Raw genomic sequence first — 72,089 nt, forward strand, 5'->3', positions numbered from 1 at the left:
AGGAATCTAGAAGACTAAAACCATTCCTAATTGCATTAGGAATGATAAATCTATATTAGGCCCTCCCCTAGATAATTGGGCTGCATATAAGGCTCAAAACGGGCCCAGTTTAGTAAATTGACCATAACTTCCTCAATATTCATCGGAATTGGGCTTATAATATATCGTTGGAAAGCTCTTGTCAAGCCCCATCCAACTACACTAATATTGGACCCATATTATGGACCAACCAAACTAGATTGGCTGTTTTCTTAAAATAAGTTTTCAAAAACAGAGAGAAGAGAAAAGAAATTAAAACTATCTGCAACACTAAACTTTCCACACTTTCACTTCATTCAATTATGATTCGACGTGAAAGGTACTCATCACTGGGTTTGGTTTTGGGGAGACACAAATGGGTGTCTACAGAAGCCCCCACTTTGACTGAGTTTGGAGAAACGCAAGTTTCGAAAACAAAAGTCAAAGTATCGATAGGGACAGAGAATGATTCAGAACGTTCTGCGATTCTAAAACACTCTTGTAACGCCGATACCTGCAAACTAGAGTTAGTCAAACAGATAAAAGAGTTAAGAAACGCGTATCTTGCACCGTCGAGCATACGTCTCTGAAATGTAACCAATTTGCTGCTGCTTTACTATATCGATGACCCCCTGCAAGCTAGAGAATGTCATCCCGCTTGAAAACTGCTACGCTTGTAACTGCTTCCAATTTGGAAGATTACTTCGCTTGAAACGATCCTCCCCCGCTTTGATAATATTCCACGTCCAAGGGAACACTATTGAAGATTGTTTCGCTTGAAACAATCCTCATCCGCATTGATAATATTCCACGTCCAAGGGAATACCATCGAAGATTGTTTAGCTTGAAACAATCCTCTTCCGCATTGATAATATCCCACGTCCAAGGGAATACTATCGAAGATTGCTTTGCTTGAAACAATCCCCATCCGCATTGATAATATCCCACGTCCAAGGGAATACTATCGAAGATAACTTCACTTGAAATCATCCCCTTCCGCTTTATGACCATCTTCCACGTCTAAGGGAACACGATCGAAGACAACTTCGCCTTAAATCATCTTCAGTTGCTTTTTGACAACTTTCCACAATCTATGGAACGCCATCTTGCTGCTTGTTTTGACGATCTTCCGTAATCTAGGGAACGCCGTCGATCAATGTTGCTACATCTCGAGCCTTTTCTTGAACCATAGTGACAACCTTTCCAATTATAGCAAAAGTCGTCGAAGACCGCCTCATCATGAACCGCTCTTCTCATATCTTGGTGACAACCTCCACAATCTTAGCGAACGCCGTCGAAGACCGCGCATCTCGTGCTATCTTCTCAAATCTTGGGTGACAACCTCCAGAATCTTAGCGAATGCCGTCGAAGATCGCCCATCTTTTGCTATCTTCTCAAATATTTTCTTAAATCTTAGTGACAACCTCCACAATCTTAGCGAATGTCGTCGAAGACCGCCCATCTCGTGCTATCTTCTCAAGTCTTTGGTGACAACTTCCACAATCTTAGCGAACGCTGTCGAAAATAACTTTACTTGAAGTCATCCTCAGTTGTTGTGATAATATTCCGAAGAAAAATTTCCGAAGACCAACGCTTGTCGATCTTTAAAGCTCGCTTAAACTTGCTTTAGCCAGTGCGTTGGCGCTTCTGCTGCTTGTAAACCGGCCAGTATATCGGTGGCTCCGTTATGAGCCAATGTTTAGGCGCTTTAAGCTAAGTGAGACGATCTTTCGTCAGGTCGATTACTTATTTGCGGTTGTAATCAAATCGACTACTCAATCATGTCAAATTGCTTATAGGGGCTAACTGGCGTACCAAGGAACCCAAAATTGCTGTATGAGGTCGAAATCACCCTTCTGAGAGGGTTCGAACTCTATCGCTGCTGAAATATCTCTAGCGCCAATAATTGACTCTGTCGCCAGACGCTAGGATCTAGCGTCAAGTGCTGAAATCTATTTCCAGACGCTAGATATTTTCGTCCGGCGCTGGAGTAGGGTCTTCCCTATTCTGCTGCACTTTTATTTATTTTTGACTACAGAACTTTGCCAATCTCTTTAATTATCTTAGGGTTGACCTAAGGTTTAGCGTCGCTTGACTCATCGACTCGACATGACTCAAGGCATAAACTTGACTCGCTGTGATTGACTCGGGGTTGACTCGACTGAAAGTGTTTGACACATGTGACTCATGACCCGTGTGTGCATTGTATTGTGATCGTGCGACTCGAAAATGCAAAAAAACAAAAATTTTCCGTTACTTTTGTGGAGGGTACTGTAGACACCCATTTGTGTCTCCCCAAAACCAAACCCAGTGATGATTACCTTTCGTGTCGAATCATAATCGAATGAAACGAAAGTGTGGAAAGGTCTAGTGTTGCGGAAAGTTTTTATTTCTTTTCTCTTCTCTCTGTTTTTGAAAACTTATTTTTGAGAAAACAGCCAATCCAGTTTGGTTGGTCCATGATATGGGTCCAATAGTAGTGTAGTTGGATGGGGCTTGTAAAGACCTTTCCAACGATATATTATAGGCCTAATTCCGATGAATATTGAGGAAGTTATGGCCAATTTACCAAACTGGGTCCGGTTTGAGCTTTATATGCGGCCCAATGATCTAGGGGAGGGCCTAATATGATTTATCATTCCTAATGCAATTAGGAATGGTTTTAGTCTTCTAGATTCTTCTAGAAGGTTCTTTTCATTCCTAATTCAATTAGCATTGATAAATTGACTTTTGTTGACTTTTCAGAGTTTTAATCAAAATCAAATAGCATTTTCGAAGAAATTATATGATTTTATCCTCTAGTACGGTAAACTTATCGGATTTTCGAAAACGCGTTAAATTTGAGCTTGGCGTCTGACCCAGGCCTGGCGCCTGGCGCTAGTGCTGGTGCCTGGTGCCAGCTAGCCAAGGTTGGCACCAGCTCTGTTTTCTGAGCGTCAGACTCTGTTTTGTTTAATTTATCTTTTTGGCTGATTTTCTCTATAAATATCGTATTAAAAACTCTGTTTTCATTCACGAATTCTGACCAATTCTCCTCATTCGCAAGTTTTCATCAACAATCATTAATTCTTTAGCATTCTCTAAATCATTCATCTCTCTTAAACATTCAATTCTTTCTTACTTTTCTTTTTACATACAAAATTCCGCATTCGCAAGATCTAGATACACCTAGCCATATTCGAAGTTGCCTTCGCCCTAGACGTGAAAGGTTTAATTTATGAGGGTTTGGTCCCAAATCTCTATTTCAATTATTTAATTTAATTGTTTTCCTTGAAGTTACTATCGTGTGTATTTTGTTATTAGAAAGAGGTACGAGGCATCAAAGTAAGTACTTTAATTGATAATATGATGTAGAAATCATGTTTATATTGTTATTATGATATTCCTAGTATCATGTTTAAGGAAAAGGTTATAATATCAAATATGCTTAATATGATTGTTATGATGCTTCCTAGTTCTTCCTAATATTTATTCATGTTAGTATCATGTTAGGGTAAAGATTTGATTTTTATTGCTTAGTGACATGCTAGGGTTTGTTATTAATCTTGTTAGTATCATGCCTAGGATCTTCCTATTATTATTATCTTTTAATGTTAACATGAACATGATTATGATTATAATTGTTATAATGATTATTAATATTATTATTATTATTTTGATGATGATTTTATTTATGATGATTATTATTATGATTATTATTTTTATGATTATTATTATCTTGATGATGATTATAATTTTATTGTTGTGATGTTGATTATTATTATGTTGCTTGATATATATTTATTATTTATTGCTTGATCACACCTTTTATGGATGTTTAAAGAGAATTTGGTACTTGTAATCACGCTTAATAAGATAATTAATAATCTTGTTAGGTTTAATTTGATTATAATTTCAAGTGATCGCCAATAATAGATTTATTTGTGCATTAATATTCAACCAACATAGATAAACAGGTTTAGGGTTAAACCTATTGATTGCATGTTAATCAGAAAGCGCACATGAATACGATCAGAATAAAGTAGAGGCCTATTATTAGGGCAGGTTCAATCTCTTTTAGGTTGGAGTTGTACCTTCATCCCCGAACCCTTATTTGGTTCAAGACCTTATGGAGTTGACGATCTCTTGGATCGTTAAGGGGTGTAACCTTCACCTCGTGAACGGTTTACAAGTTCCTAAAAATCTTGTTGGCGACTCTTTTGCTCTATCTTCTTCCCTTTTGGACGCCACCGTACTTTAGTGTATGATCACAGTGGGGTTCAAGCTAGTGGGATTTTAAAGGCTTGAAACTATTCCCTACATGTACCAACTTTCTCCGATCCCGAAAAAGAAAGACGCGAAAAAAGAATCGAAGTTTTTGAATGCATGTTGAATGAGCTTAGTCAAATTTTGTTTGATAATATCTCTCAAGGTGCAAGGATTAATCCATCCTAGGCTATCTCAATGGTTGACTCAATGATGAAAGTATTTGGGTAACTTAGGCACGGAGGCTAAGCACTTCATACTCTGATGTGCAATGATGATTGATAAGCGATTTTGACACGACAATACATGCTTCAACGTTGTGTTAAGATTCCATGACAAAGGGTTCCTAAGGGAAGTATATTTGGTCATGTATCGGTGATGTGTGTGAAAGTGACACTAAAGTTAGGCCGCAAGAGCTAAGTGTGTGGAAAATATATTATTTGTTAAAAGAGTCAAATGGTGGTGACTCTTAGGCTAGGTAAGCTAATGATGTAGGAATTAAGCCCCCAAGTCTAGCTCTACATGAATAGGGATGAGCATTGGAGATCCCTTAATATGACCATGATGTGTGAATGTGAATGTGAATGCATGTTTATTACGGCCGCACCTCAATGTGAGGTTGCCTACGTATCCGTTAGGAATCAGGCCGAACGTAGTTCTAGCTGAACCTCGCACAAGTATGTGTATACCTCAAAAGGGTCTTTTTAAGGGTTGTAACGTGGTTAGGCTAAAGGTTATAGAAGAAGGGGATAAAGGCTCAAGACCCTCGATAAGCCCCCAAGGTGTGCAACCTTGCTTTTGAATCTTTATATTTTTATGCTTGAGGCTTTTAAATCTTTTTTTAGCTTTTTCTTTTTCTTTAGCATTTATTTTATTTTTATAAGTGTGGGCAATCCCGATCATGCGGTCTATCACTCACTTGGCATTCACGGTACCGAGCACTCGATAAGAGACGCAATCTGAGACGTGTTCTTATCAAAGATATTTTCATATCAAAGACATTGGAACAATTGCCCTTTTGAACACTTTTATTATATTTTTTTTGCTTATTTTAATCTTTTGAATTTACTCAAGCCTTTTTTAGAATTGCATAAGTTCACACCATCCCATCCCAAGGTTAGGTAGATGTAGGTTGAAAAAGAGAGGTCTATCGTTAGACGAGGCTCAAAGTGGTTTATGAAGAAAGGATTGTAAATTTGAAAGGTGAAAGGAGATATGATGCGGCTACAAGGGGTGCCTCAAATCATTGGTATACCTTGTGCTTAGTTCAACATGGATTTTTTTTTTTTTTTTTGTTTTTTAATGAAATATAATGAAATGATCATATATAAGGAAATAAATGCTCATTTTATTAAAAGAAAATATATAGTGATCCTACAAAATAAATCTAAGGAGAATAAAAAGGTGCCTATGCTAGACTTATTGGGAAAAGGGTAAATAAAAAAAAAAGAAATAGAAAAAAGAGGTCATGAAATCTTGTCGTTGAAGCTCGCCTCTTGTCTTGTGTTGTTTCCTTTATCATCACTTGCTCTTCTTGTTAACTGGAGGCATGGGAATCTTGTTATTATCAATCAAATGTTGGATAACCTCCTTTAGCTTCCAACAGCTCTCAGTAGCATGACCCCTACCTTGATGGTACTTGCAATGTTCGTTTGGATTCCAACTAGGCAATTTGACCATTATTGTATACTCTTTCATATGTATGGCGCAACCCAATCGTAACCGTTGTTTTTCAAGTTTCGAATTTCGTATCCCCATTTGAATTGAAAGAACTAAAAAATTCGAAATTGACTCTTGACAGCGGTATATGTTGTATATGTATATCCTAGATGTGAAAATAGGCAGAATTCCATCATGAAAGGGTAAAAGAATAGGCTAGATATAAATCTATCTACTAAATCCAAACTAAGTCCCAGTGCGATAGAAATAAGGAATCATAAAAAAAATATAGTTTTAGAACCTAAAGGAGCATGAGTCATATATTCTGCGGAACGGCGTTCTTGCCAAGGTTGTATGTCTTTTTTCAGCCGACTCAAGTCCAAACCATTTGGACCTCTTAGGGGTTCTAACCAGGGAGCGCGCAAATCCCAAAACCGCATAGTTTCTCCCCCAAAAATAACTTCTCCAGTCGGAGAACGCATTAGATACTTACCTAAACCAGTAGGTCCTTGAGCGGATCCCACGTTAGCCCCAAGACGTTGGTCTCTAACTAAAAAAGTAAATGCTTGAGCTTGAGAAGCTTCTGGTCCAGTAGGTCCGTAAAAATCACTAGGATAAGCAGTATTATTGAACCAGACAAAGCAACAAGCAATGAAACCAAAGACAGATAAAGCACCCAAACTATAAGACAAATAAGCCTCTCCAGACCAGACAAGTGCGCGGCGAGCCCATGCAAAAGGTTTAGTTAAGATATGCCAGATTCCACCAAGTATACAAATGAAACCTATCCATACATGCCCCCCGATTATATCTTCCAAATCGTCCACACTAACAATCCACCCTTCTCCTCCAAAAGGCGATTTTAGTAAATAACCAAAGATAATACTCGGACTAAGGGTGACGTTGGTAATTTTTCTTACATCTCCGCCTCCTGGAGCCCAGGTATCATATACGCCCCCAAAATAAAGAGCCTTGAACACTAGAAGAAAGGCGCCTATACCTAACAAGATTAAGTGAATGCCCAAAATTGTGGTCATTTTATTTCTATCTTTCCACACATAACCGAAGAATGGAAAAGATTCTTCAAGAGTTTCAGGGCCCAGAAGTGCATGATAAATACCCCCAAAGCCCAATACGGCCGACGAAATTAAGTGAAGGACTCCTGATACAAAGTATGGAAAAGTGTCTATAACTTCCCCGCCGGGGCCTACCCCCCAACCTAGCTGATTTAAATGGTTCTCACCTATTTCTAAGAGACTTGCTTATGGCTTGTACTATAATCTGTATTCATAAGGTCCTTTCTTCCATTTAATTAAGCGTTAATGTAAATGAGCCATAACTATGTAGCCCTATTCCTAATAGATTAACCCCAAAATAGCATATCCAAATTATAAGAAAGCCTATAAAAGCCACAATTGCAGAATTTGCACCTCGAAAATTTTTATTTGTTCGAATATGTAAATAAATTGCAAATATGGTCCAAGTAATAAATGACCCAAGTTTGCAGGTGCGGGATCTTGAATAGGTCCAATGGGATTAATGAGTCCTTTGGCATGGAGTCGATTGAAGGCTGTATCATAGCTCATCCCAATGGGGGTGAAGTCTTTCCTTAGTTGCTTCTTAGATCCTTGGTTATCCATGGCTAAAACTTCACTGAGATCGAAGGTTCTAACATTGTTACTAGAGTGGGCGTTTTCGGAAGAAGAAGGATTGTCGTTCTTCTTTCCTTTCCATCCACCGTGGTTACTATTGTTAGTAGCTTTTTTCTTTGCGAGGTCATCTTCGATTTCAATTCCGATGTCATAAACGGTCTTGAAAGTATTCAGATTGTGTTGATATTTTAAATGCTTCGAATACTTCTCTTGGAGATTCTTGATAAACATCCTCACAGATTCTTTTTCAGTGGGCGCCTCAATCATCTTAGCGTAAGTTTCCCTCCATTTATTAAAGAAAGAAGTAAAGCCTTCATTCTCTTTTTGTCTTAGCATCTCAAGTTGTCTATGATCGGTTTCAACTTGAATATTGCACTTGTATCTATCAACGAAAGCGTTTACTATCGATTCCCAGGTAGAGGTTTTCTCTTTGTCAAGGGAGAAGTACCATTGTTGGCAGACGGTTTCGAGAGATAGTGAGAACAGAGAGGGGAAAACCTTCTTATCGATACCCTTAATACTCATTATGGTTTCGAAAGCTCTTAGATGGAAGTAAGGGTTATCTGTTGCCTTGAATTTTGGGATGTCAGTGGCGTTGAACTTATGCGGAAGAAGTTCCTTGTCCAGCGAGACCCCTTGTGAACTTATGCCCTGAAATTTATAGTCACTGGATAGCTTTCTCAAACTTTCTTGCATGAGGTTCATTTGTTGTTGTTTCACAGGGTCATCAATTTTGAGGGTTAAAGCTTTTAACACCTCAGTCACGTCATTCAATTGACTCCTAAGTTCATTGCCTTATTCTTGACTTGCCATTATCTTTTTAGCCTTTCTCTTTTGACAAATTGGTTTATCAAAAAGTGAGACTTGAATAAAGAGGTTGTCCTTGATTAATCGCCCTTATCTCCTCGACCAAGTACTATGGAAAGGGAATTTGGGGACATTCATTGTTAATTATTTGACTCAAACTCTATTCAACATGCAATGGATGGAGGAAGTGAAGAAAGATGGAAAAAATGTGAAGGAGAATGATGTTGATGGAGGGATATGAAGAATTAGGAATAGAATGTACCCCCCAACTCAAATGACGGAAAAAACCGACTCATGCATGAACCTAAAACATGGTCATGGTGACATATACTCGAAGTGTGTTCTAAGACTAGTGAGTGTAGGTGACATGTTAAGACTCGTGTCATGACCATGTGGCTAGACTATGTGACTAGACTCAATTAATGACTCGACCAAGTACTATTGACAGCGAAATTTAACCGAATTAATTAGCAAACTGGTTAATTAGACACTAGGTGATGACTCGACCAATAATCCGAACTGTCGGCAAAACGACATGACTGGCACCTCACTGTGTAGCGCCAGACGACAGAGCTGTCGCCAGGCGCCACACTCCACAGAGTGGCGCTACAGTCCAGACTTTGGCGCCAATGCTGGAGCTTCAATCTGGGACTGTTTTCGGTGTTATTAATCAACAGGGGTATGCCTAAGGTCGTACTAAATCAATTCTGATTAAAATATTAGACTTTATTGACTCAAATTAATTAATTAATTAGGCAAAGTTCTTTAAGTCATTAATTTATTTAATCTCAACACTAGTCAAACAAACGGTTAAGAAAACATATAATATATGCATAACAAATAATGCACAATTAGTCAAGTAGGCATAATATGATGCAATGAGTTTACAACCTAACCATGGCTCTAGTTCTCTAAAGTTCGGGATATGGTTTAGTCAATAGAGGGTCCATGGTTAATTGTCCGGATGCAGCGCGCGGAAGCCTAACCGTGAAGGGTTGGCGCGAGTGGATGGGACACCGCGAGTTTTAGAAAAAGAACTCGCTTCCATGGTTTGGTGAATTCAACAATCTCTGATGTACCCTTTGTTGCTCAGAGTGTTCAATCAGGTAGATGGAGCATAAATTCCCAGAGGGTTATGTCCATATGTAGAACACATATGGGTTTCAGAAAAGTGAGAAAAAATTCAATCAGGAAGTAGGATCGAGCAAACAATACGAAAAATCGGTCGAAATTAGAACGCATATTTCTGGCTCGGTATTGGAAGAATTTGGCGCTAGCAAACAGAGACCGGCGCCAGGTTTTAGCTGTAGCGCCTGGCGCCAATGCTGGCGTCTGGCGCTACAGTTAAAATTCTGGCGCCAATGCTCTGGCCCCTGGCGTTAATTCCTACATGCCTCAACATCTTTCTGTGCTCGATAAAATTTTCCAGTTTCGCGCAGTGTTATTTTGGTCCTAGTTGTGAAAGATATTTCTCAAATTTCCTACGTGTAAAATCCTATGTTTTAACTCATTACGGATGGTCTTTCCAATGAGATCTTTTTTATGCATATGACAATAATGTTAATCAAAATTACGCACATGAAATACTTAAAAGGTTTTGAGTCTCATCCACTCATTCTAAATCATTGTCGAAACAAATTAAGGAATTAAAATAGAAATCCTCCCCAGTGGAGTCGCCAAAAAACTGTAGGGAATAATTTCAAGCGTTAACCCCAAGCTTGAACCCCACTGTGATCATACACTAAAGTAAGGTGGCGTCCAAAAGGGAAGAAGATAAAGCAAAAGTGTCGCCAACAAGTTTTAGGAACTTGTAAACCGTTCACAGGGTGAAGGTTACACCCCTTAACGATCCAAGAGATCGTCAACTCCATAAGGTCTTGAACCAAATAAGGGTTCGGGGATGAAGGTAAAAATCCAACCTAAAAGAGATTGAACCTGTCCTAATTATAGGCCTCTACTTTATTCTGATCGTATTCATGTGCGCTTTCTGACTAACATGCAACAATAGGTTTAACCCTAAACCTGTTTATCTATGTTGGTTGAATTTAATGCACAAATAAAACTATTATTGGCGATCACTTGAATTATAATCAAATTAACCCTAACAAGATTATTAATTATCTCATTAAGCGTGATTACAAATACCAATTCCCTTTAAGCATGCATAAAAGGCGTGATCAAGTAATAAAAATAAAAATATATCAAGCAACATAATAAATTATAATAATACAAATATAATTATTATAATCATAAGAATCATAATTAAGAATAATCAATAATAATAATTATAACAATTATAATCATAAATCATAAAGTATAATCATAATAATAATCATCATAATAACAATCATAATTAATAATAATAATAATCATGTTAAAGCATAGCAAGATCCTAGGCATGATACTAACAAGATTAATAACAAACCCTAGCATGTCACTAACAATAAAAATCAAATCTTTAACCCTAACATGATACTAACAATCATAAATATTAGGAAGAAAATAAGAAGCATCGTAATTTTAATCATATTTAATATTAAAGTTACCCTAGACATGATACTAGGAATATCATAATAACAATCTAAACATGATTTCTACATCATAACATCAATAAAAACCATTAAAGTACTTACTTTGATGCCTCGTACCTCTTTCTAATAATAAAATACACACGTTAGTAACTTCAAGGAAAATAATAAACAAACAATTAAATTAAATAATTGAAAGAGAGATTTGGGACCAAACCCTCAGAAATTAAACCTTTCACATCTAGGGCGAAGGCAACTTCGAATTTGGCTAGGTGTTTCTAGATCTAATGAATGCGGAATTTTGTATGTAAAAAGCTAGTTTAGAAAAAGAAAGAAAGAAAGAATGAGAGAGAATTGATTAAAACTGGTTATAGATGAAATCTCGTTAAAACTGGTTATCGAAAACGGAGTTTTTAATACGTTATTTATAGAGAAAATCAGCCAAAAAGATAAAATATCAAAATAGAGTCTGGCGCACAAAAAAAACGAACCAGCGCCAACGCTGGCTGTTGGCGCCAGGCGCCACCGCGCTACAGCTGGCGTTTGGCGCTGATTCAGAAAATCACGCGTTTTCTTAAAAGCAGATAAAAATTGCCGTACAGGAGGATAAAATCGTATTTTTCCTAAAAAATGCTCTTTGATTTTAATTAAAACTCTGAAAAGTCAACAAAAGTCAATTTATCAATGCTAATTGAATTAGGAATGAAAAGAACCTTCTAGAAGAATCTAGAAGACTAAAACCATTACTAATTGCATTATGAATGATAAATCTATATTAGACCCTCCCCTAGATCATTGGGCCGCATATAAGGCTCAAAATGGGCCCAGTTTAGTAAATTGACCATAACTTCCTCAATATTCATCGGAATTGGGCTTATAATATATCGTTGGAAAGCTCTTGTCAAGCCCCATCCAACTACATTACTATTGGACCCATATCATGGACCAACCAAACTGGATTGGCTGTTTTCTTAAAATAAGTTTTCAAAAACAGAGAGAAGAGAAAAGAAATTAAAACTATCCGCAACACTAAACTTTCCACGCTTTTACTTCATTCGATTATGATTCGACATGAAAGGTACTCATCACTGGGTTCGGTTTTGGGGAGACACAAATGGGTGTCTACACACGCCCACGCACACATGTGCGGGCTGCTGTTGCCGAAGACTGTTGTTAGCACGCCTTGCACATGTGCGGGCTGCTAGCTTGAGCGCGCCAGCAAGCCACGCATTATGTGCGGGATGCTAGGTTGCCTAATCCCCTATCACTCGGGATTCCGATGCTAGGGGTATTTTAGTCATTGTTGATTTATTATTAATTTTGCCGTCTCGTCTTTTACTATTTTTGACTCGACTTCCGACGCTCTGTTTCGACGCTCTAAGCTCGAATTTCCGACGTCTAAATGTTTAATACTCAGGCGACTCATTAATTTCTTCCGAATTAATTCGTCGAGTTGGTTTGTTAATTGCTTGGGTGTGACCCGAAGGGTTCAGTCAAGATTAAGCTGTAATATTAATTATACATTAATATTACTGATCGGAAGCGGCCTCCACCTAGGCATTTCGATCACTTGACCATACTGAATATATAAGCTTTCTAATGATTCTAAACCCACTATCGGAATAATACACTTGTTTGAAGGACACCATTCCTTTCAATCTCCCACTTATCCTTCCGGACAAGTGAGCATTTAGTGTATAGCCCCTTTTCTATGTCTCTTCATGAACTAAAGGGTAAGATTATTCGTCATCCCTGTTACGTCCAGAAGTGTTTTTTGAAATCCGAGTTTGACTGTCAATAAGCAGATGATTTCTAAAATCCATCTGAGCACGACCATGCATTTTCACAGTCTCTCTCTTCGAGAGGCCTTGTAAACAACAAGACATGTTCCCTATTATTAGTAGGGGGCATTCTCAGTCTTGTAATGTATCTTCTCTTACTAAGAGGACCTAGCCGCCTGATAGCCGTCGTTATAATCCCCAGTTACGACAGACGTTTGACCGACATCAAAAACGGACTAGTACTCAAACAAGAGATCTCACAATACTCATGTTCAAGGAAAAGAGTTCCGATAGCAATAATGAGAAATATACTTATGACGATTTTGAATCTCTTAAAGTATTCTCATAGGTCGATCCAGTATGGTTCTAAACCAATACCTGTGCAAATGATTCATGACAATCACGTCCTTGTAGGACATGAAACGGTGCTATAAATCAAACTACACACTAATCTCAACTGGTCATTAATCGTCCATTATTTAAATGACCTCGATTAGGGATAATTTTCAATTACAATATTCAACGTTCACTTAATAGGTGTTTCCTTATCAAGATTGGTCTTGATACCCTATTTTGAATATTCTTTAAATTGAATGGACTCATTATTTAATTCTAAACCACAATTAAATAGAAACGGAGTGATCTAAATTGCATGAAAATTTAATTACTCCAAAATCGAATGGTTCATCATAGTGTTTTACATCAACATTTTCCAAATTTAAATTAAAATACTAAAATAAGGAAATCAAACCCAGTTTCAAATGTGCTTGATTCCCATTGCCTCAACGTGTTTGTTGTGCTTCACTTGAGACAAAGGTTTAGTAAATGGATCGGCTACATTATCATCCGTTCCAACCTTGCAAATTCTGATTTCACCTTCTGATTTTCATTCTCTAATCATGTGAAATTTCCTCTTGACATGTTTGACCTTCTGATGTTCTCGTGGCTCTCTGGCCTAAGCAATAGCCCCATTATTGTCACAATAGAGATTTATTGGACCCTTGATGGAGGGTACAACATCAAGTTCCCCAATGAATTTACGAATCCAAACTGCCTCCTTAGCTGCCTCAGATGCTGCCAAGTATTTGGCTTCAGTTGTAGAATCAATAGTTGTGCTTTGCTTAACACTCTTCCAACTACACACTCCTCCATTGAGACAGAATATGTACTCAGACTGTGACTTGAAGTTGTCTCTATCTGTCTGGAAGCTTGCGTCGGTGTATCCCTCAAAAACCAATTCATCTCTGCCACCATAGACCAGGAATTTATCCTTGTTCCTTTTCAGGTACTTTAGGATATTTTTGGCCGTAGTCCAGTGCGCCTCTCCTGGGTCTGATTGGTATCGGCTCGTAGCACTCAAGGCATACGATACATCTTGCCTAGTACATATCATGGCATACATGATCGATCCAATAAGCGAAGCATATGGAATCTGATTCATCCTTTCCCGCTCATCAGGTGTCTTTGGACACTGCTTCTTGCTAAGGGTTATGCCTTGTGACATGGGTAGGTGGCCTCTCTTGGCTCCTTCCATGTTGAATCGAGCTAGTACCTTATCAATATAAGTACTTTGACTCAATCCTATCATCCTCTTTGATATATCTCTATAGATCTTGATGCCTAATATTGTCTGAGCCTCTCCCAAGTCTTTCATTGAAAAACATTTTTCGAGCCAAGCCTTTACAAACTCTAACAATGGAATGTTGTTTCCAATGAGCAAAATGTCATCGACATATAAGACTAGGAAGGCGATGTCACTCCCACTATCCTTCTTGTAAACACATAACTCATCTGGATTCTTGATAAAACCAAACTTACTAATGGCTTCATCAAATCGCAGATTCCAACTTCTGCTTGCTTGCTTTAATCCATAAATGGACTTCTTAAGTTTGCATACCTTTCTAGCATTGTTTTGGTAGACAAAACCTCCAGGATGTGTCATGTACATAGTTTCTTCCAAAATTCCATTGAGGAAGGCGGTTTTGACGTCCATCTGCCATATTTCGTAATTGTAATATGCATCAATCGCTAGAAGGATCCGAATGGATTTAAGCATTGCGACTGGAGAAAAGGTTTCATCGTAATCAATACCATGAACTTGTCTGTAACCTTTTTCTACCAATCTAGGTTTGTAAATGAATACATTTCCATCTTTGTCGGTTTTCAACTTGAAAATCCACTTACATCCAATAGGTATGTACCCTTCGGGTAAGTAAACCAAGTCCCAGACTTGATTTTCAAATATGGAATCCATTTCAGATCTCATGGCCTCTTGCTATTTAGCAGAGTCGGTGCTTGCCATCGCTTGCTTGTAGGTTGCCGATTCATCTCCATCCATGATTAGGATGTCCTGATTCTAGGTTAAAAACAATCCGAGATATCTATCTGGTTGAGATCTCGGCCTCTGAGACCCACGTAGGGTAATGGACTGAGCATTTGCATTGTCGATCCGACTTAGAATATTTTGACCTTCGTCAACAGATGCTACTTGAGCACTTTGACTGTCATTTTGATTTTGTTGCTCATCCTCACGAACTTCGTCGAATTCGATTTTCCTCCCACTTGTCATTTTGGAAAGGTGGTTGTAGACACCCAAATGTGTCTCCCCAAAACCAAACCCAGTGATGAATACCTTTCATGTCATTTGATTATCGAACGAAGCGAAAGTGTGAAAAGTCTAGTGATGAGGATGCTTTTATTAAAATATCTCTTCTTTCTCTTTTTGAAAATATTTCTTTTCTTACCCTATTTTTGAAAAACGTGCATTCCAGTTTAGTTTGGTCCATGATATGGGTCCAATAATGGTGTAGTTGGATGGGGTTTGAAAAGACCTTTCCAACGATATATTATAAGCCCAATTCCGATGAATAATGAGGAAGTTATGGCCAAAGTACTAAACTGGACCCACACCGGATTTTACCTACGACCCAATGATCACGTGGAGGGTCCAAAGGTTTAATCCTATTCCTAAACTAATTAGGATTAATTAGAAGCTTCTATAAGTTTCTAAAAGATCTTAAATATCCTTTTTGAAAAGATAAAATCAAAGAATTTGAGTTAAATAAAAACTTTCCTTTTTAAAAAACTTTCCTTTTTCTTAAATCCTAATTCTATTCGAATTTAAAGATGTTCAAAGACAGTCAGATTTTATTTTCATGCCTCATAATCTTTATCCAAATTTTATATGGTTGGATAGATCTTGAAATTATCTTTCCAATGATATATTATAATATTAAATCCGAACTATAACGAAAAAGATAGGAATGAGATACAAAACACTATCCAAAACTGACACCGTCCCACTATTTCGGCCATATATTTTTATCTAAAATATATTTTAATATGATTCTAATTGGGTTGGAAATTAGACTTCAAGATATTTCCAAAGACATATTATATGCCTTATTTGGATTTCTAGATCAAAAGATATGATAAAAACAAAATCCGCAAAAACTGCTGTCCATCGAGTTCTATTTCGATTCGAATTCGGATTTATTTCTTATTCTTCGACCCTCTTTTTTTATCTATAAATAGAGGTAATATCTTCCCTTTTTCAATCATCAATAATCATCAAATCTCATCAAGAATTTCTTAATTCTCTCTCTCTTTCTAGCCAACTCTTTTACAAACACAATTCCTCATACATTAGCACAAGACATACCTAGCATTGTTCGAAGTTGCCTTCGCCCTAGACGTGAAAGGTTTTAATTTCTGAGGGTTTGGTCCCTAATCTCTCTTTCAATTATTTAATTTAATTGTTTTTTATTATTTTCCTTGAAGTTACTGACGTGTGTATTTTGTTATTAGAAAGAGGTACGGGGCATCTAAGTAAGTGCTTTAATTGTTTGCATTGATATTATGATATAGAAATCATGTTTAGGATGTTATTTTGATTCCTAGTATCATGTTAGGATGATTTTCTTAGTATGATATTTAGGGTGATTTGCTTGTATCAATTATGATTCTTGTGATGCTTCCTATTTTCTTCTTAATATCATGTTAGTATCATGTTAGGGTTAAAGCTTTGATTTTTTAATGTTTAGTGACATGCTAGGGTTTGTTATTTATCTTGTTAGTATCATGCCTAGGGTCTTGCTATTCTTATGATTTAACATGATTATTTTAATTATGATTATAATTTTATAATGATGATGATTATTATTCTTATTCTTATTATTATTATTATTATTATTATTATTATTATTATTATTATTATTATTATTATTATTATTATTATTATTATTATTATTATTATTATTATTATTATTATTATTATTATTATTATTATTATTATTATGTTGCTTGATATTTATTGTTATTGCTTGATCACGCCTTTTATGCATGTTTAAAGGGAATTGGTACTTGTAATCACGCTTAATGAGATAATTAATAATCTTGTTTAGGGTTAATTTGATTATAATTGAAGTGATCTCCAATAATAGATTTATTTGTGCATTAATATTCAATTAACATAGATTAAACAAGTTTAGGGTTAAACCTATTGATTGTATGTTAGTCAGAAAGCGCACATGAATACGATCAGAATAAAGTAGAGACCTATTATTAGGGCAGGTTCAATCTCTTTTAGGTTGGATTTGTACCTTCATCCCCGAACTACCAGTCATGGTTCAATACCTATTGGAGTTGACGATCTCTTGGATCGTTAAGGGGTGTAACCTTCACCCTATGAACGGTTTACAAGTTCCTAAAACTTGTTGGCGACTCTTTTTCTCTATCTTCTTTCCCTTTGGACGCCACCGTACTTTAGTGTATGATCACAGTGGGGTTCAAGCTAGGGGTAATGCTTGAAATATTCCCTACAGTGGTCCTTCTCCAAAAAGACACCATCGCGAGCAACAAACACTTTGTTCTCCGATTTTTTGTAGAACTAATACCCTTTGGTTTCTTTTGGGTAGCCCACAAAGTAAACCTTATCAGATTTGGGATGAAGCTTGTCAAAAATCAATTTCTTGATGTATGCTTCGCATCCCCATATCTTTAGAAAAGTCAACCTAGGAGGTTTGTTCGTCCATAATTCGTATGAAGTCTTTTCTACAGCTTTCGATGGAGCACGGTTCAGCGTTAGTGCCGCAGTTAAAAGTGCATGTCCCCAGAAAGAGATTAGAAGATCACTAAGACCCATGGTTGATTGTACCATGTCTAACAAGGTTCGATTTCTCCGTTCGGATACTCCATTCCATTGTGGGGTTCATGGAGGTATCAGTTCTGAAAGTATGCCATGATTTTTCAGACGGTCATCGAATTCTTGGCTCAAGTATTCCCCTCCTCGATCTGATCGAAGGGATTTGATTTTCTTGCCAAGATGATTTTCCACCTCACTATGAAATTCTTTGAACTTGTCAAACGATTCAGATTTGTGAGACATTAGGTAGACATATCCATATCTACTATTGTCGTTTGTGAAGGTGATGAAATATCGATGTCCGTTTCTTGTGGCGGAGCTCATTGGTCCACGTACATCGGTATGTATTAGACCTAAAAAGTCACCTGCTCTTTGTCCCAAATTGGAGAATGGCTGCTTTATCTTCTTGCCTAATAAACATCCTTTGCAATTCTCAAAAGATTCTAAATCAAAAGATTCAAGAACGCCTTCTTGAAGAAGTTTCTTGATGCGTTTAATGTTAATGTGGCCAAGACGACAATGCCACAAGTAAGTTTGATTTGACTCCATGGTCTTAGCTCTTTTGGTATCATCATAAACAATTTTGTCTAAACACACAAAAGTGACATTTCCATAAATATAAACAAGACATGAAACAAAAGGTCTTGTGATCAAGGTTAAAATGACGTCCAACGTCGCAAGATCAAAGTATGGTAGATAAAACTTAGCAAGTTTTAGAATTTGGACAAAATACATGAGATTACAAGCTTTCTTTGGATAGATTTTCTTCATCTTCCACTTGTGTACTCATGACCACTTGAAAAAGCACCGCTCATTTTGTTCCTGAAATAGGAGCATAAAGTGAGTCAATTTTCCGGCATCTAATACCTTATGAATTGCTTAATTTTAAGTGTCAAGATGATACCTGAGATTGAGTCTTTCTTTCCTTTTGCCTCATCTTTCAGATTCTCGCTACATTCTCTTTTGTAGTGGCCTTGCTTACTACAATAGAAGAAGCGCATCTTAGCCTTATTTTTGAACTCCTTCTTCTTGAGCCTTAGAGCAAACTTAGCCGCCTTGCAAGAATAAGTTTTCTGGAGCTCTTGGACAACTTCCTTGTAGGATAGCTTGTTCCGATTGTTGGTAAGTTGCATCTTAATTGCAACGTACCCCGAGTGGAGTGATCTTAAAAGCATATGAGCCGCTTGCTCATCCTCCACCGGTTTACCAATCAGTTCCAGATGGTTGAATAACCTTGTCATCTTTTTCACATGGGCTTGAAGTGGCATCCCGGGTCTAAGTCTTGCACTATAGACCCTAGCCTATACTTCTTGCCTCTCTTTGCTGAGACACCCATCTTGCGGTGGCTTGATCCTCATGTTAGACAATGACCTAGTCACTTCTTCCACAAGTCCATCATAGTTGCCCTTATCGCTCTTTGTTACCCTCAGATTGACCACATCTTCTAGAGCCTTGAGAAGTACATCCGGAAGGTAGTTGGAGAATTTCTTCTTCAACTGTTCCGGAATGGAGTTTGCCATGAGTCGAAAGACTTTCTTGCAATCATAACTCCACTCCTCACGAGCCTCATCGCTCATAATCCCTTTTGAGTAGAAACTCGGGATGGGCGTATCCAAGATATGCTATAGGTAGCAATTGCGGAGGGTCAAACAGAGTTCCTCTTCCCATTCCTTGAAGTTTACCAAATTCAAGCTAAATGATAACTTCTCGAGAAGTTATGGGAATATTAGATTGTTGTCGATAGTTGAAGACATGATTCTACAATTGAAAGAATTTGAAAATGAAAAACCATTCACAATACTTTAAATAAGATTGAATTTAATTCATGCATATTTCAATACTTATTTAACGTCTTGTTTACAAATAAAATTGTCCCCATTTTGTGAAAATAAGGCGATTCCAAGATCCAAGGAAACAATGAGTGGCTAAGCATGCTTTGGCTTGTCTTAGCACTCAATCTCCTAAGGTAAGTAACGCTTTGTTAATGGCTCTTAGCCACTCTTGGTTAAATAAATCGTCGCATCTAATGCTTTCTCATCAATTTATTCACTTTGCCACGACATGTTAGGACTCCATCACTCATATCGTTGAGTACAACCAAAACCAACTTGCATACCCGGTATGCCTTATGAGTCTAGGGAGTGGTAGTGATGCCTCGCTTTGGCGTAGCCCATAACTACTCTCAATAGGTCGATAAGTGTTGTTTTGGAATGACAATTTTACTCAATATTTAGGGACCTAGGGTTTCTATGTTGTTTGATTTAAGTGAACTTAATTAATCATCACAACATTTGAAATCCTTAAACATGCATCTAACATATAATTCATATATAAATAATCATGAATATGTAAAGCAAAAGCATTTTGATGCATATTGGCAACTAGCATGACCCCTTGAATTCTTCAAGTCTTCAAAAGGTCTTCTTTTGCAACTTCATGGCTTTGTCTTCCAAGAACCTCCATCTTCAAGACTTGACCATAATTATGCAATACTAGTAACTACGATTAGGACTAATCTAAATATTAAGGTACAAAAATACTCAACGGTACGCAAACCGTATTTAGATTTACAAAAATACATCACGGCACGCAGTCCGTATTTTCTATCCCAATCAGGTCCCACTAGTTGCATTTTTTATATGAATATACATTTCATTCATCCATTCACTATATGTGAATAGCCCATGCATTTTACAACAATAAACAAGTAATAATGCATTAAACACGCTCACACACTAGTAACTAATCTAGGTGGTTAATCCGATTAACACGCCTAATTAAAACTAGTCAAAGTTGTTTAACTGATTATGTAATTGACGTAATTAATAATTGAAGCTCCCACTAAATTCCACATCCATCTTAATTAATCCTATTAATTAAGCCGGTAGAACCCAAAATTTGTCAAAATAAATTTTGCCAATGCCGCTCAAAACCGAGGCCTAGCCTCAAAAATTTTAATTAAAATAAACAAGATTAATTAAAATAAATAAAACGGCAAACAAGAATGCATAAAGCCAACCGCACTCAAGTGGTGCATGCTATATGAAAACCAAAGTGATCTAGTAACTCGAACAATGTGGCTTGGTGCATGTCCCTCGACCACCCTCCGTAGCACTAGCTAGGCTTACACCTAGTAGTGTTGCTACGGGTTGCCTGGTGCGAGGCACACGCACTAAGGCTGCTTGCCTCATCGCACCAAGCACCAAATGCTCGTGTACCACTACCGCACCGTAGCCACACCATAGCAGCTATGTGCTGCGCTACGCACACATACACGCACACACACACGCACGCACGCACACAACTTTGTGCTGCTGCTATGCACGCACACACGCACGCACGCACGCAGCTATGTGCTGTTGCTGTGCACGCACACACGCACACAACTATGTGCTGCTGCTGCGATCGGTGCACTAGCCACGCACATGGATGCACGCACCTTCGAGCACCCCTTTTTGCAGCCACATGTGGGCTGCTATGCAGCCCGGCTAGACAAAGGGGGATTTGCCTCGTTTTGCGTGCCATAGCCTTGGGATTTCGATCCTAATTTCGCGTGACATATTATTAAGTCTAAATTAATTTTAGAACTAATTCAATGAGCAAAAAATTGAAAATTTAAACAAGTCTAACTTAAATAAAATTTATCAAAGGTGCATTCAACCAAAGTAATTCCCAAGAACCATTCTTTAATTAAATTGGTTTAACTTGGTACAACAAAATAAATAAGGCAATTTCTCATTATTAATTTAATCAATTTAAATTAATTTTGAGATTTTGACAAAGTAAGAGGGAGTTGGAAAAATATGAACTTTAATGTTCAAATGAAAAAAAATCCAACCACTAACTTTTGTGAATCCTTGAAAAATTATATCTTCCAATGTGAAGATAAACAAATTTCTATCACAAAGTTTGAAACTTTACGTTTCCAATCAACCAAAAATGATTAAAAAAACAAAGTTCAACTTAAATTCATGGTATTTAGTAGCTTTTAAAGTTTTAATCTCTTAACACAATTAAAGATTGAATCTTTAGCACTTTAGAAGCCTCAAAAACAAAAATTTCACACTTAATGCAATTAATTTGTAATTATGTGAAAAATAAAACCAAGCTTTCAAACACAAATTACCACCAAGTAATCATACCTAAAGAGGTTTAAAATTGCATATAAAATTAGTATTGAACCAATTACATGTAATCCCCCGTATTTTTAAATATGTTATAAGTGAAATTTAATTTTATTTATAATATTGTTTTGTATTTTTCCGTAATTTAATTTCAAAATATTCAAATTATTAATTTGGGTCAAAAATTATTTTGGTACAAATTATTTTATGAACCTTCATTCTATAATTTATTTCAATACAACTAAAGCTTAGTCCATTTCAATCATTTGGCCCATTAATTTAATGAGGCCCAATCTTCCTATTTACCCTACAATTCTCTCCTATAAATACCCCATGAATCCCCAAAAATTTCCCACATAGAAAGGTTAGTCTTATTTTCTTCCTCCTTTGTTTCATTATTTTGCTTAATGTTAGTTTAATTGTTTTGGGTTTTGATTTTAGTATAAAGATTATATTTTTAGTATCAAATTGTATTTTGATGGTATAAATATTATAAATTTCATATTATAATTATGTTATAAATTTTCATATTTTATGAATTATAAACCTAGGATTTCAATTTATTGAAATTGAGATTTTAGGGTTTTTATGAACAATTGATTTAGGGCTTTTATAGTAATGATGTTTTGAAATTTTGGTGATTATAACTAATGATTAGTTTAACTTAATTCCAGATTATTTTGAACATGTAAATTCGTGTTTTAATTTTCAGATCTCCGCTCGTTAATATTAATCCCGTTTTAATCCCGATCAGGTTCTGAACTCATCCGATTTTGACAAAAAAGTAGTGTTTTTCATGTGTAAACAACGTTTTAAGAAAGATTCAATACCTTTGGTAGTGAGCACCACCCTCTTGTGGCCAAATTCAGCCTCTAAATATGATTTTCGGGCAGTTTTTGATTTTAACGAAGTTTTTTTTATACTTAAAATATTATCCTTGAGTTTGATTAATAAAATTAATTATGTTTAAAGTTAATTAAGCATAAATATATGTTTTTATTGAAGTTTTAAGTGTTGGAAATAGTTTCTAAGTACTACTTTTGATGTTTTATAAAGAGGGTTTAATCACCCATTAAAAAGGGAGATTATTAGGGGTTTTTAAATAATTTTCAGATTTTTATTAAACTTTAAACTTGCTGTAATTTCATGTATAAGAGTGTATTTTAAGGTTTTTATGAAGAAAATTTAAAGAACTATATATAAGCCTTTAATTTTAACTAAAGGGAAGGTTTTAAAGTGTTGTTTGATTGGGATTTTGAAGGTTTTAAAGTAAGTTAGTATTGCTGTAAATTTGATTAATTGGGTATTGATTGAGATGTTATTATTTGGTTTAGGAGAGGAGTTTATTGAAGGTGATTTCTAGTTAGTAAAGTGGCATACCAATTCGTTTGCTCAAGGTACGTACAAGTTACGAAACCTTTCTTTTAGGTGCATGTTTAAGGACGGATCGAGAACTTAGTATCATGTATAGGGATGAATGAGTTAGATTGTTTGGTTATACATTGTGAATTTCGTATGACGTGCAATATTTTATATTGCAAGTATTATTTGTGCTCTAATTATGCAAGGTGCGCTTAGAGGCAAAGGTATATGATTAGTGTAATGATTAATTTATTAGTCATTCATTATTATGCAAGCAGGATGATTAAAGGAAGAATTTAAGTCTTATAAGACGAGGTTAAGGTTTTGGGGTGCCTTATGCACTCAAGGTGTTTATACACCGAGGTAGTTAAAGGAATAAATAATAAGTGTTGCTTGTCACTAATAAATCAATAATTGAAATTGAAAAGTTGTTTTACTTGATTGAATTAATATTGGATTGATTGTATTGTTTGCATATGAGTCATCAGCAAGTCTAAACCTGTAAATCACGTAAAGTGCAAGATGGATGAGCAATACAACTCTGGATTGGTGCACTTCTGGAGTAATGACAATCAGGGGTTGGGGTACACGGGGTATTAGCCGTGTACTTTTATCGAGGCCGTCTGATCTACGAGTCTCCTATTTCAAATATTTTCTTTTAAAACTAGGAGTTAGGTGAGATTTCATACTAACTACGGTCACGGAGTCGCGCCCGTAGTCGTTGGATGTTTATTGATGTTTCCGAAAGGAGGCATGGGGTTTTCTTTATTGATGTTCCAAATGGAGCATGGGTTGGACAACCTTGTCTATTGCTTAATCCAAAGAATTAAATAAAATGAGTTTGCTACTATTAATTAGTGAAGTCTTAATAAAATTGATAATTGAGTCGTGTGTTGAGTCTATAATTTAATGATGCATGATGATTGATTATTAGTAGCATGTTATGGATTTCATTTTTGTTTCGCAGCTTGTATGTACTCAGCTTTGCTGATTGCGTGCTTTTGTGTGCGTCTTTCTTTGGTCATGGCCCTCGCCTTTCAATGACCCTGTGACGATCCAATTTTTACACTTGTAATATTGGGGAGCAGATTAACCACAGGTTCTTACACATGCAGCATTCGCATCAGGGTTGTGGGATTTTGAGTGGAGAGTTGGTTATTATTCGCAGTTTATTTTTTTTCATAAGTTTGAATTTATTTAAACTCTGGTTTTATTTATTTACTACTTTTGTGGGGTTTTGAATAAGGGCCTTAATGGTTCCAAGCTGTATGATTTAATTTGGTTTTGGTTGTTGGTTTTGAAACTTATATATACTTGATTTAGTTTTCCGCTGCTATTTTCTGAAAAAGCCTTAACGTTTGAACACGTGGCGGTAGCACGCCAGTAATTCTCTTGGATTTTGTTCAGGGTATTTACAGGTTTTAAGAGAGAATTATTGGTGTGTTACATTACATAACCACCATAAATATGCAATTAATTTTCAAGGTCAGAAAGACTTAAATTTTTTCGTTAAAACTAAAAACCCCTCGAAAAATGCATTTCTCGTCTTTTTTTGGCTAAAAGTCGAGTCCTAAAGGGTAAAACCATTTCTTGAACACCTTTTCCACCCAAAATTCACTATTTTTGGGTCAAAATATGGGTTCGGGAGCTGAAGTCAGCTCTAATACGAGGTTAAAATGGATAATACGAGCTACTAATCTAATAAGCAACTTAAAACCAGTAAAATTAATCCATAAAATTACCTTGAAAAATATGATAATTAAAAATAAATGAGCAGGGCTCCGATACCGCTGTTGAGGTTTGATGAGTGCCACTCATCACGGAAAAAACCCTAGCCAAGGATCACGCTCGCAATAAATAATATCACTAATGCATAAATAAACACAAAAGGGAAAAATAGGAAATTTACCTTTGTCGCGTGCTTCGCCCCACAAAATTGGGCTCTTACTTGAGAAGCTTAGCCTCGAAAACACAAGAGCCTCCAACGGAGATCCACTCGCAAAAAAAACTACCAACTTTTAGGCCCGTTACCTCGAGGTTAGCGAGGTCCGACCAAAACCCGAGTATTATATGACTTTAAGAGTTTTTTCTAATGCAATACTCTATTGAACTCCTACTCAAGCACTCTTCCCAAAAACCCAAGGTGGGTATTTATAGGGAAGAGTGAGAGTGGAAATTTATATCCCATCAATATGGGAGCATGAAATTCCACAATTTATTTTAAAGCTAAAATAAAAAAAAATAAGCAAACTAATAATAAATCTACAAGTGTCATTAATACATGCAAAGGGAAGTGAGGACCACTTGGAGAGGAGGGGACCATACTTGCTCCCCACTCCTTCCTCTCCTTATGCCACTTGTCCCTCACACTTGAAGCTTCCCTCACATGCTTCTCCAATGACCACGGCCTAGCATCCTGGCCCAGCCAAGCCCTGCACACGCGGGCTGCTTTCTGCCAGCCAATTCGGCCAGCACGCCCACGCACACATGTGCGGGCTGCTGTTGCCGAAGGCTGCTGCTAGCACGCCTTGCACATGTGCGGGCTGCTAGCTGCAGCAAGCCACGCATTATGTACGGGCTGCTGGTCGTAGCTTGCTAGCAAGCCACGCACATGGTGCAGGCTGCTAGCTTGCCTAATCCCCTAGCACTCGGGGTCCCAATGCTAAGGGTATTTTAGTCATTCTTGATTTATTATTAATTTTGCCGTCTCATCTTTTACTATTTTTGACTCGACTTCCGACGCTCGGTTTCGACGCTCTAAGCTCGGATTTCCAACGTCTAAATATTTAATACTCGGGCGACTCATTAATTTCTTCCGAATTAATTCGTCGAGTTGGTTTGTTTATTGCTTGGGTGTGACCCGAAGGGTTCAGTTAAGATTAAGCTGTAATATTAATTATACATTAACATTACTGATCGGAAGCGGCCTCCACCTAGGCATTCCGATCACTTGACCTTACTAAGGACACCATTCCTTTCATTAAGTGCTAAGTGTTCTTGATATAAATAATATCATATATCAATACTAAGCTCATGCACAATCTTTTCTCTATTTTCAAACACATAGAATAATGCAAGCATTATATACATCTAAAAACCATACTAAAGTATCCATGGGGGACTCCCTAATTTCCAAAATAAAATAATTCAAGTAACATAAACATTACAAGTACATTTTATTTTGCCAATGTGGGAAACAAACAAATAATTATAATGTTGACATCATCAAAAGTACACAACATTATAAAGCAACACCAACTTCTCTAAAATTTCTATGTGGGATTGCTCCTACACAAATTGTTAGAAGACTATCTAGTGAAATATTACAACATTCCAATTATCATCGTCTTCTCACCGTCCCTATCGTAACTAGACCGCTTTTTGAATCTCTGAATTGCAGGCAATCTCCAAGTAAAACTATTCTAATTTAACGAAACTGAAGCACAAACTAGGTATGAGGTTTTCTTGAATAGTACTCCGTATTATTGTTTACGAAATTATGATTTTTTTAATTTAAAATTAATTAAGAAATGTGTAAATGCTTAATTTTTTAATGATGAATTTGATTGATTTTGTACTGTATATATTTTTGCAGTTAAACGGTGTAAATTTTACCAAGTCGCAATAAAATGATATACGAATGAAGCATAATCAAGTGAAGAAATTACAAACAAAATAACTAGTTTGATTTAATCCAAGATGGATTAAATTGTTATTTGAGTTTTATGTTGTTACTTAAATCGTGTAAATTTGACACTAGTTGTAGTTATTTAAATATGCATTTGTAATTTGATAGTGTACTATGTTTATTTCGTCCAACATTTTTTATACAGTAGAATGAGTAGATGTAATTTTCATTATTATTCATGTACATTTTTTTTCTTCCAATTATGAAAGTTAGAGCTCCTATATTAGATTGCTTTCATAGGTAGTGGTTAGACTAATGAGTGAATAGATGTTATTCACAAAAAAGATAGATGCATATACTTATAATAACTGATGATTAACGTGTTGTGCACTAATCGTGCCGCAACGCAACAATTGAACAACCACGAATTTTTTTTTTAAATAATAAAAGAGACCGGTTATCTTTTAAAACTGGTCTCTTACACTATATCTAGGAAATCGCTGATCTATAATATTCGGTGCGTCTGCCTCGGTTGTTTTATTGCTTTAGAAGAATCTAAGAAGCCTGTTATAAGGTAGAACTGGTCCCTTTGCTTAATCTAAGATACCAGAAAATATATTCGGTCTCTTAGGCTAAGAGACCTACTACCTAGGCACCATAATTTTTCCGGTTTCTTAAGCATATATTGCCCGGTCTCCTAGGATACTTTTGTAGTAGTGTTAAGTGTTTACAAATTTAGTTTTGACCGTGGAAGGATTAGTTTCAACGACCTAGTCTTAACCCGCGTTATGGCAAGATTTTAGGAACATTGGATGTTGGCTATTGTGTTGGGTCAGACATAGGGTGGATGTGATGGGCATAAGTTGCTTTGTAAGCACCCCCTTGAAGTAAGGTGAAATAAAGGTGGTGGATTTCATTCCCTGATGGTATATGACCCTTAAGCCATGGTTACAGGGAATACCAGATCCCTACCATTTGCCACATCCACAAGTCAATGTATCAAGATTGACAGGGTATTTAACATGCCTATCTCTCACCTCAAACTCCCTACCCCCACAAGATGTATCATGACAAATTAAAATCTGGAGTCATCACTTCTACTTTTACAGTATATATTGTTCATACTCTGTCAATCGATTAGCATCCATGTCAATAGCCTTGTAAAATCTTGCTCCCACCCTTTACATGACCCAATTTCTGATAGCTAAACATAGAACAGGTTATTAGTGCATAAAACATCAATTTTGCATTATTGAATGCAAAATAAGCAGGGAGAGTAGATGTACCTTCTAGCAATGTAAGGACAGGCATATCTCTGAATGGTTTTGTGCAGGAATTGAATAACTCAACAAAGTTTGTTGTGTTGTGATCACAACAAACTTTGGTATCAAACATATTCACTGACCACAACTCATGTACAACTCTTAAGTACAACTCTTAAGTACACCTCTGCTGCACTATCATGCTCCTCGATTTTTTGCATGACTTTCTCAAATACATACTCGTTGTATGCATCTGTAGCAATCCAAAACAACTTGTGAAAAGTTGAACCACTCCACCCTGCAGTTTTGCTATTGGAATAAAAATGTTGGTAACAAATCCTCCTTGTGGCCTTTAGGAAGACATCATATATTGCAGCATCAACTTCCTTAATGACAAAAATTAGCCAAAAAAAACAGGAACTTAACAATTAGGATAACTAAATGAAATGTGTAAGGAAAAAAAGCAAAACAAATACACAACATAATGCTTGCCCTCGTTTTGTCAGATATGAAGGTCCAGTCATCTTTATGACACCCTTCATTTGCAAACAAGCATCTTAATTTCTGAAGAAATATGTCCAGCTGTCAATATATACTTTTTGTGTCTACAATCCCATAGGCAATGACAAAAATTTCATTATTGCCATCAATACCAATAGCAGTCAACATAATTCCTTTATAGTACTCACTCAGATCTGTTCCATCCATCCCAATCATTGGCCTACAACCACCTAGGAAACCTTTGGCAGATGCAGCAAAAGAAAAAAAAAACATGCTTTGAATTGAGGTTGTTGAATTGATTGCCACTGTTTCTTGTCCATGTCATTAGTGCATAAGACCCTGGGTTGGTAGACTTAATCATCTCAGCAAATCTAGGGAGTAAAGCATATGACTCAGAAAAGCCTCCATGAATTTGTACCCTTGCAACAGCTTTGACCTTGTAGAACAGTCTCTGCTTCACATTGAGCCTAAACCTTTCCATGCATAGCTTCTGTAGTGAGTCTACTGGGATATCATGATTGGCCTCTAGATCTTGCAACAATTGTCTACACAACCACGCTGTTGAAACCATTGGATTTTCTTTCAGTTTACCACACGTGCTATGCTCTCCAGTTAGGGTTTTTATGGCCCAACTAACATTATCAGTTAATATAGCAGCATGAATTCTCCAATTGCAAGCCTCAACCACACATTTTCCAGTGTATCTCTGGTTGTCATCTCTGTTCACAGTTACTCTAAACACTTCTTGTATGCAATAATCTCTAAAAACTTCCAGAAGCTGAGCCTTGTTCTCAAAAATCAACCATGGCTCTAGAACTTTAAACCAAACACTACAGCTGCCCAAATTTTGCCATTTTTGTACAGCTTATCCAACTTGTGGCTGCCATCTAAATAATCTTTAAACCTTTTTTCTCTCAATTCCTCAAAATCATCTAGCACATTATCTTCTTCATCTTTAATGAAAATCAAGATAACTCACATTCTCATCATCTCCTTCAGCATTAGAGATTTCATAATCTTCATCCTCACTATCATCACTCTCTGACTCATTACCTTCTACATCTCTCCTTTCAATCTTCGTTCCCACTCTTTTAACTCCTTTACCTCTCCTTGAGGCAGAGTTATTAACTCAGACCCCCTCTTCACAACAATGCTATTTGGAACTCTCCATGAGGAAGGCCTAACTCTAGACTTTTTAGGTTGAGAAGATGAGCTGGCAGATGTATCTCTTGGTGGAGGTGGTGGTGTTGGTGGTATTGGTGGAGGAGGAGGTGGTGGTGTAACAGGTTGTGTTGGTGTAACAGGTTGATGTGAGGGTGAAGGTGGTGAGCTTGGTTGGGTTGAGTGCTGTTCTGTTGTTGGTTCCGCTACTGGTTGTTTAGTCTTCTTCTAAGGTGTTTTTTTGTTCTCTTTGGTGTCATTTTCTTTCTCTTTGGTGGCTCTTGGGTAGTATGAGATGCATTTTGGGTGTTTGTATGTGTTGGTTCAAGTTTAGGTTGTGATGGTTTAGGTTGTGAGTTTCCTGGGAAACACACATCAGCTTCTACAGTATTAAACACTCTCACATACTCCACCTCCAAGTCCTTTGCACTAACAACTAGCACCTCAGCAGCAACAGTGAATCGATGCTTGTAGGGAATATTTCAAGCGTTAATCCCTAGCTTGAACCCCACTGTGATCCTACACTAAAGTATGGTGGCGTCCAAAGGGAAATAAGATAGAGCAAAAGAGTCGCCAACAAGTTTTTTAGGAACTTGTAAACTGTTCACGAGGTGAAGGTTACACCCCTTAACGATCCATGAGATCGTCAACTCCAATAGGTCTTGAACCATGACTGGTAGTTCGGGGATGAAGGTACAAATCCAACCTAAAAGAGATTGAACCTGCCCTAATAATAGGCCTCTACTTTATTCTGATCATATTCATGTGCGCTTTCTGACTAACATGCAATTAATAGGATTAACCCTAAACCTGTTTATCTATGTTGGTTGAATTTTAATGCACAAACAAATCTATTATTGGCGGTCACTTGAATTATAATCAAATTAACCCTATACAAGATTATTAATTATCTTATTAAGCATGATTACAAGTACCAATTCCTTAAACATGCATAAAAGGCGTGATCAAGCAATAACAATAAATATAAAGCAACATAATAATAATCATAAAAATAATAATAATTAGAATCATAATCATGATAATAATAAATAAAATAATCATGATAATCAAAATCATATTAAATCATAATATTAATAGCAAGATCCTAGGCATGATACTAACAAGATTAATAACAAACCCTAGCATGTCACTAAGCAATAAAAATCAAAGCTTTAGTCACTTTCAATCTCTTGTTAGTATCATGCCTAGGATCTTGCTATTAATATTATGCTTTAATATGATTTTGATTATCATGATTATTTTAATTATTATTATCATGATTATGATTCTAATTATTATTATTTTTATGATTATTATAATGTTGCTTTATATTTATTGTTATTGCTTGATCACGCCTTTTATGCATGTTTAAAGGAAATTGGTACTTGTAATCATGCTTAATAAGATAATTAATAATATTGTATATGGTTAATTTGATTATAATTCAAGTGATCGCCAATAATAGATTTGTTTGTGCATTAAAATTCAACCAACATAGATAAACAGGTTTAGGGTTAATCCTATTGATTACATGTTAGTCAGAAAGCGCACATGAATACGATCAGAATAAAGTAGAGGCCTATTATCAGGGCAGATTCAATCTCTTTTAGGTTGGATTGACATCATACTTTTAATCATACTTAATATTAAAATTACCCTAGACATGATACTAGGAATATCATAATAACAACTTAAGCATGATTTCTACATCATAATATCAACAAAAACCATTAAAGTACTTACTTGGATGCCTCGTGTTTCGGGTGTTTTTTGGATTCCCTGGGATACTGGTCACGCTCTTCTGGCAACGAGACGATCCAACCTGCAAAACAACGAATATTCCGGTAAACGGAATATTCGCCTCCGACGATTAAGTTAGTGATCAGAACGGAAAAGGCTAGAGAGAGAAAGTAGAGAGAAGTTGGAGCTATTTAATGCTCTGTTGTTTGTAAATGTCTTAATCCACCCCTCCCATCATAAATGATTGGGGTATTTATAGGGGTGGGACTTGTGCCCCTTTCTAGGGTTTGTACCCTAGATTTACGTGACGTGATTGGCTGCGCAATCAGTGAATGCCACGTGTTACTTTGGGGGCGCCGTTTTGCGGCTTTCATTGATATCTCTCGGGATTTGGGCCCTGACGTTGTTAGGGCTTTCTGGTGTGCTGATTTAAAATGGGAACACATGCCCCGAACACATGGCATCTTCTCGTGGCGACACGTGTCACCCTCTAACTGGGCCACGTGTCGCTACGAGATTGGCTTGAAACCTTGAGTGCTCTGAATTGCGTGGCATCTTCTCGTGGTGACACGTGTCACCCTATAACTGGGCCACGTGTCACTACGGGAATGGTCCACGTATACGGGGTATTTTTACCCTCAACATTTGCCCCTTAGAGGGGGTGACTCGTACGCTTACAGGCCGACTCCTCTGACCTCAAATAGCCTTGGCGCGTACAAGTGTATTAGGGTTTTGTCAGATTTCTGTCCGCCTGACAATTTTAGAGTGAGTGCCTATCTATACGAATGGCGCGGACAAGGGGAGGCCGTCTCGCTTTTGGGAGATGCGACCGTCTTGCCATTGCAGAGGGAGCTTTAGAGTGGATGCCTATCTATACGAACGACTCGGACAAAGGTAGGTCGTCTCGCTTTTGGGAGATGCGGCCGTCTTGCAATCGCGGAGGGAGCTTTAGCTTTGTCAACTTATTTTTGGACGTGCCGTTTATTAGGTCATCTTCTTTTCTGCCTATTTTAATGGCTTTGCTCCTTGCCCCTCCGAATTCTAGGTCAAACTTTCAAATTATAACCGTTCAACTTTGTTAGGCGGGAAAGATGAATTTACTGTCTTACCCCCATAAATTTTGCCTATACATACAAGGGGTTTGACTTCATTTTTGCACTTTGGAACTTTACATTTTCTAGAGAGAAGTTAGAGCTTCTAGAGAAAGAAAGTGTGTTTTTCTTTGAATCTTCGAGAGTTCCGCCGTGCTTTTGAGTTTTCCGGGCACATTCATTGAGTTTTCCGGTCAACCTTCAAGACTTCCAAGTTTTCAACACGTACAGAGGTAGGCCGCCTGTTTTCTTTTCCTTGCATTTTTATTTCTTTATTCTTCATTTAAAATCTGGCTCAACACTCGACTTCGTCCGTTTCTCCTCATGAGGTCGGCCGTTCGCCTGGGACTGAGGAGTCTAGAGTGGACGGAGACGAGTTGTCTCCTTCATGGAGTGGGTCCATTTCTAGTGCATACCAACTCACATCCACCCATTCTTCTCTGTCCCTGAAGTCGAACATGGCACGGACGATGCAGACGCACGATCTTCATGCGGCCAGAAATCCAGACGGAAGTCTGGTGAACCCTAGGCCTCCATATGACCCTAATAACTTAGAGACCCCTTCTTCCACTCCTACGACCGCTTCCACGGGCACTCACTGCTCGGCCGTGGAAGTAACTTCTTCTTTCGAGGAGCGCCAAAGAACTCAAGGCGCTTCTACTACGGGGGGAACGTCAGGGCGAACTCCGGGGTTGAGGTTCCCCCAATATGCCAACTCGGTCATGGATGGGGCCGAGTTGCTACTCTGTGAAGGACCTCCTTCCTCTTCTCTGGCGGACGTTGATACGTCCGTCCCCACCCCCTCAGAACTCTATCTCCGATGTGGCAGGTCGGATAGACCAAGAACGAGGGTCTCAATTAATGAACCGTCCGACTTGCCCCATCGCAGAGCCCCTCCTACTGGGACTCAGGCGGCCGATGCCAAAGATAAAGGCAAAAGGCCCCTAGAAGATATTATCTCTCCCCGAGGCGGCCATAGCTCTAGGAGCCGCAGCTCAGCGGAGGCAGCCGATCTGGACAGAGTGTTGTCTTTCGAGTTTGGGAGCGCTCCTCAACAAGAGGAGGATAAGGCTGAGAATGCGGCCGAGGGTAAAGCGGCGACCGCTGAGGGCGAAGAGGCGGCCGAGGAGGATGTTGCCAATATTGACAACTTCAAGGATCCGTTCGCCTGTACGGTGGGTAGCACAGCCTTGGGCTACCTAAACTAAAAATTTGAGGAATACAAGGCATTCCTCCACCTTGGGGAGGGATTCGAGATCTAGCCTCCAAGGAAGTCTCGCGCCTTGGCCGCTTGGGAAGAAGAGAGGCTGCGCCAAAGATCCTTTAGCGTCTACAGGGCGGCCTTAGACGTCGGACTGCGCTTCCCCCTCCATCCTTTCGTCCGCACTATCTTGGACGAATATGACATAGCCCTCTTCCAGCTGATGCCAAACAGCTGGTTGAACATTTTTGGGTACTTAGTGACGTGCATCTGCAAAGGCTTCAAGCTAGACTTTACAGTTTTCTGTGAGATGCACTCACTAACTAAGCTAGACGCGGATACGAATGGCTGGTTCATTCTGAGCTCCACCAGAGACTAGATGATGGTGGTGGACCGCGTCTCGAAATGGCATGACTGGAAGCACCGATTCTACCGCATCAAGACCAAAGATGTTGAATTTAACTTGCGGATGAATCGGTTCAATGCTGAGCCAATTCAGCTTGGACGCGGGGACCTCAAGCCTGATAAGCCACCCGTCCACCCCAGCCAGGTGTACCAGCTTGATTATTTCAAAGTCAAGCGGGTGAAGAGGAACGGCAAAACTGAGCGCGTTCCAAGTAACTGGGTCCCTTTATCCAGCTGGCTGCGAGATCCCACATTTATGTCCGCCTATGGCCTGTACAAGAACCTGCCCCAAGGTGGACGCATGGACACATATTCTTACTCATACGTAGATTATTTGAGTTTAAAGAATTTTCTAACACTTTTCCCTTTTCTTTTTCAGCTGAGGCGTACAAGATGCTTGACTCAGAGCAAAAAAGGGGAGGTAAACATGGCAGAGATTGACTTGGCTCGCTACAAGGCTCACCAGAAGTTGTACAAGCAATCTAAAGGAGTAAGTATACCTATCTCCATTTCTTCTTTTCGTCCGTGTATGCATTACGGAAGAGATCTTCTTCCTAACTTGACACGGCCAATCAATTATATTATCTTGCTCTCTTTTCACTAACTTTTGCCTCTACAGCTGTCAAATCCGACCCCTAGGTCCAAACGGAAGCAGTCGTCCCCTGCATCCAAAACGGACAAGGACGATAGGGCGTCCAAACAAAGGAAGACGGTCGCGCCCAAGATCACTTCCACTTCTGCGGCCAAGACCACGTCGCGGACTGCCTCTAAGCAGTCCAAAGGAGAACAACCCCGGCTGAGTGATATCGGGGCCTCCAAGTCCATAGATTCGGCCTCCATGCCGGGTCATGACAGGTCCGAGAAATCGGACGATAGGGGTAAGTCGACCCCGGCAAAACCGACCGGGCCAGAAGTGACTCCACCCGTACAAAGAGTCAACGAATCTGATTGGCTTGAAGCCTCTCAGTCGGCCGGTGGTCAGTCTGGCCGGACGGGGGAGGAGGGTGACGAGCCTGCGCCGCCCCCGCTATTCACTTTCAACCTTCCTACCCCTCCAAGATTCTCTGACGGTCAGTCCGAGTAATTTTGAATTCTCTACTTCATTTTTTTTTACTGAACTTAACTTAAACTCTTCGCATCCGCGTGTAGATATTACAAAGGAGCTACAGATGAAGCTGCCTGGCCAGTCCCTTACTGGGGCGGACAGGAAGGCCATGCGGGAGGCTATGGCTCGAGCCGTCCCTGCTGAGCAGCGAGACAAGCTGCGGGGAATACATGAGGGCTTCCTCGGCCCCATGATCAATTGCAGTGCTGAGGTAACTTTTTCAACCCTCAAACTGAGGGCCTTTCTTTGTTCTCTGACCCACTAACCTGTTTTTCTTGTGCGCAACTTTTCTTGCGGCTGACTGCCTTCCTTGAATGGAAGGAAAAAGAAAACGAAAAGCTGAAGCGCGCCTGGGAAAAGGTTCAGAAGGCCCAGGATGCTGTTACTGGGGAAACGGCTGTCCAGCGCCGATATTTTGATACCCAGATCAATGCGCTGTCCGACAAGGCAGCGCGGCAGGCGGAGGATCTGGTGAAACTGGGTAAGGCCCTCGAACAAGAGGCCTTAGCCAGGGACACTATGAGGCAGGAGAGGGATCAGGCCCTCTTGGACAGCCAGCGCTGGAAGGAAGGGTTTGAGGCTTTAGAGAAGCTCAGAAGTGAGGTGTCCTTGGCCCAGAAACATTTGAAAGAGTCCCTGGACGAGGCGGACGCACTTAGGGCCGAGGTAGAGACTTTGAAGAAGTCTATTGAGAACTTGACTCTCCAGCTGAAGACGCCTCGGGCCCCTAGCGCAGACGCGGTCGTCCGTATTGAGCAGAACGCTGAGGACAGGCTAAAGAGCCACTTCTTCGAGGCGTTTGAGCTCATGGTGGACGAAGGGGAGGCTGCCTATTTTCAAGAGCGCTTCACTAAACGCCTCAACTTCGTCTGCCTCAGGGAAGAAGCTAAGAAGGCTGGTTAGCCTTCTCCAGAGCTGGACGCCACACCAACAACCTCAGAGGATGAGGAAAATGAAGTAGTGGCGGCCGGCAATGATGGTGAAGTGGAGAGCAAAGAGGTGCTAGCTGAGGACGCTTCTCCTGCCGCTTCTCAGGATCCCATCCCAGTCCATGATCCAGCTTCGACCCTAGCCGCCCCCTGACTTTCAGCTATTTCCGCCTTCAAGTTCTATTTATGTATATTTTTTTTTTGACTTTTTCTGCCGCCTTTTTGAGCGGTTTTATGTAAGATACTTTACCGCCTTTTGAGCGGTCTTTTTATTAATTCAGCTTTTAGATTTTGCTTCATACTTTGCAAATTTTACACTTAACAAGTTTTTGCTTTTTCGTACGCGTACTTTTTCACGCTTTTGTATCCTCGTACAATTAGGGGGGGGGGGGTATGCCCCTTTATTCGGCGTTCGCCTAGTCCATATTTTAGGTCATTTGATTGACTTGGTAGAATTTATACCTTAGGTGGTATGACTACTAGCAAGTCAATGAAATCATAGTAATGATTGCCCTTGGACTAGGTGGTACGCCGAATCAACACATTATTTGGCCGTTCAATTGACTTTATGTGAGTTTGTCCGTTGAAATTATCGTTCGGACGCGCTCAGAAAATTTCAAGTATAATCTCAACTTAAAATTTTTAAGTTTGGCTGGGCTGGAATGCCTAGGTACGCCCTTGCCCCATTAGATAGGTTTCATAGGGTACCTTACCTTTTCCATCCGCCTCAGTGAGGGACGGACGTATACATGCGACTTAGGGTCAAGTTGCCCATTTTTATTTTATTTAATTTACTTTATTCTGCGACCGAGTTGCTGTGCTGCAAGCAACCTACTCGCAAATTTCACGCGGCATATCTGTGTAGGTTATGACCGTGCAAATAAGCATAAATTAAATGGAAAATAATATAACAATGTTTGACTTTTCATTAATTTGTCAAAATTACATTGTTGTGGTCGTACGGCTTACATTGCTCAATTACTTAAACTTAAACATAATATTTCTTCAAATTGTCAGTGTTCCATGTACGCAGAATGGGTCGGCCGTTCATGGCTTCAAGACGGCAAGTCCCATCTCGGACTTCTTCCCTGACTCAATACGGCCCTTCCCAATTTGGGGTCAGCTTCCCATCCTCATTTGCTCGTCCTACAGCCTCCATCTTCCTTAGGACCAGATCTCCCAATTTTATCGGCCGCTTTGACACTCGGCGATTGTACGCCCTTGTCATCCGTAGACGATAGATTTCGTGTCTAAGGGTGGGCTCATACATTTCAATTGGGAGGACAGCCTCGGCACCATAGACCAAGAAGAATGGAGTTTCTCCTGTGGAACTCTTGGTCGTGGTTCGTATGGACCATATCACATTAACCAACTCATCAGCCCATAAGCCGCCTGCCCTTTCAAGCTTGCGCTTAATTCCATTGGAGATCAACTTGTTGTATGCCTCTACCTGACCATTGGCTTGGGGTCGGCCAACCGAAGCAAAGCAATGAGCTATGCCTTGGTCCTCCAACCATTCTTTGAGTTGAGGTGTTTCGTATGGACCATTGTCGAACACCATAGACTGAGGAACGCCAAAGCGTGTAATGATACTCTTCCATATGAAAGCTGAAACATCCGTCCACTTGATGCCCCTGACAGCCTCGGCCTCTACCCACTTTGTGAAGTAGTCTACTGCTACAAACACATACAGCCTTTGGCCGGACGCTGGTGTGTACGGTCCTAAAATGTCCATCCCCTATTTGGAAAAGGGGAGCAGACTACTAATGGCCGAAAGATTGTTGGCGGGTCGGTGGATCAAGGTTGCAAACCTCTGGCACTTGTCACACTTCTTTACCATTTCCATGGCGTCCGACTTTAAGCTCGGCCAGTAGTAGCCCAGACGGGCAGCCTTTTCAGCCAAAGCCCGTCCTCCAATGTGAGAGCCGCACTACCCCTGGTGAAGATCGTCCAAGACATCATGTCCTCTCTCAGGAGTGATACACTTCAGGTACGGCTTCACAAATGCCTTTTTGAACAACTCTCCTTGCTTAATTTCAAACTAGGCCGCTCTCTTTTTCATCGTCCAGCTCTCTTTAGGGTCGGCCGGGAGTAATCCATCCTTTAGGTAAGATATGATCCCGTCCATCCAAGTGGAGCTTCTATCAATGATATGCACTAGCTCAGCATCAATACTCCTCTTTTCTTTTACTTCCCAAAATACCGACATGGGAGTATCACATGATGCTGAGGATGCTAACTTAGAGAGTGCGTCCGCCTGATGATTGGACGAACGAGGAACTTGTTGTAGAGTAAAATGATCTAGACTCTTAGCCTCCTCTTTTACAATCTTCAAGTATTTCATCATAGCCGGCTCCCTCGCCTTGAAGTCTCCATTCACCTGGCCGACTACAAGTAGGGAGTCCGAGCATACATCAATTTTTGTCGCTCCTGCCGCCTTACACATTCTAAGGCCGGCCAGGAGGGCTTTGTACTCGGCCTCATTATTAGAGGCTTGAAACTGGAATCTCAGAGCGTACTCAAACTTATCTCCCTCAGGAGACTGACATATGACACCTGCACCACAACCGGTAGTTGTTGCACTACCATCCACGAACACTTTCTAGATTTGGTCTCCGGCCGGCTGAAGATCCGGCTGAGTCATTTCAGCCAAAAAATCAGCAAAGGCTTGTCCCTCTATTGCTCTTCTTGGCTCAAATGCAATGTCAAAGCCTCTCATTTCCAAAGCCCATTTAAGCATGCGGCCACTTGCCTCTAGAGTTGTAAATGGCTTCTTCAAAGGTTGGTCTGTGTAGACCACAATTGAGTGTGCCAAGAAGTATGGCCGCAACTTTTTCGATGCCATGTATAATGCCAAGCCAAATTTTTCAATAGGGGGATATCTTAGCTCGGCGTTATGAAGTAAATGGCTGATAAAGTAGACAGGGATCTGGTGGTCGTCCCGTTCAGCAAGTAGGACGGCACTTAGAGAGTGTTCCGAGATGGCAAGATGGATAAATAGCTTCTAATTCTTAAGTGGACTGACAAGCCGAGGCAATGTATGAAGGTGGCCTTTTAGATGTACGAATGCTTCCTCGACCTCCTCTGTCCACTCAAACATGGCTTTCTTTTTTATAGTTTGAAAGAAATAACGGCACTTATCCCCTGATCTTAACAGAAATCTACCAAGTGTTGCTAAACATCCGGTCAATCTTTGTACTTCTTTAATTGTCCTTGGTGACTTCATGTCCATGACAACTTGGATTTTTTCAGGGTTGGCCTCAATTCCACGTTGATCAATTAAAAATCCGAGAAATTTACCGGACTCAACACCAAAGACACATTTCTTTGGATTTAACATCATCTTATGCCGCCTGAGTTCGGTGAAAGTTTCTCGTAGGTCCTTCAAATGGTCGGCCGGTTCTTTTGACTTGACAATCATGTCATCAATGTACGCCTCCATATTTCGGCCGAGCTGATCTCTAAAGACTGTATTAACGAGTCGTTGAAAGGTAGATCGATCATTCTTAAGGCCGAATGGCATAACTTTGTAACAGTACAACCCCTGCTCAGTTACGAATGCTGTTTTCTCTTGATCTTCTTCCCATAATGGAATTTGATGGAATCCGGAGTATGCGTCCATAAAACTCATCAGGGCATGCCCGGCCGTCGAATCAACCAGGCGGTCGATTTTGGGCAAGGGAAAGCTATCCTTAGGGCATGCCTTGTTCAGGTCGGTGTAATCCACACACATTCTCCAAGTTCCATTCGGCTTCTTCACAAGGACCACATTGGCCACCTATTCTAGGTAATAATATTGCCGAATGAAACCGGCGTCCAGAAGCTTTTTTACTTCAGCTGCGGCCGCCTGATTCCTCTCTTCTCCATGATTCCTTTTCTTCTAGCGGACAGGTTTAATGGCTAGGTTTACAGTCAACTTATGCACGGCCAGGTCAGGGCTTATACTTGGCATCTCACCAACATCAAATGCAAATACATCTTTGAACTCTCTCAACAATTGAATTAACTCATCCCCAAGCACACCCAAAGCTATAGTGCCCACACTAACCGTCCGACCTGGTTGATCGGGGTTGAGCAATATATTTTGGTGACTGCCGACCAGCTGGGGTCGTAACTCTTCTAGCCGACCGACAGTCATTAGCTGCTATGCTTGCTCAATCTTGGCCACCTTACGCTTCTGGCCGACCTGGTGTGTTGGGAGTGATATTCCTTCTTCTTTTGGCTCGGACGACTTTGGTCTGCGCGCTGTAGGCTTAACCGCCAACTGATTACATTCCTTTGCCATCTTCTGACTTCCTTGGATTGTACCTATTTTCCCGTCCGTCCTCTGAAACTTTAGCAGCATTAGGTGAGGCACAATGACTGCTTTTGCTGCATTCAGTGTAGGACGGCCGAGTATGACATTATATCCAGTCAGCTCTTTCACAACCAAGAAGCGGACAACCATATCTCTTCCTTCCCCTTTTTGCCCAAATCGGACGGGTAAATCTATCCGGCCCACCGGGTGGATGACATTCCCCCCAAATCCGACCAACGGGTGAGTGATGTCCTGGAGAGCATCCTCTGGGAAGCTTAGGTTCTTTAAGGCGGCCAGGATGATGATATCAGCCGCGCTACCCGTGTCAATTAATATTCGTCCGACCTTCAAATTGGCTATCTTCATAATGAATACCATGGGATCATTGTGTAAGGCTTTGACCTCCCCCCGATCGGCCTCATTGATGATTACTTCGGGGAAGGGTTCGGCCTTTACTGAGTCCATTTGCATCACCTTTCCCAAATTCCGGGCGTCATGCTTGATCCCCTTCATAGTGGGGCCGCCTGAGGCACTGATATCACGGCCACAAAGCCTGAATCAGTGCTGTTCCCATCATCTTCCTTATCCTTATTCTTATCATTCTTCTATCTTTGCTCGGACGTGTTGTTTGTCCGTGTGTAAGTGAATTTGGACTTCATCACATACGAATTCAGCATGCCCTTCTCGGCTAGCTTGTCAAGCAATCTCTTCAAGTTGATACAATCGTTTGTGTCATGTCCCACGTCCTTGTGGTAATGACAGTACTTGTTCTTATTCCTATACTGAGTCGGGCCTCTCAGCGGCTGTGGCTTCTCAAATTCAAACTTATCCTTGATTTCCATCAAGATAGAATAACAATCCTTGTTGAATTCATACTGAGGCTCGTACGCCTTGACCTTCTTGGACTTCTGTGGCTGGGCATCAGCCACCCAGACTTCCTTTCTCTTTTTTCCTTCTTTCTTTTTGCCGGCCGAGTCTTGCTGAGAAGGTTTTTTCTCAGCCCCCTTGCCCGGCGCTTCTGATTTCGTGAGCGAACAAAAGTCCGCCGCTTCAATATAAGCTTCGGCTTCTCGCAGGACACCTGCGTATGTCCGAATCTTTTTCCTTACCAGGTCAAATTTAAAACCATTGTGCCTTAATCCCCGAAGAAATTCAGAGTAAGCCATTTCGTCCAGCAGATTATGAATTTGGGCTTTTTCTTGGTTAAATCGTTGGACATACGAGCGTAGGCCCTCATTCTTTCCTTGGACGATTGTCGCCAAGTTAAGGATAGTCTTTCGAGGCGGTATGTTGTATGAAAAATTTCCCACAAACAGCAAACTAAGAGTAGTAAAACAATTGATACATCCGGCCGGCAAACTGTTGAACCAATCCTGCGCCACACCTTTCAGAGTAGCCGGAAAGCATTTGCACCAAGTAGCATCATCTACGCTTTGCAAGTACATCAGATTCCTGTACGAGGTGATGTGTTCCTCTGGGTTGCCCGTGCCATCATAGGCTCCCACAAGTACACTCTTCACCTTTGGCGGCTGAGGGGCATTTAAAATATCTTGCGAAAACGGGGGCGGCTTATCTCCCAGAGTAAGTAGGCGCATCTGCCAATCGATGGGTTGTGGCTGCACGGACGGTCCAGCCAGGTAAGGAGCCTGTCCGTACACCTGCCCTTATGGCCCATATTGTCCGTATGCCTGGGGGTTCGGCTGCATCAAGCCATTGAACCCCTGAGGGGGTTGATATTGTAGTGATTGGGCTGGAATAGGAGTTGGAGTATGGAAGACTGGAATAGGAGTTGGGGTGCGGACCGCCTGACTTCTGCTGGAGATGGCCGTGTTGGTATGCTGGGAAAGAGAATGATGTGAAAAATCATCCGGCATAGTTGGGGTTGAGGCCGTGTCCGAGTAGGCGGCGCGCTCCCGCTGCTTATGTCGAAGGTAATCTCTTGCGTCCATCCATCGTCAGGACGGCACAGGCTCCTCTCTTCGAGGCTGCCTACCCCTCCCCCCAGCCGATTGTGTTTTCGCCAGCAAATTAGAGAAATTAGTCCGTGGTACCCTCGGGGACCTTCCAGTCGGCCTTCGAAAGGGAGTGTTTCCAGCATCCGTTGCATGGACTGCTTTGCTGTGTGTCTTCTTTGGAGCCCTCTGTTCCTCTCTCCGGGGCGGCTGCCTAGAGGTAGAGGCTCCATTGTTTTCAATCTCCTTCCTGAGTTTGTTAAGCGCGGCCTTAAGAGAGGCTGCAGTAACAGGAGGGTCATCAGCTTCTTGAAATGTGGCTATCAGCGGATCGCTAGTACGGATTGTAGGGATTAAATCCTCTACATGTCCATCCTCGCCTGGATTAGGTGTCTGACTGTCTATCGCCATAACGTACGAGTATCCCCACAGACGGCGCCAAATGTTTCGGGTGTTTTTTGGATTCCCTGGGATACTGGTCACGCTCTTCTGGCAACGAGACGATCCAACCTGCAAAACAACGAATATTCCGGTAAACGGAATATTCGCTTCCGACGATCAAGTTAGTGATCAGAACGGAAAAGGCTAGAGAGAGAAAGTAGAGAGAAGTTGGAGCTATTTAATGCTCTGTTGTTTGTAAATGTCTTAATCCACCCCTCCCATCATAAATGATTCGGATAATTATAGGGGTGGGTGTAGACACCCATTTTTGTCTCCCCAAAACCAAACCCAATGATGAGTGCCTTTCACGTCGAATCATAATCGAATGAAGCGAAAGTGTGGAAAGTCTAGTGTTGCGGATAGTTTTAATTTCTTTTCTCTTCTCTCTGTTTTTGAAAACTTATTTTAAGAAAACAGCCAATCCAGTTTGGTTGGTCCATGATATGGGTCCAATAGTAGTGTAGTTGGATGGGGCTTGCAAAGACCTTTCCAACAATATACTATAAGCCCAATTCCGATGAATATTGAGGAAGTTATGGCCAATTTACTAAACTGGGCCCGGTTTGAGCTTTATATACGGCCCAATGATCTTAGGGAGGGCCTAATATGAATTATCATTCCTAATGCAATTAGGAATGGTTTTAGTCTTCTAGATTCTTCTAGAAGGTTCTTTTCATACCTAATTCAATTAGCATTGATAAATTGACTTTTGTTGACTTTTCAGAGTTTTAATCAAAATCAAATAGCATTTTTGAGGAAATTATATGATTTTATCTTCCAGTACGGCAAATTTATCTGATTTTCGAAGACGCGTTAAAATCAGGCTTGGCGCCTAACCCCAGGCCTTGGCGCCTGGAACCAGGCCTGGCGCCTGGCGCTAGCCATTAGGCGCTAGTGTTGGTACCTGGCGCCAGTTAGCCAAGGGTGGCGCCAACTCTGTTTTTTTGTGCGTCAGACTCTGTTTTGTTTAATTTATCTTTTTGGCTGATTTTTTCTATAAATAACGTATTAAAAACTCCGTATTCATTAACCAATTCTCACGAATTCTCACCTACAATCAGTTTTCAATTCTCTCTCATTCTCTTCAATTCTTATTCTTTCATTCACCAATTCTCATCAAGTTTTCCTTAATCATTCATCAACTTTTTCTTTCTTTTCTAAACTAGTCTTTTACATACAAAATTCCGCATTCACAAGATCTAGATACACCTAGTCATATTCGAAGTTGCCTTCGCCCTAGACGTGAAAGGTTTAATTTCTGAGGGTTTGGTCCCAAATCTCTCTTTCAATTATTTAATTTAATTGTTTGTTTATTATTTTCCTTGAAGTTACTAACGTTTGTATTTTGTAATTAGAAAGAGGTACGAGGCATCAAAGTAAGTACTTTAATGATTTTAATTGATGTTATGATGTAGAAATCATGTTTTAATTGTTATTATGATATTTCTAGTATCATGTCTAGGGTAATTTTAATATTAAATATGATTGTTACGTTGCTTCCTATGTTCTTCCTAATATTTATGATTGTTAGTATCATGTTAGGGTTAAAGATTTGATTTTTATTGCTTAGTGACATGCTAGGATTTGTTATTAATCTTGTTAGTCTCATGCCTAGGATCTTGCTATTATTATTATGCTTTAATATTAACATGAACATGATTATGATTATAATTGTTATAATTTATGATGATTATGAATATTATTATTGTTATTTTGATGATGATTATTTTATTTATGATTATTATTGTTTTGATTATGACTATAATTTTATAATGATGATTATTATAATTGTTATAATTATTATTATGATTATAAATATTATCATGATTATAATTAATTTGTTATGTTGCTTGATATTTATTATTTATTGCTTGATCACACCTCTTATGCATGTTAAAGGGAATTGGTACTTGTAATCATGCTTAATAAGATAATTAATAATCTTGTAAGGGTTAATCTCGATTATATTTCAAGTGATCGCCAATAATAGATTTATTTGTGCATTAATATTCAACCAACATAGATAAACAGGTTTAGGGTTAATCCTATTGATTGTATGTTAATCAGAAAGCGCACATGAATACGATCAGAATAAAGTAGAGGCCTATTATTAGGGCAGGTTCAATCTCTTTTAGGTTGGATTTGTACTTTCATCCCTGAACCCTTATTTGGTTCTAGACCTTATGGAGTTGACGATCTCTTGGATCGTTAAGGGGTGTAACCTTCACCTCGTGAATGGTTTACAATTTCCTAAAAAACTTGTTGGCGACTCTTTTGCTCTATCTTCTTCCCTTTTGGACGCCACCGTACTTTACTGTATGATCACAATGGGGTTCAAGCTAGGGGATTAATTAATTAATTAATTAATTAATTAATTTGAGCTAATAAATAAACATAAAATCGAGTCATAGTTCCTTTAAGTCAACCCGGATTTCATTCCCGTATACTGCACAAACGTCAACTTGTTTTGGTCATAGCCGAAGTTCTAGGAAGAACTACGAGTCGTACAACCTATGGATCTGTAGCCCCGAGTTTTATCTTTAATTTGGTGTTGGTTTCATCCAAATAAGAGTCATACATAAAAAGTAATGACTAAAATACCACAGCCTGTCCAGTTTAATGCATATACGTGAAGTCTTAACTTAGTCTTTGTTCGAGTCTAATCACATAGTCTAGCCACATGGTCATGACACGAGTCTCAACATGTCACCTACACTCACTAGTCTTAGCACACACTTTGAGTATATGTCACCTTGACCATGTCTTAGGTTCATGCATGAGTCGATCTTTCCGTCATTTGAGTTGGGGGGTACATTCTATTCCTAATTCTTTATATCCCTCCATCTAAATCTTCTTCACATTCTATTCCCATGTTTCTTCTTCCATCCATTGCATGTTCAATAAAGTTTGATTCAAATAATTAACAATAAGTATCCCCAAATTCCTTTTCCACAGTACTTGGTCAAGGAGAGAAGGGCGATTAATCAAGGACAACCTCTTTATTCAAGTCTCGCTTTTTGATAAACCGATTCGTCAAAAGAGGAAGGCTAAGAAGATAATGGCAACTCAAGAAGAAGTCAATGATCTTAAGAACCAATTGGCTACCATGGCTGAGACACTGAAGCTTCTCGCACTCAAGATCGATGACCCCGTGAAGCAACAAAAGATGGACCTCATGCAAGAGAGCCTAAGCAAGTTGTCTAGCGATTACAAGTTTCAAGAGCTTACATCACAAGGGGTCTCGGTGGACAAAGATCTTCTTTCGCAGAAGTTCAATGCCAACGACATCCCAAAATTCAAGGCAACGGATAATCCTTACTTTCATCTAAGAGCTTTCGAAACTATAATGAGCATTAAGAGTATCGATAAAAAGGTTTTCCCCTCTCTGTTCTCACTATCTCTTGAAACCGTTTGCCAACAATGGTACTTCTCCCTTGACAAGGAGAAAACCTCTACCTGCGAATTGATAGTAAACGCTTTCATTGATAGGTACAAGTGTAATATTCAAGTTGAAACCGATCATAGACAACTTGAGATGCTAAGACAAAAGGAGAATGAAGGTTTTACTTCTTTCTTTAATAAATGGAGGGAAACTTCCGCCAAGATGATTGAGGTCCCCACCGAAAAGGAGTCTGTGAGGATGTTTATCAAGAATCTTCAAGAGAAGTATTCGAAGCATTTGAAATATCAACACAATTAGAATACTTTTAAGGCCGTTTATGACATCGGAATTGAAATCGAAGATGACCTCGCAAAACAAAAAGCTACTAACAATAGTAACCACGGTGGCTGGAAAGGAAAGAAAAACGACAATCCTTCTTCTTCCGAAAACGCCCACTCTAGTAATAATGTTAGTACCTTTGACCATAATGATGTCTTAGCCATTGACAATCAAGGATCTAAAAGGAAACCCAGGCGAGAGTTCACACCCATTGGAATGACCTACGATGCTGCTTTCGACCGTCTTTACGATCGAGGATTAATCAAACCTATTGGCCCTACCAAGGATCCGACACCACAAAATCGATCTTCGAGATGGAATCCAAATTCCTATTGCAAGTACCATCGAGGAAACGTTCATACCACTGATGAATGATACAGGTTTCAAAATCTCATTCAAGATCTCATAGAGGCAAACAAGATCCCATTGCCTCTAGCTAGCGAGAAGACTGGGTGATGATGACGCGAACAACACAAGAGAAAAGGCGAGCTTCAACGACAAGATTTCATGACCTCTTTTTTCTATTTCTTTTTCATTTTTTCCTTCCCCAATAAGTCTAGCATAGGCACCTTTTCTTTTCCCTTAGATTAATTTTGTAGATTCTTTCTTTTTCCTTAAATAAAATGAGCAATTTATTCTCTTACATATGTGTAGACACCCATTTGTGTCTCCCCAAAACCAAACCCAGTGATGAGTACCTTTCACGTTGAATCATAATCGAATGAAACGAAAGTGTGGAAAGGTCTAGTGTTGCGGAAAGTTTTATTTCTTTTTCTCTTCTTCCTGTTTTTGAAAACTTTATTTTAAGAAAACAGCCAATCCAGTTTGGTTGGTCCATGATATGGGTCCAATAGTGGTGTAGTTGGATGGGGCTTGCAAAGACCTTTCCAACGATATATTATAAGCCCAATTCCGATGAATATTGAGGAATTCATGGCCAATTTACTAAACTGGGCCCGGTTTGAGTTTTAAGTACGGCCTAATGATCTAGGGGAGGGCCTAATATAATTTATCATACCTAATGCAATTAGGAATGGTTTTTAGTCTTCTCGAACATTCTAGAAGGTTCGTATCATTCTTAATTCAATTAGGATTCTTCAGAGTTTTAATTAGATCAAATAGCATTTTCGACTGAAATTATATTATTTTATCTTCCAGTATGGGAAATTTATCAGATTTTCGAAAACGCGTTGAAAGCCGATTTGGCGGCCAACCCCAGGCCTTGGCGCCTTGAACCAGGATTGGCGCCAGACGCCAGCATTGGCGCCTGGCGCTAGCCACTGGACCTGGCGCCAATGAGCCAGGTCTGGCGCCAAAGTGGTTTTGTGGTCTTCAGACTCTGTTTTGATAAATTATCTTTTTTGGATGATTTTCTCTATAAATATCGTATCAAAAACTCTGTTTTGATGGACGGATTATCAATATTCATTCACCAAGAATCTTCAATTCTCTTCTTAAAATCATTCATTTTTTTCTTTTCTAAAACTTTGTTTTCTCGAATACAAAATTCCGCATTCGCAAGATCTAGAAACACCTAGCCATATTCGAAGTTGCCTTCGCCCTAGACGTAAAAGGTTTTAATTTCTGAGGGTTTGGTCCCAAATCTCTATTTCAATTATTTAGTTTAATTGTTTTGTTTATTATTTTCCTTGAAGTTACTAACGTGTGTATTTTGTTATTAGAAAGAGGTACGAGGCATCCAAGTAAGTACTTTAATTGATTTATTGATTATGATGTAGTAATCATGTTTATATTGTTATTATGATATTCCTAGTATCATGTCTAGGGTAACTTTAATATTAAATATGATTGCTATGATGCCTTTTATTCTCTTCCTAATATTTATGATTGTTAGTATCAAGTTAGGGCTAAAGATTTGATTTTTATTGCTTAGTGACATGCTAGGGTTTGTTATTAATCTTGTTAGTGTCATGCCTAGGATCTTGCTATTATTATTATGCTTTAATATTAACATGAATATTATTATGATTATAATTGTTATAATGATTATGAATATTATTATTTTGATGATTATTTTATTTATGATAATTATTTCAATTAATATTAATATGATGATTATTTTCTTTTATGATTATTATCATGATTATTTCAATTATAATTTATTTTTATGATGATGATTATTTATTATGTTGCTTGATGATTTATTTATTTATTGCTTGATCACACCTTTTTATGCATGTTTAAAGGGAACTTGGTACTTGTAATCACGCTTAATAAGATATTAATAATCTTGTTTAGGGTTAATTGTGATTATAATTTCAAGTGATCGCCAATAATAGTTTATTTGTGCATTAATATTCAACCAACATAGATTAAACAGGTTTAGGGTTATCTATTGATTGTATGTTAACAGAAAGCGCACATGAATACGAGCAGAATAAAGTAGAGGCCTATTATTAGGGCAGGTTCAATCTCTTTTAGGTTGGATTTGTACCTTCATCCCCGAACCCTTATTTGGTTCATGACCTTATGGAGTTGACGATCTCTTGGATCGTTAAGGGGTGTAACCTTCACCTCGTGAACGGTTTACAAGTTCCTTAAAAACTTGTTGGCGACTCTTTTGCTCTATCTTCTTCCCTTTTGGACGCCACCGTACTTTAGTGTATGATCACAGTGGGGTTCAAGCTAGTGGGATTTAAAGGCTTGAAATTATTCCCTACAGTTTTTGGCGACTCCACTGGGGAGGATTTCTATTTTAATTCCTGAATTTGTTTCGGCAATGATTTAGAATGAGTGGATGAGACTCGAAAAGTTCTAAGTATTTCATGTGCGTAATTTTGATTAACATTGTGGCATATGCATAAAAAGGTTCTCATTGGAAAGACCATCCGTAATGAGTCAAAAACATAAGGATTTCACACGTAGGAAATATGAGAAATGTCTTTCACAACTAGGACTGAAATAACACCGCACGAAACAGGATGATTTTATTGAGCACAGAAAGCTGCTGAGGCATGTGGGAAGTAGCGTCAGGGGCCAAAGCTTGGCGCCAAACTTTTAGCCGTAGCGCCAGACGCCAGAATTGGCGCCAGGCGCTACAGTTAAAAGTTGGCGCCATTATCTGTTTGCTGGCGCCAATTTCCCCCAATACCGAGCCAGAAATATGCGTTCTAATTTCGACCGGTTTTTCGTATTGTTTGCTCAATCCTACTTCCTGATTGAATTTTTGCTCACTTTTCTGAAACCCATATGTGTTCTACATATGGACATAACCCTCTGGGAATTCATGCTCTATCTACCTGATTGAACGCTCCTGGCAACAAAGGGTACATCTGAGAGGTTGAATTCACCAAACCATGGAAGTGAGTTTTTTCTAAAAAAAAAAACTCGCGGTGTCCTATCCACACGCATTAACCCTTCACGGTTAGGCTTCTACGCGGTGCATCTGGACAATTAACCATGGACCCTATTTGACTAAACCATATCCCGAACTTTAGAGAACTAGAGCCATGGTTAGATTGCGAACTCATTGCATCATATTGTGCCTACTTGACTAATTGTGCATTATTTGTTGTGCATATATATTCTATGCTCCTCTTAACCGTTTGTTGATTTGTGTTGAGATTATAATTAATGACTTAAAGAACTTTGCCTAATTAATTAATTAATTAATTAATTTGAGTCAATAAAGTTTTTTCTTCTTTTAATCGGAATCGACCTAGTACGACTTTAGGCATACCCCAGTTGACTAATAATGCCGAAAACAGTCCCAGACCGAGGCTCCAATATTGGTGCCAAAATCTGAGCTGTAGCGCCACTGTATGGTGTGTAGCGCCAGACATTTACTAAACAGTCTGGCGCCAATCACCATATTGTGACGCCAGTTCTGTCGCTTGGCCGACCGTTCGGATTATTTGTCGAGTCATCACCTACTGTCTATTTAGTCAGTTTTCTGTTTAAATTCGGTTAATTTTGCCGAAATAATGCTTAATTAAATTAATATTCGAGTCTTGGTCACATAGTCTAGCCACATGGTCATGACACGAGTCTTAACATGTCACCTACACTCACTAGTCTTAGCACACACTTTGAGTACACATCACCATGACCATGTCGTAGGTCCATGCATGAGTCGGTCTTTCCGTCATTTCAGTTGGGGGGTACATTCTATTCCTAATTCTTCATATCCCTCCATCTAAATCTTTCTTCACATTCTTCCATCTTTCTTCACCTCCTCCATCCATTGCATGTTGAATAAAGTTTGAGTCAAATAATTAACAATAAATATCCCCAAATTCCTTTCCCACAGTACTTGGTCGAGGAGAGAAGGGCGATTAATCAAGGACAACCGCTTTATTCAAGTCTCGCTTTTTGATAAACCGATTCGTCAAAAGAGGAAGGCTAAGAAGATAATGGCAACTCAAGAAGAAGTCAATGAGCTTAGGAACCAATTGGTTACCATGACTGAAACACTGAAACTACTCACCCTCAAAGTTGATGATCCCGTGAAGCAACAACGGATGGACCTCATGAAAGAAAGCTTGAGCAAGCTATCTAGTGACTACAAATTTCAGGGCATGAGTTCGCAAGGGGTCTTGCTGGACAAGGAACTTCTTCCGCATAAGTTCAACGCCACTGACGTCCCTAAATTCAAGGCAACAGATAACCCTTACTTCCATCTAAGAGCTTTTGAAACTATAATGAGCATTAAGGGTATCGATAAGAAGGTTTTCCCCTCTCTGTTCCCACTATCTCTTGAAACTGTTTGCCAACAATGGTTCTTCTCCCTTGACAAGGAGAAAACCTCTACCTGGGAATTGATAGTGAACGCTTTCGTCGGTAGGTACAAGTGCAATACCCAAGTTGAAACCGACCATAGACAACTTGAGATGCTAAGACAAAAAGAGAATGAAGGCTTTACTTCTTTCTTTAATAAGTGGAGGGAAACTTCCGCCAAGATGATCGAGGTCCCCACTAAAAAAGAATCTGTGAGGATGTTTATCAAGAATCTCCAAGAAAAGTATTCAAAGCACTTAAAATATCAACACAACTTGAATACTTTTAAGGCCGTCTATGACATAGGTATCGAGATCAAAGATGACCGCGCAAAGCAAAAAGCTACTAACAATAGCAACCACGGTGGCTGGAAAGGAAAGAAGAGCGACAATCCTTCTTCTTCCGAAAACGCCCACTCTAGTAATAATGTTAGTACCTTTGACCATAATGATGTCTTAGCCATGGACAATCAAGGATCTAAAAGGAAACCCAGGCGAGAGTTCACACCCATTGGAATGACCTACGATGCTGCTTTTGATCGTCTTTATGATCGAGGATTAATCAAACCTATTGGCCCTACCGAGGATCCAACACAAGAAAATCGATCTTCGAGATGGAATCCAAATTCCTATTGCAAGTACCATCGAGGAAACGGTCATACCACTGATGAATGCTACAGGTTTCAAAATCTCATTCAAGACCTCATAGAGGCAAACAAGATCCCATTGCCTCTAGCTAGCGAGAAGATTGGGTGATGATGAAGCGAATGACACAAGACAAGAGGCGAGCTGCAACGACAAGATTTCATGGCCTCTTTTTCTATTTCTTTTTTTCATCTTTTCTTTCCCCAATAAGTCTAGCATAGGCACCTTTCTTTTCCCTTAGATTAATTTTTGTAGATTCTTTATTTATTTTCTTTTAATAAAAATGAGCATTTAATTCCTTGCATATTATCATTTCATCACATTACATTGCATAAAAAAAAAAAAAAATCCATGTCGAATTAAGCACAAGGTATACCAATGATTTGAGGCACCCCTTGTAGCCACATCATATCTCCTTTCGCCTTTCTAAATTTACAAATCCTTTCTTCATAAACCACTTTGAGCCTCGTCTAACGATAGACCTTTCTTTTTTCAACCTACATCTACCTAACCTTGGGATGGGATGGTGTGCAACTTATGCAATTCTAAAGAAAGCTTGAGCAAATTCAAAAGAAAGCAATAGCAAAAAATAAGCAATAATAAAAAACAAAAACAAGTGTACAAAAGGGTAAGTGTTCCAATGTCTTTGATATGAAAGTATCTTCGATAAGAACACGTCTCAGATTGCGTCTCTTATCGAGTGCTCGGTACCGTGCCTAAGAAACATGAATGCCAAGTGAGTGATAGACCGCATGATCGGGATTGCCCACACTTATTAAAATAAAATAAATGCTAAAGCAAAAAGAGCTAAAAAAGAGTAGAAACTCAAGCATAAAAATATAAAGATTCGAAAGCGAGGTTGCACACCTTGGGGGCTTATCTAGGGTCTTGAGCCTTTATCCCCTTCTTCTTCAGCCTTTAGCCTAACCACGTTACAACCCTTGAAAAGACCTTTTTGAGGTATACACACTTGTGCGAGGTTCGGCTAGAGCTACGTTCGGCCTGATTCCTAACGGATACGTAGGCAACCTCACATCGAGGTGCGGCCGTAATAAACATGCATTCATATTCACATTCACACACTTACACCATAATCATATCAAGGATCTCCAATGCTCATCCCTTTTCATTTAGAGCTAGACTTGGGGGCTTAATGCCTACATCATTAGCTTATCTAGCCTAAGAGTCACCACCATTTGACTCTTTTCAATATATTTTTCCACACACTTAGCTCTTGCGGCCTAGCTTTAGTGTCACTATCACACACTGCACAGATACATGACCAAATATACTTCCCTTAGGAACCCTTTGTCATGAAACCTTAATACAACGCTGAAGCATGCCTTGTCATATCAACATCACTCATCAATCATAATCATCATTGCATCACGAAGTATGAAGTGCTTAGCCTCCGTGCCTAAGTTACCCAAATGCTTTCATCATTGAGTCATCCATTGAGATAGCCTAGGATGGATTAATCCTTGCACCTTGAGAGATAGTATCAAACAACATTTGACTAAGCTCATTCAACATGCATCTTCAAACTTTTGATTTTCTTTTTCACGTCTTTCTTTTTCGGGAGAAAGTCGGTACCCTCCACAAAATTGACGGAAATTTTTTGCTTTTTTGCATTTTTCGAGTCGCACAATCACATTACTATGCACACACGGGTCACGAGTCACACATGTCATTTCACTTCGAGTCGAGTCAACCTCGAGTCAGTCAATCAGCGAGTCAAGTTTATACCTTGAGTCGTGTCAAGTCGATGAGTCAAGCAACGTTAAGCCTTAGGTCAACCCTAAGATGATTAAAGAAATTGGCAAAGTTCTATAGTCAAAAATAAACACAGGTGCAGCAGAACAGGGAAGACCCTATCACAGCATTCGACGACAGAGTCAATTCTTGGCTCCAGAAATATTTCAGCAACGACAGAGCTCGAAGCCTCCCAGAAAGGTGATTTTGACTTCATACAGCAATTTCGGGTTCCTTGCTTAAAGTGCCGACGTACAGGCATAGCGGAAGCAAAGTTCGAGCGAGCTTTAAAGATCGACAAGTGTTGGTCTCCGGTAATTTTCTTTGGAATATTATCGCAACAACTGAGGATGACTTCAAGTAAAGTTATTTTCGACGGCATTCGCTAAGATTGTGGAGGTTGTCACCAAAGATTTGAGAAGATAGCACGAGATGGGCGGTCTTCGACGGCATTCGCTAAGATTGTGGAGGTTGTCACCAAAGATTTGAGAAGATAGCACGAGATGGGCGGTCTTCGACGGCATTCGCTAAGATTGTGGAGGTTGTCACCCAAGATTTGAGAAGATAGCACGAGATGGGCGGTCTTCGACGGCATTCGCTAATATTATGGAGGTTGTCACCCAAGATTTGAGAAGATAGCACGAGATGGGTAGTCTTCGACGACTTTTGCTATGATTGGAAAGGTTGTCACTATGATTCAAGAAAAGGCTCAAGATGTAGCAACATTGATTGACGGCGTTCCCTAGATTGTGGAGTGACAAGGTAATAAACGCGTCGTCAATTGTCTATCCCTAGATCAAATACAATTTATACAACCTAAACAAACCTAATACGAGTATAAGGCAAGCATAGGGGTCGAACCACAGAGAACGGTAAACACCACCAAATGTTATCGACAATTAAGCTAGTCCGGAATAGGGGATAAATAAACTAAAGTCTAAAAATGCTAAAACAAGAAATAAAACATTAAGGGAAATGGTTTAGGTATAGCATTCACTTGAACATAAACAAAGGCATAGAAATTGAATTAATTATGAACTAAACATGCTCGAATATCGAAATTAAGAATCCAATCTAGCCGCCTTCCGGGGTCAATTGGCTTCTCCTAACATAGCCTCTATGTTTCCACATTAGAACCATATACTAGGAGGTACTATAATATAACAATCGATAGTAATGAACCTTAACTAAGTCAACTTCCGTTTCTTGTTAGCAAAGATTCACCTTTAATCAACCAACAATGTGCACTTGCAAGAAGATTAAAGAATATCAAGCATATAAAGACTTTAATCACAAATAAATCAATTCTAAACCCTAGAACATGCTCAAGGTCCAACTACACCACAACCATCCCCTTAATGGGGAAATTACTCACTAATCATGATAATAACAAGATTAATCAACAAATAATCAAGAATCAACATGATCAACAAGCAATACCAACAACTAAAATAATAATCAAAATAAACAAATAAAAATAGAGGAGAGAGAGTAAGAAATTGCTCATTAATTGAAGATGAAGGTCTACAAAGGATTGAACAAGCTCCTTCTTCAAAATCCAAGTTCATTAATGAAGAAAACCTCACTTTCTCTCTCTACCAAAGAAGACTAATCCTAACCTAACCTAAAACTAATTAGAGAGATGAATAGATAGTTATTGAATTCCCTTTCTAATTACCCCAAAATTGGGTATTTATACTAAGCTAATAAAACTAGGAAAAATAGAAAAATAAAAGAAGGAAATAAAATAAAGAAAGAAAAGGAAAATAAAAAGAAAATAAAAATAGAAAAAGAAAACAAAAGAGAAAAGAAAATAAGAAAAGGAAAAGGAAAAGAAAGTAAAAATAAAAGAAAAAGAAAAAGGAAACCAAAACCATCAATTCATCAGCTCCCCCCCGATTTTCATTCATCCAAATTAATGGCTGCTCTATACTCCTTTGAAACGCACCACCATCACCACCGTTCATCAAAATAATCAATCATCACCGCTTATCATCATCATCTTCATCAAGCATCCAAGATCGTGGCCGTCCAATTTTCATTAAAACTCGCGTGCATAGCTCGTGAAGCGGTTCGGTTGAACCATGGGTTGGTTCGGTCGAACTACGGGGTTGGTTCGGTCGAACCATGGGTATGTTCGACCACTCCTCTTCGATTAACGAAACCCACAAAGTCTCTGACTCGAACTTCGATCGAACCACAAACGGTATGCTCGAACTTGATTAAAATCAAATTTTAATCTGATTTTTGCTTAATTGAGGGCCGAAATGCTTGATTGGTGGTTTGAGTAGTTGCGGGTCAGGTGTGGTGAAGGGCTGCCGTTTTGGGTGGCTAAAAGAGGTTTATTGCGGTGGTGGTAGGCGTCGTGGTTGAGGTGCGGCTACTGTTGCTGCTGCAGTTGGGGTTGCGGGTTGGTTAGGTTGGTTAAATGGTGAGGTATTGGTTGCGGCAGTGGAGGTGTATTATGGAGGCAGCAGGGGAGTTGCGTTCAGGGGTTAAATTGGTGGTGTATTGGTGTGGGTTTGGTTGATGTGGGGTGAAGCAGGTTGTTGTGTTGTGTTGCTGTTGTTGGTGGTTGTGGGTTGGTGCGTTGATTAGGTTGCAACAGGGCAGTAGCAGAGGATTGTGTGTTTTGGTGTGGTGGAGGATAAGGGAGGGGTGTGGTGTAGTTTAAGCTGGCAGCAACAGGGCAGCAGCTTTAGAACAAATTTGCACCTCAAATCCCGGACTTTGAACTCGAACACGACTTTAAAACCCGAAACACCAAACTCGACCTACAACAAAAACACGAGGCACTATCAAAAGACAAAATAAAAATAAAATAAATAAAATAGAGATAAATAAAATAAAATAGAAAATAAGGGACATAAAACTAAACTAATAAAAATAAAACAAAAACTATACAAGCAAACAAAGTAAAATAAAATACGAAAATAGACTAAAACTAATAAAATAAAGAAAATAAACTAAAACGCTCCAAAATTACCAAATAAACAAGAAACTTTATTAAAAAGAAAACAAGAGAAAGAAAGGGAAAATAAGATAAAATAAACACGAAAATGACTCTAAAACTACTCCCTAAGAGTGACATAAATGTCACTCATCATGGAGGGTTGTCACAAAAAACTAAGGATTGTTTCAAGGGAAGCAATTTTCGATAGTATTCCCTTGGACGTGGAATATTATCAATGCGGATGAGGATTGTTTCAAGAGAAATAATCTTTGATGGTATTCCCCTGGACGTGGAATATTATCAATGCGGATGAGGATTGTTTCAAGAGAAATAATCTTTGATGGTATTCCCTTGGACGTGGAATATTATCACAGCGGGAAGTTAGTTTCAGGCGAAGCAATCTTCTAATTTGGAAGCAGTTACAAGGCATAGCGGTTTTCAAGCGGGATGGCATTCTCTAGCTTGCAGGAGGTCGTCAAATCAACAACAAAGCAGCAACAATCGGTTACTTTCAGAGACGTGTGCTCGACGGTGCAAGATACGCGTTTCTTAACTCTTTTATCTGTTTAACTAACGATAGTTTTGCAGGTATTGGCGTTACAAGAATGATTTAGGATCGCAGAATGTTCTGAATCATTCTCCGTCCCTATCGATACTTTGACTTTTGTTTTCGAAGCTTGCGTTTCTCCAAACTCAGTCAAAGTGGGGGCTTCTGTAGACACCCATTTGTGTCTCCCCAAAACCAAACCCAGTGATGAGTACCTTTCACGTCGAATCATAATCGAATGAAACGAAAGTGTGGAAAGGTCTAGTGTTGCGGAAAGTTTTATTTCTTTTTCTCTTCTTCCTGTTTTTGAAAACTTTATTTTAAGAAAACAGCCAATCCAGTTTGGTTGGTCCATGATATGGGTCCAATAGTGGTGTAGTTGGATGGGGCTTGCAAAGACCTTTCCAACGATATATTATAAGCCCAATTCCGATGAATATTGAGGAATTCATGGCCAATTTACTAAACTGGGCCCGGTTTGAGTTTTAAGTACGGCCTAATGATCTAGGGGAGGGCCTAATATAATTTATCATACCTAATGCAATTAGGAATGGTTTTTAGTCTTCTCTAACATTCTAGAAGGTTCGTATCATTCTTAATTCAATTAGGATTCTTCAGAGTTTTAATTAGATCAAATAGCATTTTCGGCTGAAATTATAATATTTTATCTTCCAGTATTGGAAATTTATCAGATTTTCGAAAACGCGTTGAAAGCCGATTTGGCGTCCAACCCCAGGCCTTGGCGCTTGGAACCATGATTGGCGCCAGACGCCAGCATTGGCGCCTGGTGCTAGCCACTGGACCTGGCGCCAATGAGCCAGGTCTGGCGCCAAAGTGGTTTTGTGGTCTTCAGACTCTGTTTTGATAAATTATCTTTTTTGGATGATTTTATCTATAAATATCGTATCAAAAACTCTGTTTTGATGGACGGATTATCAATATTCATTCACCAAGAATCTTCAATTCTCTTCTTAAAATCATTCATTTTTTTCTTTTCTAAAACTTTGTTTTCTCGAATACAAAATTCCGCATTCGAAAGATCTAGAAACACCTAGCCATATTCGAAGTTGCCTTCGCCCTAGATGTAAAAGGTTTTAATTTCTGAGGGTTTGGTCCCAAATCTCTATTTCAATTATTTAGTTTAATTGTTTTGTTTATTATTTTCCTTGAAGTTACTAACGTGTATTTTGTTATTAGAAAGAGGTACGAGGCATCCAAGTAAGTACTTTAATTGATTTATTGATTATGATGTAGAAATCATGTTTATATTGTTATTATGATATTCCCAGTATCATGTCTAGGGTAACTTTAATATTAAATATGATTGCTATGATGCCTTTTATTCTCTTTCTAATATTTATGATTGTTAGTATCATGTTAGGGCTAAAGATTTGATTTTTATTGCTTAGTGACATGCTAGGGTTTGTTATTAATCTTGTTAGTATCATGCCTAGGATCTTGCTATTATTATTATGCTTTAATATTAACATGAATATGATTATGATTATAATTGTTATAATGATTATGAATATTATTATTTTGATGATTATTTTATTTATGATAATTATTTCAATTAATATTAATATGATGATTATTTTCTTTTATGATTATTATCATGATTATTTCAATTATAATTTATTTTTATGATGATGATTATTTATTATGTTGCTTGATGATTTATTTATTTATTGCTTGATCACACCTTTTTATGCATGTTTAAAGGGAACTTGGTACTTGTAATCACGCTTAATAAGATATTAATAATCTTTTTTAGGGTTAATTGTGATTATAATTTCAAGTGATCGCCAATAATAGTTTATTTGTGCATTAATATTCAACCAACATAGATTAAACAGGTTTAGGGTTAATCTATTGATTGTATGTTAATCAGAAAGCGCACATGAATACGAGCAGAATAAAGTAGAGGCCTATTATTAGGGCAGGTTCAATCTCTTTTAGGTTGGATTTGTACCTTCATCCCCGAACCCTTATTTGGTTCATGACCTTATGGAGTTGACGATCTCTTGGATCGTTAAGGGGTGTAACCTTCACCTCGTGAACGGTTTACAAGTTCCTTAAAAACTTGTTGGCGACTCTTTTGCTCTATCTTCTTCCCTTTTGGACGCCACCGTACTTTAGTGTATGATCACAGTGAGGTTCAAGCTAGTGGTATTTAAAGGCTTGAAGTTATTCCCTACAATATGATCATCACATTGCATTGCAAAAAAAAAAAAAAAAAAAAAAAAAAAAAAAAAAAACACGTCGAATTAAGCACAAGGTATACCAATGATTTGAGGCATCCCTTGTAGCCACATCATATCTCATTTCACCATTCAAAATATACAATCCTTTCTTCATAAACCACTTTGAGCCTCGTCTAACGATAGACCTTCCTTTTTTCAACCTACATCTACCTAACCTTGGGATGGGATGGTGTGCAACTTATGCAATCCTAAAAAAAACAGGCTTGAGCAAATTCAAAAGATTAAAATAGCAAAAATAGCAAAATATATAATAAAAGTGTGCAAAAGGGCAAGTGTTCCAATGTCTTTGATATGAAAATGTCTTCGATATGAACACGTCTCATATTGCGTCTCTTATCGAGTGCTCGGTACCATGCCTGAGAAACATGAATGCCAAGTGAGTGATAGACCGCATGATCGGGATTGTCCACACTTATTAAAATGAAATAAATGCTAAAGCAAAAGATAAAAGAGAGCTAAAAAAAATGAGTAGAAACTCAAGTATAAAATATAAAGATTCAAAAGCGAGGTTGCACACCTTGGGGTATTATCTAGGGTCTTGAGCCTTTATCCCCTTTCTTCTATAACCTTTAGCCTAACCACGTTACAACCCTTAAAAAGACCTTTTTGAGGTATACACACTTGTGCGAGGTTCGGCTAGAGCTACGTTCGACCTGATTCCTAACGGATACGTAGGCAACCTCACATCGAGGTGCGGCCGTAATAAACATGCATTCATATTCACATTCACACACTTACACCATGGTCATATCAAGGGATCTCCAATGCTCATCCCTATTCACTTAGAACTAGGCTTGGGGGCTTGATCCCTACATCATTAGCTTACCTAGCCTAAGAGTCACCACCATTTGACTCTTCTTGAAATAATATCTTTCCACACACTTAGCTCTTGCGGCCTAACTTTAGTGTCACTTTCACACGCTGCACAGATACATGACCAAATATACTACCCTTAGGAACCCTTTGTCATGAAATCTTAACGCTGAAGCATGCCTTGTCATATCAACATCAATCATAATTGTCATTGCATCATGAAGTATGAAGTGCTTAGCCTCCGTGCCTAAGTTACCCAAATACTTTCATCATTGAGTCAACCATTGAGATAGCCTAGGATGGATTAATCCTTTCACCTTGAGAGATAGTATCAAATGACATTTGACTAAGCTCATTCAACATGCATCTTCAAAACTTCGCTTCTTTCTTTTTTGCGTCTTTCCTTTTCGGGAGAAAGTCGGTACCCTCCACAAAAATGACGGAAAATTTTTGTTTTTTCTTTGCATTTTCGAGTCGCACGATCACATTACAATGCACACACGAGTCATGAGTCACACGTGTCATTTCACTTCAAGTCGAGTCAACCTCGAGTCAATCACATCGAGTCAAGTTTATTCCTTGAGTCGTGTCAAGTTATTGAGTCAAGCAATGTTAAGCCTTAGGTCAACCCTAAGATAATTAAAAAGATTGGCAAAGTTCTATAGTCAAAATAAATACAGGTGCAGCAGAACATGGAAGACCCTACTCCAGCGCTTGGCGCCAGAGATATCTCAGTAGCGACAGAGCTCGAAGCCTCTCCAAAAGGTGATTTCGACTTCATACAGCAATTTCGGGTTCCTTGGTACGCCAGTTAGCCCCTATAAGCAATTTGACATGATTGAGTAGTCGATTTGATTGCAGTCTAAGTGATTGACCTGACGAAAGATCGTCTCACTTAGCTTAAGCGCCTAAGTATTGGCTCATTCCAAGCACCAAAGCATCTGTTTAAAAGCAAGCACTTAAACGACAATATTTCCAAATATGGATTGTCGCGCATTCTTATTAAACGACAAAGTTTTCCAAAAATTGGATTGTCATCCCCAACTGACAATATTTCCAAAAATGGATTGTCGTGCATCTTCTTCAACGACAATTTTTCCAAGATTGGATTGTCATCTATGGCAAAGTTTCCAAGCGTGGATTGTCGTGTTCCTTCTTTGTTTGGCAAGTTTTTCCAAGTTCGGATTGTCATACATTCATAGATTGCTGGCAAGTTTTCCGTGATTGGATTGTCATACACCCAGTTCCCTATGGCAAAATTTCCCAAAGGATTGTCGTAGGTCTCTACTCATCATAAATTTCGGCAAAAGTTCCTCAACGTGGATTGTCTTCAGCAAGTGGCAAATTTTCCCGAAGTGGATTGTCGGTCGACTCTGTTTTGCAAATGTTCCAAGCCGCGGATTGTCAATAGTGGCAATATTTTCCCAAAAGGATTGTCGCATAGCGTTGGCAAATTTCCAAGGCGGATTGCTTTCAAGAGTTATATTCCAAGACATGGATTGTCGATCGTAGCAAAGTTCTTATGAAAGATTGTTACGAAGCATTGGCAACTTTTCCAAAGATTGGATTTTGGCAAATTTTCCGAGGTACGGATTGTCGCTTCATCGTGGCAACATTTCCAAGGATGGATTGTTACGTGGCATTGATAACTTTTCCTAAATCGGATTGTCATACATCATACAAGAGTTGTGTTGGCAACTATTCCCAAAGAAAAGAGGATTGTCATCACAGCAAAAGCACCGACATACCGGTTCACAAGCAGCAAAGCGCCGACGTACTGGCATAGCAGCATTAAGGATTAAAAAGCAGTGATCTTTTCGAAGACTATCACAGCGGAAATTGGAGACATATCAAAAAGAAGCTCTTTGTTCAGAGACAAGTGAACATCGAAACAAAAAGATGCGTTCCCTGGATTATGGAGAGTTGTCACAAACAACCGAGGATTGTTTCAAGAGAAGAAATCTTCGATAGTATTCCCTTGGACGTGGAATATTATCAATGCGGATGAGGATTGTTTCAAGAGAAGCAATCTTCGATAATATTCCCTTGGATGTGGAATATTATCAAAGCGGAGGAGGATCGTTCCAGGCGAAGCAATCTTCTAATTTGGAACAGGCGTAGTGGTTTTCAAGCGGGATGGCATTCTCTAGCTTGCAGGAGGTCATCAAAACAATCGGTTACTTTCAGAGACGTGTGCTCGACGGTGCATGTAGACACCCATTTGTGTCTCCCCAAAACCAAACCCAGTGATGAGTACCTTTCACGTCGAATCATAATCGAATGAAACGAAAGTGTGGAAAGTCTAGTGTTGCAGAAAGTTTTTATTTCTTTTCTCTTATCTCTGTTTTTGAAAACTTATTTTAAGAAAGCAGCCAATCCAGTTTGGTTGGTCCATGATATGGGTCCAATATTAGTGTAGTTGGATGGGGCTTGCAAAGACCCTTCCAACGATATATTATAAGCCCAATTCCGATGAATATTGAGGAAGTTATGGCCAATTTACTAAACTGGGCCCGGTTTGAGCTTTATGTACGGCCCAATGATCTAGGGGAGGCCCTAATATGATTTATCATTCCTAATGCAATTAGAAATGGTTTTAGTCTTCTAAATTCTTCTAGAAGGTTCTTTTCATTCCTAATTCGATTAGCATTGATAAATTGACTTTTGTTGACTTTTAAGAGTTTTAATCAAAATCAAATAGCATTTTCGAGGAAATTATATTATTTTATCCTCCAGTACGGTAAACTTATCGGATTTTCGAAAACGCGTTGGAATCAGGCTTGGCGCCTAACCCCAGGCCTTGGCGCCTGGAACCAGGCCTGGCGCTAGCCATTGGCGCCTGGCGTTAGTGTTGGTGCCTGGCGCCAGCTAGCCAGGGTTGGCGCCAGCTCTGTTTTTAATGCGTCAGACTCTGTTTTGTTTAATTAAACTTTTTTGGCTGATTTTCTCTATAAATATCGTATTAAAAACTCCGTATTCATTCACCAATTCATCACCGATCATCTACATTCATCCATTCACCAATTGTTTTCATTTATCACCTATTCATCTCTCTTCATCTTTCTCTTTTTTCTGAACTTGCTTTTCAAATACAAAATTCCGCATTCACAAGATCTAGAAACACCTAGGCATATTCGAAGTTGTCTTCGCCCTAGACGTGAAAGGTTTAATTTCTGAGGGTTTGGTCCCAAATCTCTCTTTCAATTATTTAATTTAATTGTTTGTTTATTATATTCCTTGAAGTTACTAACGTGTGTATTTTGTCATTAGAAAGAGGTACGAGGCATCAAAGTAAGTACTTTAATTGTTTTTATTGATGTTATGATGTAGAAATTATGTTTAGATTGTTATTATGATATTCCTAGTATCATGTCTAGGGTATTTTAATATTAAATATGATTGTTGCGATGCTTCCTATGTTCTTCCTAATATTTATGATTGTTAGTATCATGTTAGGGCTAAAGATTTGATTTTTATTGCTTAATGACATGCTAGGGTTTGTTATTAATCTTGTTAGTATCATGCCTAGGATCTTGCTATGCTTTAACATGATTATTATTATTAATTATGATTGATATTATTATTATTCATGTTTATTCTAATGATTGATTATTTAATTATGATTATTAGCATGATTATGATTATAATTGTTATAATTTATGATGATTAGCATGATTTATGATTATTATTGATTATTTATTATGTTGCTTGATATTTATTTATATTGCTTGATCACGCCTTTATTGCATGTTTAAAGGGAATTGGTACTTGTAATCACGCTTAATAAGATATTAATAATCTTGTTAGGGTTAATTTGATTATAATTCAAGTGATCGCCAATAATAGTTTATTTGTTCATTAAATTCAACCAACATAGATAGACAGGTTTAGGGTTAATCCTATTGATTGCATGTTAGTCAGAAAGCGCACATGAATACGATCAGAATAGAGTAGAGGCCTATTATTAGGACAGGTTCAATCTCTTTTAGGTTGGATTTGTACCTTCATCCCCGAACCCTTATTTGGTTCATGACCTTATGGAGTTGACGATCTCTTGGATCGTTAAGGGGTGTAACCTTCACCTCGTGAACGATTTACAAGTTCCTAAAAAACTTGTTGGCGACTCTTTTGCTCTATCTTCTTCCCTTTTTGACGCCACCGTACTTTAGTGTATGATCACAGTGGGGTTCGAGCTAGTGGGATTTAAAGGCTTGAAATTATTCCCTACAGTGCAAGATACGCGTTTCTTAACTCTTTTATCTGTTTAACTAACGCTAGTTTGCAGGTATCGGCGTTACAAGAGTGATTTAGGATCGAAGAACGTTCTGAATCATTCTCCGTCCCTATCGCTACTTTGACTTTCGTTTTCGAAACTTGCGTTTCTCCAAACACAGTCAAAATGGGGGCTTCTGTAGACACCCATTTGTGTCTCCTCAAAACCAAACCCAGTGATGAGTGCCTTTCACGTCGAATCATAATCGAATGAAGCAAAGTGTGGAAAGTCTAGTGTTGCGGATAGTTTTAATTTCTTTTCTCTTCTCTCTGCTTTTGAAAACTTATTTTTAAAAAACAGACAATCCAGTTTGGTTGGTCCATGATATAGGTCCAATAATAGTGTAGTTGGATGGGGCTAGCAAAGACCTTTCCAACGATATGTTATAAGCCCAATTCCGATGAATATTGAGGAAGTTATGGCCAATTTACTAAACTGGGCCCGGTTTGAGCTTTATATACGGCCCAATGATCTTGGGGAGGGCCTAATATGATTTATCATTCCTAATGCAATAAGGAATGGTTTTAGTCTTCTAGATTCTTCTAGAAGGTTCTTTTCATTCCTAATTCAATTAGCATTGATAAATTGACTTTTGTTGACTTTTCAGAGTTTTAATCAAAATCAAATAGCATTTTTGAGGAAATTATATGATTTTATCTTCCAGTACGACAAATTTATCTGATTTTCAAAGACGCGTTAAAATCAGGCTTGGCGCCTAACCCCAGCCTTGGCGCCTGGAACCAGGCCTGGCGCTTGGCGCTAGCCATTGGCGCCTGGCGCTAGTGTTGGTGCTTGGCGCCAGTTAGCCAAGGGTGGCGCCAGCTCTGTTTATTTGTGCGTCAGACTCTGTTTTGTTTAATTTATCTTTCATTCACCAATTCTCATCAACTTTTTCTTTCTTTTCTAAACTAGTCTTTTACATACAAAATTTCGCATTCACAAGATCTAGATACACCTAGTCATATTCGAAGTTGCCTTCGCCCTAGACGTGAAAGGTTTAATTTCTGAGGGTTTGGTCCCAAATCTCTCTTTCAATTATTTAATTTAATTGTTTGTTTATTATTTTCCTTGAAGTTACTAACGTGTGTATTTTGTAATTAGAAAGAGGTACGAGGCATCAAAGTAAGTACTTTAATGATTTTAATTGATGTTATGATGTAGAAATCATGTTTTAATTGTTATTTTGATATTTCTAGTATCATGTCTAGGGTAATTTTAATATTAAATATGATTGTTACGTTGCTTCCTATGTTCTTCCTAATATTTATGATTGTTAGTATCATGTTAGGGTTAAAGATTTGATTTTTATTGCTTAGTGACATGCTAGGATTTGTTATTAATCTTGTTAGTCTCATGCCTAGGATCTTGCTATTATTATTATGCTTTGTTATTAATCTTGTTAGTCTCATGCCTAGGATCTTGCTATTATTATTATGCTTTAATATTAACATGAACATGATTATGATTATAATTGTTATAATTTATGATGATTATGAATATTATTATTGTTATTTTGATGATGATTATTTTATTTATGATTATTATTGTTTTGATTATGACTATAATTTTATAATGATGATTATTATTATTGTTATGATTATTATTATGATTATAAATATTATCATGATTATAATTAATTTGTTATTTTGCTTGATATTTATTATTTATTGCTTGATCACACCTTTTATGCATGTTAAAGGGAATTGGTACTTGTAATCATGCTTAATAAGATAATTAATAATCTTGTAAGGGTTAATCTTGATTATATTTCAAGTGATCGCCAATAATAGATTTATTTGTGCATTAATATTCAACCAACATAGATAAACAGGTTTAGGGTTAATCCTATTGATTGTATGTTAATCAGAAAGCGCACATGAATACGATCAGAATAAAGTAGAGGCCTATTATTAGGGCAGGTTCAATCTCTTTTAGGTTGGATTTGTACCTTCATCCACGAACCCTTATTTGGTTCTAGACCTTATGGAGTTGACGATCTCTTGGATCGTTAAGGGGTGTAACCTTCACCTCGTGAACGGTTTACAAGTTCCTAAAAAACTTGTTGGCGACTCTTTTTCTCTATCTTCTTCCCTTTTGGACGCCACCGTACTTTAGTGTATGATCACAGTGGGGTTCAAGCTAGTGGGATTTAAAGGCTTGAAATTATTCCCTACAGTGGGACTTGTGCCCCTTTCTAGGGTTTGTACCCTAGATTTACGTGACGTGATTGGCTGCGCAATCAGTGAATGCCACGTGTTACTTTGGGGGCGCCGTTTTGCGGCTTTCATTGATATCTCTCGGGATTTGGGCCCTTACGTTGTTAGGGATTTCTGGTGTGCTGATTTAAAAAGGGAACACATGCCCCGAACACGTGGCATCTTCTCGTAGCGACACGTGTCACCCTCTAACTGGGCCACGTGTCGCTACGAGATTGGCCTGAAACCTTGAGTGCTCTGAATTGCGTGGCATCTTCCCGTGGTGACACGTGTCACCCTATAACTGGGCCACGCGTCACTACGGGAATGGTCCAGGTATACGGGGTATTTTTCCCTCAACACCTCGTACCTCTTTCTAATAACAAAATACACACGTTAGTAACTTCAAAGAAAATAAAAACAACAATTAAATTAAACAATTGAAAGAGAGATTTGGGACCAAACCCTCAGAAATTAAACCTTTCACGTCTAGGGCGAAGGCAACTTCGATAATGGCTAGGTGTTTCTAAGTCTAATGAATGCGGAATTTTTATATTTGAGAGAAGGCTAGTTTAGAAAAGAAGAGAGAGAGAGAGTAATCAAGAAAATCTTGATGAGAGTTGGTGAATGAAAACGGAGTTTTTAGGAAGCTATTCATAGAGAAAATCAGCCAAAAAGATAGAAAAATCAAAAACAGAGTTCTGACGCGCAAAACCAGGTTAGCGCCAAACGCTGACGTTAGCGCCAGGCGCTAACGCTAGCGCAAGGCGCCAAGCGTAGCGCCAAGCGCTACTGCTGGCGTTTGGCGCTGACTAAGTTTTTGACGCGTTTTCTTAAAATCAGATAGAAATTGTCGTACAGGAGGATAAAATCGTATTTTCCTCAAAAACGTTCTTTTATTCTAATTAATTAAAACTCTAAAAAGTCAATAAAAGTCAATTTATCAATGCTAATTAAATTAGGAATCAAAAGAACCTTCTAGAAGAATCTAGAAGACTAAAACCATTCCTAATTGCATTAGGAATGATAAATCCATATTAGGCCCTCCTCTAGATCATTGGGCCGCATATAAAGCTCAAACCAGGCCCAGTTTAGTAATTTGGCCATAACTCCCTCAATATTCATCGGAATTGGGCTTATAATATATCGTTGGAAAGCTCTTTTCAAGCCCCATCCAACTACACTACTATTGGACCCATATCATGGACCAATCAAACTGGATTGTCTGTTTTCTTAAAATAGGTTTTCAAAAACAGAAAGAAGAGAAAAGAAATTAAAACTATCCGCAACACTAAATTTTCCACACTTTCACTTCATTCAATTATGATTCGACGTGAAAGGTACTCATCACTGGGTTTGGTTTTGGGGAGACACAAATGGGTGTCTACAGAAGCCCACACTTTTACTGAGTTTGGAGAAACGCGAATTTCGAAAACAAAAGTCAAAGTAGCGATAGGGACGGAGAATGATTCAGAACGTTCTGCGATCCTAAATCACTCTTGCAACGCCAATACCTGCAAACTAGCGTTAGTTAAATAGATAAAAGAGTTAAGAAACGCGTATCTTGGACCGTCGAGCACACGTCTCTGAAAGTAACTGATTTGCTGCAGCTTTACTGTTTTGACGACCTCCTGCAAGCTAGAGAATGCCATCCCGCTTGAAAACCGCAACGCTTGTAACTGCTTCCAATTTCCGCCTTAATGATATCCTACAAACCAGGGATCACTATCGAAGATTGCTTCGCATGAAACAATCCTCTTCCGCTTTGTGACCATCTTCCACATCTTAGGGAACACGATCGAAGACAACTTCACTGTAAATTACCTTCAGTTGTTTGTGACAACTCTCCGCAATCTAGGGAACGCTGCCAAAGATATCTTCGCTTGAAGCTATCCTCAGTTGTTGCGATAATTTTCCAAAGGAAATTACCGAAGACCTCTGCTTGTCGATCTTTAAAAAGCTCGCTTGAACTTTGCTTCCACTATGCCTGTACATCAGCGCTTTTACTGCTTTAAACCTGTATGTCGGTGCCCTTTGCTGAATGAATGAACCAATATGTTGGTGCCTTTTGCTGAATGACTGAACCAGTATGTCGGTGCCTTTTGCGATGAGCCAATGTTTGGGCGCTTTAAGCTAAGTGAGACGATCTTTCATCAGGTCGATCACTTTGTGTAATCAAGCCGATTACTAAAAATTGTGTCAAATTGCTTAGAGGGGCTAACTAGCGTACCAAGGAACCCAAAATATATTGCAAAAAGGTTTAAACAACCGTACTGAGCGGCTGAACATTCTGGCGCCGCTGAAATAACATCAGTGCCACTTAACTGGCTGTAGCGCCAGACGCTGAAGCTAGCGCCAGGCGCTAAAGCCTATCGACTGACACAAAGGTCTGATGCTTGGCGCTAGAGTCAGGTTTTCCTTAAATACCCTTCTCTTCCTCATTTTCGCTGCTGCTCGTCGCGTTTTTTGCTCGAAAATTCCTAGAACTTCATTTGATCCGTTCTTGCTCGTTTTTCAACCAAATTCGCTCAAATTTGTTGCAAATCAAAGCTTATTCCATCCATTTTTCCGATCTATGTAAGTTTTCTTCAAACTCACACCGGTTTTAATGTATTTTACATGTGTTTATTCCCGAATTTCTTGAAAATTCAAAACTTAGAATGCTTAATTCTCTTTGTTTGTCAAATTTTATGCCATGAAATTGCTTGATTATGTTTATATATTGCCTTGGGAGTAATTTGAGACTTGTTTGACTCAATTTGGTGAAGAAATGAACAAATTGCCATTGTTAAACCTCTTAAGGTCGGTAATACAATGTGGCTTGTTCTTGATGTTTTTGCTAGCAATTCTTGTCCAATTTGTCAAAATAATTACTATAGTATTGCAAGAAATTGTTTGATTGCTTGAAAAATGCCGTTATGCTCAATTTGAATTTGTGCTCTGTTTTAGTACTACGTACTCTGTTTTTTGCGAACATAGTATCATGCGGCTAGGCGAACCTTACATACTATAGAACCTTAATTTATGAGAATTCCGCACAATGTAGCATGGCTAGACAGCAAGGTTCCGGTTCACGGTCCCGAGACGTTCGACGGGAGCATGGGCCCGTGGAGGACGATGCCGAATCGTCCACTTTGCTTGGCGGACTCCCCGAGTGGGATGAGCGGACCTTGTAATTTTCTCCCGTCCATCACATTTCTGAGAGGGTGAGACGGGGCATCACTGTTGGGAGGACGCGCTGTCATGGTTCCGGTTGTGACGACTTGGGCGATCTGTACAAGATGTACATCGCCAGAGACGATCAGACGAGACTTCTATGGGAGTCTTGCGGTCTTACTGTGCTGTTCGAGACCTTCGAGGCAATGGTTGCCTCTAGCGAGGGTCACCATGTAGTTCGTGCTCTGGTGGAGTTCTTTTGGGACACCACCAACACTTTCCACTTTCCCTGGGGTGAGATGATGGTCACTCCTACCGACTTCAGTCTCATCACAGGACTGGAGTTTAGTTCCGTGCCACTGCCGTTCGACAGCGGGATCGACGTCTTTTCCCCCGAGGTCAAGGATCTGTTGGGTCCGATTGCTATTCGGGCTCGAGCTGAGGTAGAGTCGACTCAGTTCAGTGCTAGGGGGATTCGCCGCTCGACTCTAGCAGCGGCTTTCGACGATGGTGCGACTACCCGAGAGCAGCGGGTGCGCATCTTTGCACTTATCTTGCTGTCAAGGACGTTCTCCCCTGACAAGGGTAGTAGGGCGCTGCTTTACTATCTTCCTGCCGTCCGCGATCTACACCGGATCGGGACTTATGACTGGGCCAGCTTGGCCTATGCTGATTTCATTTGAGCGCTGCGGGACTAGTGTCGACATCGGTCCTTTGGGGCGAATGTTGCTTTGTCCGGCTTTTGGAGGGTCGTAGAGGTAAACCTTATTACCTATAAAGTTTAGCTCTACATTTTAGTTAGCATTTACTAATAACTTTAGCTTCTTGTAGATCTGGTTCTACGAGTACTTCCCCTCAGCTGCGCCGGCGAGACCGTCACCGCGCAGGTTTCCAGTTAGCGCTTCGTGGGGCAGCCGCTGTGTGGGGATGTCTACTACATATGTCCGAGATTGGATCATCTCGGTATGATTCTTTTCTCATTTGACATTTTGTGATGCCTTAGATAGATTCTTGCCTGATTGACGCTCTTTGCAGGAGCCTGAGGTGTTGTACCGACCGTGGGTTGACCTAGTAGTCCCTGGGTTAGCCGCGCAGTATTCTGCTGAGCGTCGCTATTTCTTGGGGACTTATGGAGCGACTGCATATCTTGGAGAGAGGGTTGCTATTCAGCATTCCTCCGATACCTTTGTCGTTCCTGCTCCTCCACCACGTCACATGTTTAACGCCACGAGGTTGGTGAGCATGTTAGAGGGAGCTGGTACCCCTTGGCGATCTTACACGATCCCTGGGCGATGATATAGGGAGGAGCTACTGCCGTTGTTAGCTCCAGTTCCTGTACCTGCTGAGGATGGGGCAGTACGATTTTTCAGCTTTTATCTTTCGTTAAGTAGCCCCCAAGTAAGGCTTCACTGATTTTGTTTTGCCTTGTCAGGACGATGCTGCTGAGTTCGTGCCACCTCGTATGTCTATCCATTATCAGGGGACATATGGGCCGATTGAGGAGATGATTCCTCCGGCTCCTGAGGACGAGCGCTTTGTGGAGCGGTCGATTCCTCGCCACCAGACTCGGGTAAGCGTGTTTATTTGCAACTTTTGTCCATGTATGTTTACTGACTTATTTCTTTGACAGTTCTCACGCGAGGTGGTTTCGGCGATGGCACGATGCATAGATGCCTTCCGGAGCCAGCTTGTCCGTATGAGGAACGTGGCTACCTGTCGTCGGGACGACGTCGTTCAGGAAGTAGCTTCTCTTCTTATATTTTGCATTACCGCTTCTATTTTGCCTGCTTCTGATTTTAATTTCTTTTGCAGGGTCAGCCTATTCCTTCTCGTACCCGCACGAGACCTAAGGTGCGCAGGGATCCGGCGAGGTCTAGCTCGAGACGTCGCCGCACTACTTCGGGAGGTCGGGGCGGTCGTTCTGAGGCTGCTCGTACCGAGGCGGTAGAGGCCTCAGGTTCTTCCTCTGAGGGTGCACATGCTGCGCCGGTAGGCCAGGGAG

The 72,089-nt window shown here is 39.3% G+C and overlaps 1 protein-coding gene across 1 annotated transcript; it reads right to left on the reverse strand.

The window, feature by feature from the left end:
- Nucleotides 1-6,197: 6,197 nt before the first annotated feature.
- On the reverse strand, nucleotides 6,198-29,760 carry LOC145630509 (photosystem II CP43 reaction center protein-like). The gene is made up of 5 exons (XM_081682772.1): nucleotides 29,690-29,760; nucleotides 29,049-29,546; nucleotides 28,806-28,930; nucleotides 28,395-28,507; nucleotides 6,198-7,145 (listed from the first exon to the last, which is right to left on the reverse strand). The coding sequence occupies exons 1-5, from the start codon at nucleotides 29,758-29,760 to the stop codon at nucleotides 6,198-6,200; spliced, it is 1,755 nt and encodes a 584-aa protein (XP_081538898.1).
- Nucleotides 29,761-72,089: the final 42,329 nt, after the last annotated feature.

Source organism: Chenopodium album, chromosome 1, assembly GCF_948465745.1.
Source record: "Chenopodium album chromosome 1, dcCheAlbu1.1, whole genome shotgun sequence".
Classification (NCBI taxonomy): Eukaryota; Viridiplantae; Streptophyta; class Magnoliopsida; order Caryophyllales; family Amaranthaceae; genus Chenopodium; species Chenopodium album.

Coding starts and splice junctions, on each gene's coding strand:
- LOC145630509 (XM_081682772.1), bottom strand. CDS start 29,760: ATGAGTCAGAGAGTGATGATAGTGAGGATGAAGATTATGAAATCTCTA. Junction 28,931..29,048: donor ATTAAGTCTACCAACCCAGG/GTCTTATGCACT, acceptor AGGTGGTTGTAG/GCCAATGATTGGGATGGATG. Junction 28,508..28,805: donor TGGGATTGTAGACACAAAAA/GTATATATTGAC, acceptor GCAAAACTGCAG/GGTGGAGTGGTTCAACTTTT.